General features: G+C 38.1%; 3 protein-coding genes across 23 annotated transcripts; 2 read left to right on the plus strand and 1 right to left on the minus strand.

Annotated features, from left to right (window-relative positions):
• The first annotated feature begins 13,591 nt into the window (after positions 1–13,591).
• On the plus strand, positions 13,592–16,448 carry LOC134819794 (anoctamin-8-like). Its single transcript, XM_063829940.1, has one exon. It carries the CDS (start codon positions 13,648–13,650, stop codon positions 15,727–15,729), a length of 2,082 nt encoding a protein of 693 aa, XP_063686010.1. The 5' UTR covers positions 13,592–13,647; the 3' UTR covers positions 15,730–16,448.
• A 123-nt stretch (positions 16,449–16,571) lies between these two features.
• LOC134819688 (band 4.1-like protein 3) lies at positions 16,572–53,311 on the plus strand. Of its 20 annotated transcripts, none has more exons than XM_063829774.1 (24): positions 16,572–16,734; positions 22,170–22,274; positions 22,745–22,787; positions 22,988–23,063; positions 23,606–23,789; positions 35,143–35,277; positions 35,666–35,776; positions 36,232–36,279; positions 37,161–37,258; positions 37,642–37,713; positions 38,518–38,601; positions 38,713–38,905; positions 40,878–40,943; positions 41,659–42,042; positions 42,549–42,734; positions 43,353–43,526; positions 43,686–43,777; positions 43,988–44,063; positions 44,239–44,319; positions 47,395–47,448; positions 50,390–50,491; positions 50,669–50,788; positions 50,933–51,021; positions 52,459–53,311. In XM_063829774.1, the coding sequence occupies exons 1-24, from the start codon at positions 16,609–16,611 to the stop codon at positions 52,481–52,483; spliced, it is 2,724 nt and encodes a 907-aa protein (XP_063685844.1). In that variant the 5' UTR covers positions 16,572–16,608; the 3' UTR covers positions 52,484–53,311. The 20 variants fall into 20 exon arrangements, with proteins under 20 accessions (XP_063685844.1, XP_063685852.1, XP_063685859.1 ...); XM_063829782.1 differs by having other exon boundaries at positions 50,936–51,021; XM_063829789.1 differs by having other exon boundaries at positions 38,725–38,905.
• LOC134819801 (uncharacterized) lies at positions 24,148–26,096 on the minus strand. 2 transcript variants are annotated; one of them, XM_063829960.1, is made up of 4 exons: positions 25,991–26,096; positions 25,656–25,767; positions 25,322–25,438; positions 24,148–24,828 (listed from the first exon to the last, which is right to left on the minus strand). In XM_063829960.1, the coding sequence occupies exons 1-4, from the start codon at positions 26,073–26,075 to the stop codon at positions 24,546–24,548; spliced, it is 597 nt and encodes a 198-aa protein (XP_063686030.1). In that variant the 5' UTR covers positions 26,076–26,096; the 3' UTR covers positions 24,148–24,545. The 2 variants fall into 2 exon arrangements, with proteins under 2 accessions (XP_063686030.1, XP_063686023.1); XM_063829953.1 differs by having other exon boundaries at positions 24,456–24,828; positions 25,322–25,447.
• Positions 53,312–58,994: the final 5,683 nt, after the last annotated feature.

The raw sequence follows: 58,994 nt of genomic DNA on the forward strand, positions 1-58,994 counted from the left end.
GATTATGCTTTCCACTACCACATAAATTAATACCATTTTTAAAAGCAACATTGGGATTAGACATAAGATATTCATTATCCTTTTGTTTTATTAACATAATTCGTTCCATCAATTCTTACTATATTTAAGTGATATTTCTTTCATTGTAGACTAAACTCAACACTTCCAATGATGCTCTGGTACAAATGTTTTTAAATCTATGATCAATATGATAGACTTTTCAATTATATTGTGGACACTGACCACTGTCCATATTTCATTGTGAAAGATATGATCACTGTTCAGAAATCTGTATATTAACAGACATGCAGCTGGCACTGTTGAAAATTAAAATTCTGTTTCTTTTGAAATGCTGTCACAACTTCAGTGTGGTTCTTATCTTCATAGTACGTTTTGTAGTTGTTAACACTTATTCAGGCTGTGTACATATAATAAAGAAGTTAAAATGGTAACCCTGGATGCATTTTCATCACACTGCACAGGCAGAAATGGTTAAAACGAATCTGGTTTGTCTGCATTTCAACACCATTTTTCAATTATTATCCCTTTGAACGTAATTATTCAATAAATAACCATACAACTTCTGCCTCCTTAAAATAATAATTCACAGATAGTTCCAGCAATGGTCATTGTCCAGCTATCTTACTATATATAAAGTGCAAGTGAGACGATAAATATATGTGTTTATCCATACCATTTTACTGACACCACCATAGGTGCAGATTTCGTTTTGAGGTGAACTTTTAAGTTCCCGAGAAATCTTCTTAAGTTTGCTTTTTTTTCTCCTCGGGCACATTCGTAACCTACGGGCCAGGTAAACCTAAACTACATTTTGAGCGTTATGTACGTCGGTATCTGTTGAGGAGCCAAATCATCTGAAAAGTCCTAAACCTATATTTTGCTCAGGCACGTAGCCAGGATTTTTCTTTGGGGGGGGGGGGGGGGGCTGTCGGCGAGCGAAGCTGCAAGCTGTGGCAGGGGTCTGGGAAAGCAGCCCCCAGCAAGGTCCAGGGGCGGACCCCATTGGCAGGGGCTAGGGGGGCGCAGCCCCCCGGAAAATTTTTGCGAAATAGGGTGTTTTAGGCTAAATTGAAAGTTTAATGAATTTACAAAAATGTATGGTTTGGCATAATCATTGCCTACAATCCTGACCTGAGTAATTTCCCCCTTTGAGACTTTATTTTGGGTTGAAAATTGAGTTTATCGAGAGGAAGTGAAAAATCTCTGGTTCAAATTTGGATTTGAAGCCAAGTTTAATTTTTTCTATTGAGGTCAATTTTTTGTGCAGAAAGCGCTCGATTTTAGGGGACAAAATTTAAGTTTGCTTTTAATTTTTAAGGCCCTGTCGGCACCTGAAATCAACGAAATCTGCAGGGGTGGACATCACAGCATCAACTTTGATGCGACTTTCCGCAAAAACTGTAAAAGATATACAACTGTTTGATTTAAAGACCCAAGGGCCACCCTTAAGGGCTTTGAAACCGGTTTATTGAGTACAATATAATATATAAATAAACTGCAATCGTAACATTCATGTCGATACTAACTGAAATAATATAATCTGTAATTAAAATAGTAATACTTACTGTCACTTAATTAAGATATATGATATAAATGAAATGAAAATGAAAATGAAAATGAAATGAAATAAAGCATTTTTATCCCGCTTATATCAACAATCCAAATAAAAATAAAGATTGCCGATGTCAAAGCAGCTGGCCTATGAATATACCCCAAACTAAGATATTCAGTTAATGAGTATGATATAAAAAATCCAAAAAAAAATAACTTATTGACATTAAAAGTTAGTATAGCAACAGTTAAAAACAACTTAAGGGGGCATACACCAAACCTGTCCAGACCAAATGACCTCATAGGCAGTTCAGTGACCTTCTAGCGCACCGTTTCCACACAAAAAAAATCATTTTGAGAATACCTATTTTTGTAATCGACCATTTCCTGGTTAAGAGTGCAATTTTCGGAAAAAATAATTTTTTGATCGAGATGCTATAAGTTAATCATTTCTTGCGGTATCGGGTTGAAATTTTGCTCCCCGTTTATTCACATCTATTTCAAGGTGTGTGTAAAATCTTGATATCGTATCTAAAAAGGCTGGTGTGTTATAAATTTTTAAAGTCAAAAAGCTTAAATTGTCCTTTTCAAGCTTATTTTAACCAATAAGTCAGTCAGGGAAGATTGGATTGATTTGATGCTTGACATGAACTTTTTCTCTGAATTCTGGCGCGGTTTTTGATGCCCTCAAAAATGTTTTTACTCATTTATCTTCAGATCTATTGGACCTCAAAGCCAAACAACAAATTTAGGCACATTTTTCGTTTTTAATATTTACTGATTTTTCTAAAATTTTGATAGGAATGTGCTAGTGACTTTTTGAAGGGCGCAAAATAACCGCAACTAGCACATTTATGTATGAGTTATGAACAACAAAACACCCTAAAATGCTTCCCTTTGGAGTTATGGGAGAAAATGTGATTTTTTGGCTTTGCAGGGATGAGGGGCAGGGATGAGGTTGTATGAGACTCCTGATAGCTGAATCTCCCGTTTGGTGCCAAGCTGCCATATTAGCACTTTCTTCTTCCATGTGCTGTAATCAGCGCTGTCGTCTAAAACTGGTATCTCACGAAGACTCATAGTTATAGTTCGACTAAAAAAACTCTAAAACTGTCTCTCAAATTAGTCTCTAAATTAGTCTCTAAATTGTAGTCTAAATAACACACAAACAAAGTGCCACTGTCAGGTCGTTGCGTAGAACGTTTTCCGACTTCCTGCTATCACTGTTAGATGGCCTCTAGTTGAACAATAAAACCCGTATTTGTCGTATGTACAAAACCTGTAAAACAAAATACTTTATTACATAATAGAATAACTTTACCACCAAATTAAACCAATTCCAAATAAATACCTAATAACTAAACATTATAAATACTTACCGATTGGACGGTAGTGTGCTGCCAATGTTCCACTCCTCCCCAGTCCAATCGGTTATCCTTCTTTGCTTGTCATTGCTAGAAAAGGTAAACACGGTTAGAAGTATTCTGTCACGAAAGAGAGAGAAAAGTGTGAACAGTAATAACACTACGATCAGTCCACGAGTACACATTGGCTAATAAATTACATGTTAACGCCAAGAAAAGTTGCTATATAGAATTCAATACAGCTAAAAGAAAACTTGATGATCAATCTTTATTAATTGAAAATAGACTTTACCTCAATGGCCTACCTCTCTCAAAGGTGCAGGAAACGAAATTCCTGGGAGTAATTGTCGACGAAGGCCTAACTTTCAATCCCTATAGAGACAAACTAGTTAGAAAACTCTCATCCTGTTCTGGGAGGCTATACATGATTAAGGATAAAATTCCATCATCTATCCATAAGGACCTGTACCACACACTGTTTGAAAGTCACCTATCTTATGGCATTACCGTTTGGGGAGGTCCAAGTAATAATAAACTTCAACCACTATTTGTAGCCCAGAAAAAGTGTGTTCGTATCATGTTTGGTGACAAAAAAGCATACCTTGATAAATTTATGACATGTGCTAGGACTAGACCTATCAGTGAACAGAAACTTACTAGCAAATTCTTTGAGAGAGAGCACACCAAGCCAATTTTTGCCCGTCAATCACTCATGACATTGCATAATTTATACGCGTATCACTGCTGCAATGAACTTTTTAAAGTCTTTAAGTATCGAACACCAATTGCACTATTTGAACTTTTCTGTTTGTCTAAAAGACCCGGCAAAGAAACTCTTCTTTTAACAACCATGCCCTCAAACAGTTTCGTTTACAAATCTAGTTGCCTTTGGAATTCATTCCGTCAGATGTTGGCACTGAACGACCTTGAAATCACTCATGGTGTATTTAAATCAAAGGTAAAAAAAGTCATTCTCTCGTCTCAGGGTAAAGGTGACAAGAATACCTGGGCCCCTTTGGCAAACTTTCTGAACTCAGGCAGCTTGAACAACTAAATTTGAAAAAGTAAAACTTCTTGTCTGAATGAACTATTAGAACCTCAAGAAGCTGATCCGCATGTCTCCGCTACTAAAATGTTTAATGAGCCCAATCACTCATCACTTAACAGTTTAATCTTCAAAGTGAGTTGTACAATCTAGGTTGTTTTAAGTAGCTGTTGATAGTGTAAAACAGGAGTGACTTGATCGTTTTCATAACTTCGATTTACAATTTGTACCATAATAAAACTAGCACTGCCATGGGGTTCAAAAAGGGTCATTGTAAGCCTCCAGCGTAATGGTCCTAAGTCTCTGCCCCATGCAGTGCCTGTCAGCATCAGCTAACAGAATAGCCCTAACATAACGATCAAGCCACAAATTAGGTTCTATAATGATTTAATATTGTTGAATAAAGAGATTTGAATATAATATTTGTTTTATTCTGAAAAATATTTGTTTTATTCTGATATCATTGCATATAATAGTGAAACAAATTTTTAGTGAAACAAATTCAAAATTTTATCCTTTATTTTACAATCATAATAAAATAATATTTATAAGCCTCCATTTTGAAAGTTTCAAATTTTAGTGTATCGGCCATATCCATTATATTTCTATTTAAGATTAAATTTTATGTTTTAATCAATAACTGGCCGCCAAAGCCGCAAATTCTTGAAAACAGGATTAACTTGATAATATGAAATTTGACGGATGTTGATTTGATTTGAAACTTTTACAAAATAGCAAGTATACAAATGTACAGCAATTCGAACAACATATAAAATGGGCCGAAATGTATAAATGCTAAAAAGCGTGGGTCAGTGAAACAAGTACAGAGGACAACTTTCAGAACAGGAGTTTTTTGGCCGCCCAAAGTCTCAATAACATCACCTCCACCTAGTAATAAAATTATGGAATGTGAAAAGTGTGAAACAATCAAATAATAATGTATGTATATAATATAATTGTCTCTCAAATACAGATAACGTCCGTTAACTCTTAAAATACCCCTACAAGTACATATTATACTGATCTGTGTCCGAGAAACATGAATTACGTCATCATGGTGCCTTCTTAACCCGGCTACAGACCTTCCCGTTACGGATATAGTGGTCGAGATGAGTCTGTTCAGCCCTCTTCTTCTTCAGGTCAGTTACCACGTTCTTCCTTGCTGCACGCTCTTCACTGGATCTATCAGAGTATCAGGACAGATCCATACATCTTTGTGTGCATCAGCCATCTTCAGTCTCCCTGTTTTCATCAGAATCTGATGAACTGCTGTTGAGCTTGGAACGGTGATCTTGACTGGTCGGATAGCCGTGATACCTGGCCTTTTCCAGCCGACTCTAGTCGCTTCAAAATGAGGTTTCTCCCCGATCTCCTCCAATAGTGCGGTTACCAGAGCTGGAAGCTGTTCTTCATCCTCTTCTTTCAGTCCAAACACTATCAGATTCTTGCTCCAGTCCTCCTCTGCAGCCACACTCTTCATTACATTCTTCAGAATTTTACTGTTGCAGACCACGCCACTTGTGCTATTCTTTTGTACAGCTGCACTGTAGCTCTTAATCCCTGTCTCCACCGTTGTTTGTACTGTCTCTTCAACTGACGTCTTAAAAAACTGTAGTTGTTCGTCCTTCTGCACTAGCAACTGGTCCTGCAGCCTGACCATCTTTTCCTTGTCTGCTAGTGCTTCCGTCTTGAGGCACTCAACGATTTCCATCATAGCGCTCATCTGAATACTCTGCCGTCGTACGAGGTCTGCTGCTTGCATAACCCAGTTTGCCATATACCTTTTATAGATAGACGGAGACATGAGTATTTCCTGGTCCATATCTCCACGAATTTCGAAGTTTTCTAATTTCAGTTCTCTTGCCATCGAAGTAAACCATCTATCAGCACAGCCCTCTACATCTTCCTTTTCTTCGTAGTTGAAATCCTTGATTTTCTTCTGGGATCGGGTCAAATTCAGATCATCCTCCATGGTGTACTTGTATAATAATGTACAAGTACACACGCAAAGGCTAACTACGCGGTAGCAGCAAACTGAACTTATCGCTAAGTTACAAAAGATAAGAGAGCTCGATAATTGCAACGTAAGCTACACACACCACACACAACAGTACAGGGTCATACCTCAATACCAAATTATTATAGGGCACAAGAACGAATTTGTTTACAATTATCAAAATTTGTTGAGCCCAGCAGCTTACTTCCTTTCCTCTCTTCCCCCGTCGTCTGGAGCGTGTGATTTTTGTTGATATCCGAGCTCTTATTTTTATCTTTTGGTTAACTTTCTGTGATTGGACTCGGTATTTTCGTCCCAGCCGAGTGGGACGATGCTTGCTCGCCAGTTAAGCTATACTGTAGATGACACTAATTTCTACAAACCACAAAATATTAAATATAAAATGTGTCCAGTATGGCGCAAATGCATAATTTGATAATTTCTTGACGCCGTCGTCGGGGTGAAAGTTATCTGAACCAACTGCATGCCCCTACGATTGCGGACCACTGGTGAGCAAGCATTTGTTTGTTGTTTAGTTGTGTTGAAAGGGAACATTACTTGATTAATTCATCCATTCGGATTTTAATAACGATGAGCTATGATATACCGTTCATCTTAGACTATTGGATCAATCTTATTATATGATTAGATTTTATAAACGGACTTGGCACACAAAAGATTATAATGCGGAGGTTGACTGGCTCTTCTATAATAAATACGACACTTCAATTTACAGAATGCTTGCTAGAGATAAGACAAAATATTATCAGACTATACATGCAGCATTACATACATGAGTAACTGGTGGATAAGCCTTCGGTAAAAACGGATCCGGAAAAGTCAATGCGGCACTCGGATCTTTGGTATTGTCGTCGGTATATTGTCCATTATCTACGTTCTGCTTTCGTAGTTTAAACAATAGTGAGTTCTAAATATACAGCTTTAAACCGATTAACTATGAATGAATGAAATACGTGACAATCCGCACTCTTATAATCCAAAAGCATGAGTAACTCGTAGTGATGTATGATTTCTAGAAACTTTAAATTAATTTTGGCGCTCACAGGTCCTCGTGAATATGTGATCGCCGCATAAGGTTCTGTAAATGCGCAGGGCACCTTCAAGCTTAAATTATTCACCTTACTGAGTAGTAGAGGCAGTCAACCAACGTGCGGCTTTATTTTTATGATATGATATGTTTTGATTGTTATATTATATATTAACATATCAATATTATTATTATTAATAAATACCAAAATTTAAATTTATTTTCCTATAAAAAAATTTGTTTTCCTACTCGTCTAAATTTCTTCGAAGTAGCGCGCGCCGCTTTCTTCTCGAAATGTTATTGGCAAGTGCTACGAAGTAGTGCGCGCCGGGCCAAATCATTAATAATGGTCAAATATAATATATACGACTTAGTAAATTTAAAACTATCCGTGGTTTTAAAAATAAATTATAATTTTAATTATACCTAAATCCAGAGCCAGCTTTGTGACATTTACTTATTAAATCAAAGTTCTAAACAAGGGATAGTTAAAAAACAACGCCCAAGTCTAATCTTTCCCTAAAACAAAAACTAAAAATAAAGAACTTCATTGCAATTTCCGCCAATATCTCTTGTCATAACTCAAATTACGAAGATAATGCAGGTCAAAGATATTATTCAAATAAAGATTTCTTTTACATACATAATGCACAATCAGCGAGAATAGATTGCTTTGGGATCTTCTTCTTCTCCCTTACCTGGGGACCTCAGGCTATTATGTTCATAAACAAATAGAGATTAGGCGGAATGACAGGCTGAGCGCGGCTCAGTAACTTCTCCCTGGTAAGTCCAGTGTATCGATGGCAAAAATGAGGGAAGAAAACGCTGGTCCGTCAATAGGACCCCGCAAAACATGTCCTAACATTCTCCACCGACTACGGGCCACTTTTTCTGACAATGGCTCAGCATTGCAGCGTTTATACAAGTTTTTGTTGGAGATGACATTTACTATTAAATCATAATAAATCGTTAATTCTAAATATTTACAACGCAATATTTAATTAATTGTTAATCTATAAACAAGCGTACTCCATACCAGCCCCTACACGCATCAATTCTTATGCGGCGTGGCCCAAGCCGCGCACGCACGAATTATTTTATACTTTTTGCTTTTTAATAAATATCGTGTCAATGTGTATGGTGTACGTCTGTCGTCTAAATGTTCATGTTTTGTGTAAACTGAATCCAATTGAGACTAGTGACGAGGATAAGGACCCAAGTGCCTATACGGTTTTTTCGGACCCCTGTGGACCACTACTCTTGAAATTGCTCTTCAACATTGAACATTTATATCCATATATTAACTGTTATACAATATACTACTTCATTTGGCAATTATTATCATTGATTGAAATAAATTTTCGTGCACATACAGAATGAATGGTTAATAATTTAATATATATGTAGACCAAGGTCTGTGCACGGGATGCTTCCTGGAAGAATCCAGTTCTTTTAGCGGGGCACCCTACCTAAAGCCAAATTGAGATATAATAATCATATTCCTAAGAAATAATCAGAAATCGAAGACCAATCAAATAATATGATATATAGGAGTAGTAACCATATTTACTATGCAAAATGCCCCAACCACATAGTGTAAATTTATATAGAATTCAAATTCCATATCATCATTAAACCTCAATAGTCAATATAATAGCCCAAGCAAAATTAAATAACTTCTTATATACCTTACTGTCATACTACAAATTGATTAAACATTTGAAATCTGTTAACCAGAGAATAAATTTCTAAACCTAATGCAAGTGAAATAATTTAGATGCAATAATGAATGCCTAATGTGAGTATCATCTGTCAATGTCCTTGTAAAACAGTCTGTACAAGAGATAAGAGTAACTAATATAGAAGAAAAAACAGGAAGTTGTCGTCTGTTGAAAAATAAATTAAATATCTAGAACATAAATTAGAATATAAAATAACATTCAGTCAATGTGTCGTCAATAAACTGTACAATTATCAAATGTTAAAACTGGGTGATACAGTCACCAAAAATAAATACTAAGTATGATAAGTTAATAAATTAAATGTGGTCTATAAAACTACCACTACGTATAATAGGTCAATAAATTAAAAGTGGTTTATAAAACTACCACTGTGCGAATCCCTTCTCCAGTTAAAACATGTCAGTCATGTGCAAAATCAATCAGAATGGTAAGGTGGTCAAAAAGGGAATATCCTTTCGACATAAATTATATATGCCTCAGATTTAAAAGAATTAGAAGATACTTAGTTATCGTCGACTATGATTGCAGTGTAAAATTTGTCATATGAATTGTCGACGGTGTAATTAGGGTCTGTTGTTATAGATGAGAGTAGCTGTTTCTTATACGAATCACTTAAGCTTTTAACATCGGGCAGATTTCGTAGATCTGTTGGAACATTATTCCAACATTTTGCCCCCAAGTATTGAAAGTTTTTATGGGATGTTGATCTATTAACATATAGGTTGCAGCTTTCGCCGCTCCTACTACCTCCTGATATGTAACTAAATTTGTTCATAAAGTTTGTAGGACAATTGTCATGGATGATTCTAAACATATAATTTGACAGATGGAGTTGTTGTCTAAGATGGAGTGGTAACCATTTCATGTCTCTATAAACATTAAGGCTGCTCTCTGTTTGTGGAACGTTGAGAGCTATTTTGGCTACCTTTTTGTACAGAGTGTCAAGTTCAGCAAGTTTTGTCTTGCCAGCTCTACAATAGATCGTGTCTAAATAATCGAATTGTGGCAACATGAGTGCATTGGCAAACATTTTCCTATATTTAATGGGTAGCAGTGCTTTGCTTCTATACATGGCACCAATTCTCTTCATGACCTTCCTAATAATATAATCTACATGGCTTTTGAAGTTTAATTTACTATCTAGAATGAGGCCAAGATATTTTGTCTCTTTGCACTCCTTGATTGTGAAAGTTACCTCATTACATTCAATGGTTAATTCATCATGTTGATCAACAGAATCAAACAATAGGAATTCAGTCTTCTTTTCATTGAGTGATAATTTATTAACACTGAGCCATTTAAAGATCATCATTAATCTAACTGTCTTGCTGAGGGGGAGAAGTAAACGCTTTACATTCAAATACTTACAACATACAAAATCCAAAACCATCAACACGGTTAGTTAATATCATGTCATGGACAATTTAGTATAAATCTATTTCCTAGTAATATCTTCACATTTGCTTTATTTTAATAATACAATGAAGTACAGTAGGATACATTTCGAAAAAGGAAAGGTTGGTCCAATTATTAACAAAAGTCCATCAGGGACTCCGTGGAGTCGAAAAAGGTACACGGCCGCTGTCTGGTGCTGCTAGGCATTTATTGATCAAGATGTTTTGTTGTATTGGTTTATATGTACACTACAATTTTTGGGTTATTGTGTTGTTATTATTACTCCTTTACTCACTGTACTGTATAACGAATGTATGAAAGATGGCATATTTCCAGATGACCTTAAAGTTGGAAGGATTAGTCCCATTTACAAGAAAGATAACCAGGAACTCCTTGAAAACTATAGACCTGTATCAACGCTAGCTGTGTTTGGTAAAATATTTGAAAAGATTATATTCAATAGATTATACAGCTTCTTTCATTCACAGAACTCCTTATATGAAAACCAGTACGGATTCCGTAAAAATCACTCGACCAGTTATGCCCTAAATTACTCAGTGAACCACGTAGAATCTTGCCTCAAGAAAAAACAACACGTTCTTGGAATATTTATTGATCTTAGTAAAGCCTTTGATACAATATCACATGAAAAGTTACTGCATAAGTTAGAAAATTATGGAATCCGTGGAAATGCAAATAACCTTATAGCAAGTTACCTGTCGAACAGATACCAGTATGTCTCGGTATTAGGTGAAGAATCCGAGAAACTTCCAGTAGTCTATGGAGTGCCGCAGGGGAGCTGTCTTGGTCCCTTACTTTTTATTATTTATATTAATGACATCCGTAACTCATCAATTATAGGAAAGTTTATACTATTTGCCGACGACACTAACATATTTATAGAAGACACATGTGTCAAAAGACTATACGAAAAAGGAAATGAAGTTCTATCATTTGTGTACAAGTATATGAAACTAAACTTATTACATATTAACATTAAGAAATGTTGTTTTATTCATTTTAAACCCTCACGGGCCAAAGAGGAAGTAGAAAATGACGAGAACATACTAACTTTAAATAATGTAGTTATTAAAAGAGTTCAAGAAGCTAAATTTCTAGGCGTTATTATTGACGACCAACTTAACTGGAAATCACATACGCAGTCACTTAACTCAAAACTTAAATGCGAAGTAGGAAAGCTGTGCAGAATACGACACATTGTCCCAAAGCAGTATTATAAGGATTTATATCATACTCTATTTGAATCACACTTAGGATTTGGAATATCTGTGTGGGGTGGTATTAGCAATAACCGACTTGAACCTATCTTTAAAACACAGAAAAAGTGTATAAGAATTCTGTTTGGGGATAGAGAAGCTTACCTAGAGAAGTTTAAAACGTGTGCCCGAACACGACCTGTTGATAAGCAAAGACTGGGGGTGGACTTTTACCAAAAAGAACACTCCAAGCCCTTGTTTAAAACCCACAGGTTGTTGACGGTCCACAATCTGTACAAGTACACTTGTCTCTTAGAACTATTCAAAATTAATAAGTTAGAGGAACCATTATCACTGTACTCATCATTTAACAGGTCACCACGACGAGAGGATTATTTCATTACATCACAACCATCCTCACAATTCATCTACCAATCATCCTACATGTGGAACAGCTGTCGACAAACATCAAGTAAGATAAGTTTTAATACTCCGACAAACGGGTTTAAGAATATATTGAAAATTGCCTTACGAGAATTGCAATTCAAGCATGATACACTTGATTGGTGTGAGCTTAATTTTGCCACAAATGAGCTCAAGTTCTGATTTATGTGAGTTACTAAAATGACCATATATCTTTTCTCACACATATAACCACTGCACTCCAACCAAAAACATTACTTACACCATACTCCACAAATGATATATATATATATTTATACACAAACACACTAGTACCGAGCAATCGCACTGTAAAACATGCTCACGATACACTCAAAATTGGAAATATTCAACGGCTTGTATATGAAACTTACACTTACACTCAGTGTACACCCAGTGTTAACTAGTATTACACACTGGTAAACTCTACGTAACGCGCGAAAATAATAATTCTATTGCGTTTTCATTGTCACATTTCACGTCGACGGGATTAAACGCGCGCGCGCGTAACATCTTATCTTACTGCTATCTCAACGAATAAACACACAACGACTTTGACAATTGACCGACGACTTAACGATTGTGAGTTATGACGGACTTAACTGTATGGGTCAACTACTAAAACTGCATTGTATACTATCTTAATCATTATACTGGACATGAGATGACGAAGTATCTTGAGCAGCACTTTATACCTCCACTTAGAACTTGATAAGTCACGAACAATAGAATCATTATAAATCAATACAATAAAACATCTTGATCAATAAATGCCTAGCAGCACCAGACAGCAGCCGTGTACCTTTTTCGACTCCACGGAGTCCCTGATGGACTTTTGTTTACTTTTGTTAATAATTTGACCGCAACCTTTCTTTCTCGAAACACAAATCCTACCGTACTTCATTACAGTATTAAGATAATATAATATAAAGCAAATCATGTGAATATATGACTACGAAATAGATCTATAGACTTGTCCATAATATTTAATACCGTATTGATGGTTTTGAATTTTGTATATTGAATTTTAATGTGAAGCGTTTACTCTTCCCCCTCGGCAATTAATTAGAAAGTTAGATTAATGACAATAATTGCCAAATGACGTAGTAGATATAGATGTTCAATGTTGTAGAGTGATTTCAAGAGTAGTGGTCCACAGGGGCCCGAAAAAGCCGTACAGGCACTTGGGTCCTTATCCTTGTCACTAGTCCCAATTGGATTCACTTTACACAAAACATGAACGTTTACAATTTAGACGTACACATTGGCACGATATTTATTAGAAAGCAAACAGTATAAAATAATACGTGCGTGCGCGGCTTGAGCCGCGCCGCATAACAATTTATGCGTTTAGGGGCTGGAGTACGCGTGTTTACAGATTAATGAATTGTTGCATTGTAAATATTTAAAGTTGACGATATATTATGATTTAATAGTAAATTTTTCAAAGCTGGCTTTGGACTTAGGTAAAATTATAATTTATTTATTTAAAAGAAAAAACCACGGATAGTTTTTAATTTACATAGTCGTATAACTATAATCAAGTTAATCCTGTTTTCAAGAATGCGCGGCTTTGGCGGCCAGTTATTGACTTGTACATAAAATTGAATTTTAAATAGAAATGTGAATGTATTAAAATTTAAAACTTTCAAAACGGAGGCTTATAAATATTATTATATTATGATTGTAAAATAAAGGATAAAATTTTAAATTTGTTTCACTAAAAAAATTTGTTTCACTATTTTTTACTCATGAACGATTAACAATGATCTAACTTGTTTGTGATAATATTATAATTAATGAAATAACTTCAGGTAGTTGTTTCAAATGGGAGATTATGTTCTTGTTCTGAGTACAACTGACAAAAACCTCCACAACTTTGTTAGCAAAAGAATAGTTGACAGTGGGCAGACTGTTTCACAATTTGACCACCCTGAAATCACTGGACATGCAGCATTTATTATTGCAACTCCCAAGGAGTTAATAAGGAAAGAAGCTGAGGGATGGGGATTTCTCAAAAGAGATGAAAAAGGTTATAAACGGGAATATTTGGATGCTCAACATGATCTATTTGAACCACCTTATACTAGCCAGGGCAAAGTAAAATCCCTTTTCTCTCCCTCAGAAGCTTCCTATATCACTCATGAATTGCTGAAAAGAGTGAAAATAAATGAGGTTCCTGACTTCTTTCCACGATCCAAGTCAGGTGTGCACCCCAGTGATTCAATGATTCTAGCCCTTGAAAGAGTTGAAATGGTGAAATGCTGGCCGCTGCATTGTTCAGTGGAGGAGCGTGGTGTTGCTTGGCAGTTGGGCCCTCTAAAGAGATCATCCTGTGATCATATTGAACACTATTTTGGCTCCAACGTTTCACTGTATTTTGCCTGGTTGACAAATTACATCGTGTGGCTTATTATGCCTGCTGTAGCTGGTTTTGCTGTCTTTGTGTACCATTATATACATCCCGAAATTAATGTCGATAACTCACTGGTATCTCCAATCTACACATTCTTAATTATTATTTGGGGTGTGCTATTTGTGAATAGTTGGGACAGGAAATGTGCTAGTCATGTGTGTGATTGGGGAATAAATCAGGTGAAGTGGAGGCAAGAAGTTCGTTCAGGCTACGTAGGTAGGAAAAGAATAAGTCCTGTTACTGGGATGCCAGAGAGATATTTTGATCCTAAAGAAAGATTGTTCAGATACTGTATTAGTGCCTGTGTCACACTCTTCATGCTCGTTCTTGCATTTTCTGTAATGGTAATCAGTTTGAACCTGCAAGGATACATCCACAAGTTTTCCTACAGTAAGAATTACCTCTTGTATCCCACCATATCCTGGCTGTGTGATGAAGGACAGTACCTTGATCCAACTGGAAAAGGGCCCATGCCGTTTGTTCTCCTATACATTCCTGTCATTTTCCATGTGGTGATTATTCAAGTTCTCAATAAAATATACCAAGTCGTGGCGATCAACCTTACCAACTGGGAAAATCACAGGTCTCCCACCCAACACGAAAATGCTCTCTATGTGAAACGATTCTTCTTTGAAGCTTTTGATTGCTACATTGCCTTGTTCTACCTTGCCTTTATTGAAAACGATATTGTGTTACTGCGGAGAGAACTTGTCAGCCTGTACACTGTTGATTCTATTCGAAGATTAGCCACAGAAACCATCATTCCTCATCTGACAAGAAAGGTGACAAGAGCCATTTCAAAGGAAGAAGAAAACACCAACTGCAATGAGAGAATCGGTAAAGATTATGACAAAGATCATTATGAGCAGTTTGATGATTATCTAGAAATGATCATACAAATTGGATATGTGACACTTTTTGCTGGAGCATTTCCTTTAGCTGCTCCCTTGTCAATTATCTGCAATGTTCTGGAGCTCTATTCAGACGTCTTCAAGTTGACTTACATAACAAGACGGCCCATAGTCCACAGAATCACAAACATTGGAGTCTGGTCTCTGCTAGTTAAGGGTATAGTCCTTCTCTCTGTCTTCACCAACTTGTACATCTTCTGCTTCACATCAGAACAGCTGATGACCTTGGCACCATCCCTCTTTGAGGTGATCCCTCTAGAAGCAGAAGAAGCTCTGAAGTCGGGTAGTGACCATGTCCACGTGATAGCAGATGGAGCAGGCATGATAGTTGCCACTGTCATGATGTCTCTGGAGCACGTGATCCTCTTTATGGTTGCTGTTATCTGGATAACCGCACCTGACACAACTCCTAGTGTGGACGACGAGATAGCTAGGAGAGAGTACTCCAAGTTCCTGGCAACTCACGGGACAGGTTCTGTAGGAGGGATCAGTCTTATGAGTATGGATAATACGACCTTGAAGGACCTTACTACGACTGTTGAGGAGACTGCTACTGAAGATGCACGACTGAAGAGTAGCTAGAATGTCCTTCGAGCAGAAAACGACTTTGTGGAATGATTGAGTCGATCTCACATGGGAGTTAATTTATTTCATTGTTTTATTTTGGTATTAAAGGATTTATGGTTTTTAAAAGGATAGAGCATGCGAATCCACCACAACAAAATGCATGCATTATCGGAAATATCTAGTCAATGAATTGCATATTGTCAATACACTTGGAAATATCTAAACGTAGTTAGTGGATATAACAAATTCATTCTTTAAACAGTGCAGCTTAGCAAGTTTTTAACGTGACAGATCACTCTTGGTCTTTGACTGTTCACTTTTGAACAAAGTCGTTAATCTTAAAGTACAATATTCATGCTTGTCAAACGACGCTGCTTAATTGCGTTGGCGTGTGTTAACTTTTAAGAGTGTAATTTTGTTTCAGTTTTGTGATGTTTCACTCTATTTTTAATTTTGATATCTTGTACAAGTTGTATTTAAGTTTTTGCTTAATTAATTGTGAACTAATTTCGATGTCGGACTGCCTCAAGTTTTCGTGCAAGTTTTTTTGTGTGCAGTTTTTTTTTCTCTTATGGTGAAACGTGTTTTATCAAGTTTATGAGTTTTGATAATGTGACTTTTGCTTGGAATTGTTTTAATAGTTCGATGGAATATTTTTTACGGTTTTAAAACTTCGCATGATATTAATGTTAGTTGTTGTGTGTGTGAAATGATTATGAATTTAGATTTGGGAACTACTTTTGTAATTTGTTATTACTTTATAAAACAAACCGTCCACAGCCCATGTTGCCAAATTTTCAGATGGTTATTATAGCCACCATTTTCCATTTCACACAAACAATAGATAAGATGTTACGATTTAAGAATCATAATCCTCATAACCCTCAATAGAAGATGACATCACTGTTAAGGAAGAGCTTGCGCCGCAGTGGAGACGTCATCTTTAACAGTAGCAAACCTAAAGGATCAGAGTTTACTATCAACTTGTTAGATGGCGACACTAAAACAGTCTTTGCTGATGTAAGTCTCTCCGTTTCTCTGCTTCGTTATCGATGTTTCTGCCACTTTAATATGCTAAATAATAAGATATCATAATATGCTGGACCGTTCTATGAATTTTCTATGAAATTCAACTTATCAGAACAATTTATCATACAGTTTACGAACTTATCTGCGGTCGTGGGTATCTTGAAAATTATAAAGTATCCCCATAATTTGTGTGCATTGCAATTAGAAATACAAAGGTTACCGGGTTCAATAATTGTGTTCCTAATATCAGTAATATTACTATGTTAAAATAATGTAAGTATAATAAGTACACCAGTAATAAAGTTAACGGTATCATTATAAGATAATACGTGCTCTACGTGCTGATAGCGATACTTCCTTAACGTTATAATACGATACCGTACACTGTGCCAGTAGTTTTCCAGTGCATTGTAACTATTGGACAATGTCAGGCCGTAACCGGACATGCTACATACAGCACAGAGAGCGCTCTCTCTCTCTCTCTCTCTCTCTCTCTCTCTCTCTCTCTCTCTACCTCTCTCTCTCTACCTCTCTCTCTCTACCTATCTTAGAGTTACAGCCTATTACACACACGTGCACCGCAGACCACCCTTAGCGACATGTTGTTGTTATCATCGTACAAGCGCGAGCGGGGATATATTTATTCATTAATTATAATCATATTATTGGTTGATTACAATAAGTTGTGTAAATTGTTGTTAGACTGTGTAACAACACGCGGGAAGGGTTTTAGTGTGAGTGTATCATGTTCGCTTAAAGAATGTAGGAAATAGTACAATGTTACAATACAGCTCGGTGTAACAGTTGTTAATGAGGGGGGTAGTTTGGAATGTATGAGGTTACCCGGAAGGGACTGAGAGAGAGAGCACGTTGCACTTCTGTCTGGAGATGTGCTACACTTAAACACATGATGGCCACTGGGGTGCACAGTACCCACTACTTGGGCACACAGACTGGTTAGGTAACATGTGTTACTTATCATGTTAGGTAACATGTGTTACTTATCATGTTAAAGTGACATGATGCCCACTTTACATGTACATAGGAATAGTTATGTCTCGGCGGGGATGGCCTGGTTGCTCAAAGTTAATTCACATCATAACAATGATACTAACATTAGCCATCGCATGTGTTTATTTACACTGCCGTATAATTTTATGGTTAAAAATATTCAAGGAAAGTTGTATTGCCACACGAACTACATCTCAGTAATTGAATAATATTAATTCGTGAATAACATGATTATTTCAGTAAATAGCAAACCAGACCCGGGACTTGACATTGAACATCAGTATTGTGATATCCTGTAATGTGATAGCCGGTTTCTCATGTTAAGATACTGATTATTTATTTTTAGATCCCAGAGGTAAAATGTTATTTCAAGTACTGTACGACATCACAACAATACGGCTCAAAAATAATGTTTCTACCCGGATATTACACTGTACGACAGATCAAGTGTTTGATCCGCATTAGTTACCTGGAAATCTCGTATTTTTTAAACTCTAGAATTGTTCAGAATATTCCGCAGAACGACTAAAAATAACTCCAGTAAGGAGATATGTCTTACAATCCAATGAATTAAGAAAGCTGCTTTACCATGCGACGCAACCTTAGAACCTTCTTCTTACACTCCTCGTATACTTGGACTGTTGCCTTGGGCAATTAGACCATATATGGTCAATTAGGTATAAGCTGAGTATGCTTTGTAAAGAAATGCTGGCAAATATGATTTGTTAAACTGCACGTAGGTATTGCAATGCTGTGATATACTTCATGAGATTTGTCGTATAAAGCTTTGACACCTTGCTAACCATACAGACCTCTCCTCTCCGCCCTCATATTATTTTATAAGATTATAAAGAAATTGTATATCCTTTTGATAAATAGAACTCACTTTCTAAGTTATGCTATTAATCGTGTCTTATGAACCGTGACGACATGAGTTTGACACTGTATTCTAATTATAACCGTGATGATATGAGCTAGCCAGTAGCCACATATTCCAACCACGGACTGACCACAGCATGGATAATACAAGCTGTACAATATTATAGAGATAAGAACTGATCAGTGTGAGAACTGAGAGTAGTAGCTCGGTTTAGTAGCTCGGTTGTCATGACAACGCTACTCAGTTGTCATGGCGACTCCCTTGGGGGTAGTATTGTTAGAGGTGGTGATAAGTTATATATTCAGCAATGTATTATTATATTACAACTCTAGCTGAGTATTATTATTAGCGCTCTCTCTCTCTCTCTCTCTCTCTCTCTCTCTCTCTCTCTCTCTCTCTCTCTCTCTCTCTCTCTCTCTCTCTCTCTCTCTCTCTCTCTCTCTCTCTCTCTCTCTCTCTCTCTCTCTCTCTCTCTCTCTCTCTCTCTCTCTCTCTCTCTCTCTCTCTCTCTCTCTCTCTCTCTCTCTCTCTCTCTCTCTCTCTCTCTCTCTCTCTCTCTCTCTCTCTCTCTCTCTCTCTCTCTCTCTCTCTCTCTCTCTCTCTCTCTCTCTCTCTCTCTCTCTCTCTCTCTCTCTCTCTCTCTCTCTCTCTCTCTCTCTCTCTCTCTCTCTCTCTGTGAGATGATATGTTGTGTGTATTGTGTAGAGGGTGGAACGTACATGTCAGGAAAACAGGAAACAGTGGTATTTGTCAGGGTGCGGTAATGTGTTTTGGTTTACCTTGTTTTAAAATGTATTGGTGTGAAGAGAGGTATTACAGGTATGTGACCTGGCTGGAATGTTTGTTTTAAACGTGTGGTTTGGACATAATACTGTGGTTTGTGACCATGTTAACTCACCTCTCTATATTATGATAATTGATAAGATTACATTCCTTTCAGGATCGTGTTATATAACCCCTCTACATTCTATAGAGTGTGGTTTCCTTTTCTTAACCTGGCGTCCACCATATGAGTGTATCATTGAACTCAGCCAAAGCGTTTATATATTACAATCGAACTTTCTAGGCCCAAGATTAGGCCCAAGATTACACTCACTTAACGTAACACACACAGTTTAAAACCATGTCCTAGACCCTGGTGTAATGTTATAATACCATGTCCTAGTGTAATGTAATACGCAATCTGATCCCCTTTATTTAATATTAGATCACTAACAACTTGATAATTACACTCTCACACACACACACACACACACACACACACACACACACACACACACACACACACACACACACACACACACACACACACACACACACACACACACACACACACACACACACACACACACACACACACACACACACACACACACACACACACACACACACACACACACACACACACACACACACACACACACAAACTACATTGTACTTCACAGCACACCATACTTACTTAACACGTTTACATAACACGTTTACATAACGCAACACGGGACAGAAAGTGCAAATATTGTAATAGTTACAGATATCTAGACAAAAGAACATGCTGTACTACTACTGTAACTGCTTCAGTTCATCACACTAAAAGCCGTTTACAGATCTCTGACAACAACTGCTGTGGGGGATGTTCGACGTTGGGAAATTAGGAAATACCTAGAGCGTTCGTCAGTGTCGCCAATATCACAAATGAGAAGTGCTTCCGTTTCGATGTTTTCTACGTTTTTAAACATCCTTCCAGAAGATTCGATTTAATACAAAATGTGTGTTCAAACTTCTGATTCGGCCATTGTGATCACATGTGCTGTGAGTACACTAAAGCAGAAAGCACTGAGCAGGTACATAACATGATATACGGTATTTCTAACCTTGCAACTCGATACAAAATGTAATCATTCATCTTATCCAGAAAGGTCGAGATTTTTACAAAAATATTTATTGATACTTTTGACGCTAAAAACATTGTTGCAAATTTCACTCCATGTTAATAATAGGTTGGCCGGCACAGTACAATGCCTACATTATCAAATTAGAGAGAGAGAAGGCCAGGAGTTGATCCAGATCCCAGGTGGAGTGTCAAATTGCAGATCTAGTTTCTCTGTGCCATGAGGTCCTTTAACTTTACGATGTTAAGATTGTAATTGTTGCAGAGAGCATATTTTAAATTCCTGCTGTCAAATTGAGGACCTAATAACAAGATGATTTCCACAAAATCTGATTGAAGTTTACAATATCCAGATTAGCTGGCTAACTTCAAGAGCGCAACGATCTTTGGATAACAACGTTTAAGTATTTAAGCTCATGCTGCCGGCTGCTGCCTGTCAAATGCACATGTAATTAAACATTGTGTTGCAGCACTTGATAGAACATATTTTAAGAAATCATCAGAATATTCTGAGATATTCACCGGAATGCATGCTCAAAACCACTCACAGTTTACATCACATGAATATTTATACACATTGCAAGAATACTTATACACATTGCAAGAATATTTATACATCCGACAATGCCGGCCAGCGCCCTCGTCACTCCAGATATGATAAGCAACTACATGTGACTTCTAGGAATGTTTCTTTGATTAGCTACTTTTACTTGCACATTACGGTTGAGAAATACCATTGAGCCAATCTCATCAGTATGATTACTGAAGTTATGGGTATTTAGGTATCGGTATGTATGTGAGAGTTCCCCGCCCATGTAAAATGACACCAGATTATTTACCGATTCACTGCAGACAGCAGGTAACGACAAAAATGTGGTGGGATATTGTGTTAAATTTAATATATAGGTATGCTGAAATATTATACTGAAGTCTCAATTTCTCAGGTCATATTTAATGTCAAATTTAAGTAACTGTATCTGAGTTTTGTTCACGTAGATTGCGGTATAAGCTAATTTTAGAACAAGCCACGAGTTTATACGACACAATGTATCGTTTGCATCCTATCTGATTAGAGATATACATTTTACAATTATTGTACATTTTAAACTTCAGTTTTTAAACAATCATTTTAAAAAGTAGAAGCTCTGTGATTTGTTTAATTTTCTTCGCCGTCATGTGGAGTCAATCTATACATTTAAATTTCGATTATCTTCACGCACAATTGTGGTATTAGTTAAATGTGGATTGTGGGTGGGGGACTCCTCGAAATGGATACTGTCATGTAATATAACGGAATAGCTATCTGTAATATAACGGAATAGCTATCTGTAAAATTTATTACGGAGAGGAAAGAAGGTTTAAAGATAACCGATAAGCGGTTTCTTAATATATATATATGAATAGCCCTTAAAATCTATTTCAAGGCCAATGATCTATTGTGAATGTCCCCCTGAATGTCACTCAGCTGCGTTGTGTGATTTCTAGTTACAAAGCGCACTAATTAAAAACAGTTGTTTACTTACTTAAACCACCTTTACTGCTTATTAACTCAACTGCAATGCGTTACAAAATGTTTTGTCCTTCGACAAACCATAAAATTCTCACAGACCTCAATTTAAGTAAATAATAATTTTGAATATATTTCAGAGGAAAGACAAAGGCCAAGCGTTGCTCAACAAAGTAATGTATGAGATCGATCTGAATGAGCACGAATATTTTGGTTTATGTTGGAGGGACAAAAACGGTTTAAGGGTGAGTTGGTCATTTATCTTTGAGCTGAGATCTCAGCTTTGAATCCATTTTACAACGTTTAATGATTGATATTTTGCTCTGAATATGCGGATTGCGGTTTGACAGTGCCTAATTTTATCGAGCCCCATTTAGTATAATGACCAGTACAAGTTCAACTTTTTTCCCTTATTTGGTAGAATCTAAATTGTTCATAATTCCCTTAACCCTGGTGGTTCAACCCATCAAATCGGGAAATATGTTTACTGGGAATCTAACGTATTTCATTTCTGTTCTAGAAATAGTCTTAGTATTAACAATTTCATTGATATGAGAGCTAACTGAGATTGGAGATATAGGTAGCTGCGTGCAATTAATTTAGGGATAGATTACTGCATTACATTAAGGTATTAATTTCTGGTTCATTTTTGCGTGTACCACCCCGTTTAAAATGACAATAACTTATGTGCGATGACCGGAAAATATCGTTTCAGATTTGGATGGATCCGGAGAAACCTATCAGAAAGCAATTGACAAGTAAGTAATTTCCTGTAAAAATCAAAAATTAAATTCCTCTTCCAAGATAGTAATTAATAACGATTATTAACTTACAGTGAATCGCAAGTATCAGGATTTAAGTACTCGTAAGTCGGAATGTCCTTATATATTTACTATTCAGAGCTATGACGAAATTTCATTATAATTACCATGGCGCCCAATAACGTCATGCATTCCAGATGAAGAAACAGCGTTAGACTTCACAGTAAGATTCTACGCCGAGGACCCATGTCAATTAACAGAGGAGTATACTAGGTAACTCTATGATTAATTTGTTGTTGCTTGGCCTTCGCACGGTTTAGTGGAAATTTGGCGGCACTGATCCAGTCATTCGCCGCTAATGTGGGACAAACGGTGTTGTTATTCCGGAAGTTATTGTAACGCGCGAAATTCTTTAACTTATGCTGAAAACGATGTTTTTCTTGCGCGGCGCACCAACAGATGTTTCTAACGCGCGAAATCGGCTTTTGTTTAAATTTAACTCAGTCAATGCTGGGTTTAGAATTTTGGGATGGTTCATGGCGAATTTCTGAGAAAGCTTTTTAAACCTGTTCTCGTCGCACATGGGGATAATGATTTATCGTTTCTGGTCTTAATCGTCGGTTATTGGACTGTACATACTCCAAAGCCACAATAAGTTATATTAGATCATATTATCATCAATATTATTACTAATGTGGCCGAACATTTTCCCGTGAAATATTTTTTTACAAGGATGGGTCTTATAAAATTATTATATGCACCGTTTGCACTTTTTACAATTTTAATTATTCCATTCTCATCTTTTTCTATTTCAGGTATTTCTTCTGCCTCCAGATTAAACAAGATTTATTAGCCGGGAGATTACCTTGTAGTTTCTACACTGGTGCTCTGTTAGCAAGTTACGCCGTGCAGGCAGAAGTTGGAGACTATGATCCCGACTCTGTGGATGTTGACGGAATCCCCAGTTATATCAAAGAAATGGAATTTGTTCCTGGTCAGGTAAGATCACTTTATTAGCTTTCAAATTGTCGCAACGTCGGTGGAAATTTACACCTATTATTGAAATCCCTTCGGATCATATCGGTCCCAGTCTAAAACATTATGTGAACACTTTTCTGTTCAGACTTAATCTACTTTTTAGTTCTTATAGCCACTAAACTTCGTAATTTTCAAAAATGTTTAATATGTAGTTCGATTAAAGGCATAGCAGTTCACAACTCAATCCATATTTAGACTGTTGATTTGTCCACTTATACAATATACAAGCTAATGAACTCTAACAAATGTCCGCGACAACCTGTCGACTTATTTCGAATAAATTGTTAGAAGGTATAGAGACATTAAGACCCTTGATTTTCGATAGAAACAAACAAATTTCGGTAAAATATTGGCACAACTTATACATCTTTATTCTTCAAACACATCGCAATTTATTTTAAATAAAATACAATACAAACAACGCCACTTAAAACACCATTAACAGCATTTGAAACATCTTTATAGGTCTGATGATATGTCAGCACAACTTTATCATTAATGAAGAAACGTAAACACATATGTTTACAAATAGCAGAATTCACAGGCTAGGCGATTGTATTTATTTATGAACAATTTCTCATTGAAATTCAAATAATATCACCCGATAATCTAGCTCCTTGAAGAATTTAGTCTGAGAATCGACAGTTACATTTAGATTCATGTATAGACCATTAACAATCTCAGTCAGCTGCGGGAGCTTTTGCATGGTGGAATATTTCATCCTGAATCACCCTCCTGAACAGGACCTTCGTGAAGTTCATTGAAGTTTGTGTTTGACCCTGACGGTTTCTTCCATCTCTTCCAAATGTTCATCTTCTCCACTTTCGTTATTCGTTCTGATCGAGATTTACTGAGCTTTGTGTTTGTTTTCTCGGATATACGTTCAATAACGGAGTAGGTTTTCTGTTTGTTGAATCTGTTTTTGATTTCATCGAGTCCGTTCGCGTTGGTAGGTGAGGTGTTGAGGTGATGGACTGCCTGCGTCATCGCATATTTCTGCCTGTGAGTGTGGAGAAGTTATGTGTCAAGTGTTAATAACATACCTCTTGTCAGAATTATCAGAGGAAAGATATCCGAGTGTTTTTAGGAATATTAATGCGAGGCATATTTGGGAAAATATTAGATGCTTAGAATATTTATAAGTCCGCTATCAACAACAACATCCAGAGCCTCCATTAAACTAGAATTGTGTTCCAACTTTAGACTTTAGCTTTTTGAAGCACTTGAGACAATATGCCGGCTCTAATCTCCGGACAAATCAACATTCTGTGCTTTACACTGCTATTATTTGAATTGTCACGTGTCTTAACTATTACTGAACATGTCAGATTAGTGAATCTTGATAATGTTTCAGCTGTACAATGCTCACTCATACTGCTGACAGCAGCGTACAAATGACGATAAGATCTTACTTGCTCAAACCATAGTAGTTCCAACAGGCAACAAATTCTACACACTCCAAAAAGACACTACATACTCCTGTATAGGCTTACCTTAGGGGGATTTTGAGCTCATCAATATCGTCGTTGCTGAGTAATCTGGCGATGTTGATGCTGGAAATGTCCTCATTCATCAGCTCCGACAGGGTGGTCTCCTGCAATTCATTTGCTCTACCCCACCTGCAAATTGAGGGAGTCCGTTCTTTTTTAACAAACTTGTCTGTCAAGTAAAGTGATTTCAAAGCAGGATTAGGAGCACATTGTGCGAATTTAAGTGTCTCTAAAAGTTTTTGATTTTGTTTGGCACATGCACAGATAAACTGTTTAAAAATACATATTGTAACACCCCATGCAAAAGAACCCATCATAGCTAGAACAGCTGACTAACTTGAGGAAGCTGGATTTGTCGTCTAGCAGGAAAGGATCCTCTGTGTCGGACTCGTGTGTTTCCTCTACCCAGCTGTTAGTCTGCTCGTACCAATCTTCTTCACAGTTTATACCTGCGCAGTACAGTTTTAACATCATAGTACATTTGGGGGCCTAATTTCATATCACAGCAATCAGAGGATCACAGTGCCCTAAAATAATTACTCAAACTAGCTCTTTAATGGGTTTCAATAATTTGCTTGCCGGAGTTAAACTGGAAGGTAATCCAAGTTACACAATTGTCAAGTCTCCAATATTTAAGAGTGTAAACTGTAAAAAGGTAACCCAGTAACGTACCGTTATCCTCACTGAGCATGGTGGTGAACTGGTGCCAGCTGAGAACTCGGCTACTGTTAGCATCACACGTGTCAAGCTGCGTCATTCTATCATCAACTAACAACAAGTTTCACGTGTGAATATGTATTGGAACTAATAAATCTGCTTATCAAGTTATCTTTCGAAAAATAACGTTACCATAAAAATGAAAATACTGAATAAAAAAATGTACGATTCAATGATGCAGGGTAGAATTAAGGGAGACCATACTAGATATCACGAGAATATCGCAACTGTACGTTGATGAAATTAAATTTAAAGCAACCACTGTCACCGCAATCTTAGGTGTGACCACTCCCAAATATATTATAATGCCAGATAACGTCAGAATCTTAAAATAACGGATCTAAGATATGAAAATGATGGTTTTAAATTATTATTAAGAAATGTAAGCACTACAACGAACTAAAAGCTTTTAAAAGACAGAGTACCATAAGCAGACTTACTGTTTCAAGCCAATAAGCATACTCTGACCATCTATCAGTGCACTATTAGTATCAGTGCTGACTTCAGCCCACTATTAGAGCACTTCAACACAGCCCTAGTTTCAACACAGCCCTAGTTTCAACACAGCCCTAGTTTCAACACAGCCCTAGTTTCAACACAGCCCTAGTTTCAACACAGCCCTAGTTTCAACACAGCCCTAGTTTCAACACAGCCCTAGTTTCAACACAGCCCTAGTTTCACGTCACACAGCACTAGTTTCAACACAGCCCTAGTTTCACGTCACACAGCAATAGTTTCAACACAGCCCTAGTTTCACGTCACACAGCACTAGTTTCAACACAGCCCTAGTTTCAACACAGCCCTAGTTTCAACACAGCCCTAGTTTCAACACAGTCCTAGTTTCAACACAGCCTTAATTTCAACACAGCCCTAGTTTCAACACAGCCCTAGTTTCAACACAGCCCTAGTTTCAACACAGCCCTAGTTTCAACACAGCCCTAGTTTCAACACAGCACTAGTTTCAACACAGCACTAGTTTCAACACAGCCCTAGTTTCACGTCACACAGCCCTAGTTTCAACACAGCCCTAGTTTCAACACAGCCCTAGTTTCAACACAGCCCTAGTTTCAACACAGCACTAGTTTCAACACAGCCCTAGTTTCAACACAGCCCTAGTTTCAACACAGCCCTAGTTTCAACACAGCACTAGTTTCAACACAGCCCTAGTTTCAACACAGCCCTAGTTTCAACACAGCACTAGTTTCACGTCACACAACACTATATTCAGGCCTGACTGCAGACCGATGCATTTGAGTACCGGGCTAGTACCACCGTGTTTAACAAAAGAACAAACTCACTCCTATGCTGACCGTGTTAAAATATCTGTATATAGAAAAGTGAAAAAACATAGAAATTGTGTAACTAAAAATAAGCGAGAGAGAGGGTGGTGATGGGGAGTCAAAATTCAGAAGTGAAAAGCAAACAAAATTATCAAAAGTAAGAGCTGTGTACAATGTAGTGCGTTTATTAATAGAACAAGGAGTTGTTGTGCCGTGTTATGGTGTGGGTTCAGTTATGTCGTTAGGAGCCAACAGTATACCCCAGCTGTTTAAGTTAAACTATCTAAAGGCCTAGTTTTACACTTAAAACTTAATGGCTTAATGTTAAAACGTATTACACAGTATAGATGCGTCTGTGCTCGGTTGCGTTTAATATCAAATAAGTGAATGTGTGTAATAAGATGGGGATATTTTGACCTGTTTTAGCCAGTCCAAACCCTGACTACATAGCATGTAAGGTTACCCTTAATTTGTTAATAAAAAGCACAAATACAAAGTTTGAATATATTTAATCACAAACAACGATGAAGCCAACAAACAGAGAAGTCTACGATATTACAAATCATTAAGCCAATAGCGAGATACCCTACACACCAAGTATCGACTTTTTGGCACAAGTCATTATATATAATATAGTTTGTACTCCTACAATATCATTAGTGAGTTGCAAATTCTACTGATCAAAGTGTCGTCGTATCACTACTTACAAAGTACATGGCACACAATTTATAACGATCCAAATACCGTCTGATCAGTTTCTAACAAAGTACATGGCATACGAATTCCAAAGATCAGCACATCTTTGCACAAATCACAACTAGAAGATACAACACATCCCAAAGCTGACCAGTACGTTTCACAACTGATAACTGGTTACATGTGAGGGTTCGTGTTGATGGGTGGTAGGCTGTACTGTGATACAGACTGTAACTATGTGGCCTGCTAGTTACAGTAGTTACAGGACCCTACCAGATCTCTTGACCTGCTCCACATTCCAACCCTCTATTAACTAATTACTGAAAAAAGCTCGCCTACCAATACAGCGTGTGGATATTGGCATGTGCTGTTGATATTGAGCTGGATAGTTTTGTTTTCGAGGACGGAAAGCCTGCCTGATAGTGTCAGAAGCACCACAAGTTGAAACATATTCAAAAGAAGGTATGAAAATACACGTATAATTTTACGGAACGGGACTAAACTGAGAGGTTATTTAAACTGGCATTTTGTCACGCCTTATATCGCTTAATATGAGATATTTAGAGAGCTTTCTAATTAATGTGATATATTCTGTCACGCGCTGTCATCGATGTTAAAATCCAGAGTTCGAGAATAAACTTGAGTTCATTAGCGAATTTTTTAATTAAACAACCAAGAAGCGTTACCAATACAAGGGATCACGCCTACGAGGGGGATAGGAATTTCTTAAAAGTTCCAACTTCAAGTTAACGCAAAATGCAATACTAAAGAAATTCTCTGCACCATCATGTCCCAAGTCTACGTTTCATAATTCTGTTACACAGCCAAATGTAAATTCTAATCAAATCATGTCATATGTAGAGCAATAGTAATAAACAAGACAAACTGGCTCTAGCTGGTATACCTGTGTATTATATATGGGTTCTTCCAGACCACTGTTTAGACACCTTCAGTTTGCCAGAGCTAGGTTTGAATTCTGAGGAAACTTGCTGGAATGTAATAAGGCCATTATCCTTATTCTGAAAACGTCATTTTAAGAAAAAGAAAAAAAATACCAGCTATCTAGATTCTAGTTCCAAGCAACAGCAGCCTGCAAGGATATTTTTGAGAGCACAGTCGATTGAAAGTAGATTTAAGATTGAACAATTACGAATTGAAAGTATATTTAAGGACAAATATATACAAATATACGTTTGAAAGGAGAATCACTCTATTTAACGTGATCAACCGTTATAACAACAATCTCCCCACCAAGACAAATTACTTCTTTTGTAAGGGATTTGAGATCTAAATGATATTAAAAGCCTACCAAAAAAGGGCAAACCAACTGCCATGACCCGAACAAAAGAAGGTAACTGTGAGCAACTTACAATTCCCACGTAACAATTCACGTTTACCTCCTTACAATATTCTCAAATTCTTTATTGCTATCGATCCTTTTATCTTTTAAAATCTCTCGATAAAATGCTTTGATCTAAAACCATTACTGAAACTATAAAGGCAAAATAAATTTGTAGTTATTAAATGCAAAGTTTAATAGAGTTGTCCATAATTACGGTAGACAGCCGGAGCTTCAGATCCGTTTGATTTCGGCAGAATTTTAAAAATCTATGATTACAAAGCTTTAACTTAACTATTGGCAACAAGAATCTGACCTAGAATCGTTTACCTCCCATTATTATCAAATACCCAACATCAACAAAATTTAAAAGCATTATAAAGCTTGAGCTCATTGGATGCTCTGTACTGCCTTACTAGCTACAAAGTATTAAGATACTTTGTTTGTGGTCGGATATAGTTATAGTAGTAATGGTAGTGAGATTATATTGGAGAACAATACAATCAGTTCGACCGCTCACTCTGACTCCCACAATCCTTGCACACATGCCTGCAATAATGAATTACCTTTTGCGGTGCCCATGTCAGAGGAGCAACACCTCTTATTGAAACATTCCCTGAATATGTGGTATAATTGGCATGTTCTATACAATTATCAATTATTCAATGTTATAGTATTACTCAAGCGTAACCACCTGTTGAGTAATGAGTATAGTGGTTAGCCTTGTAAGCTTCTCCGAGATGATAATTGCAGACCTTTATTTAACATTGTTATATAGCATTATAGATCAAGTGTCGGACAATAACACCAACCGCTAGTCTGCACGCTCGTAATGTGAAGGAAAACCGTGTTTATTTTTGCAAAAGCAAAAACAATTAATAAGATCTTTCTAATCAAGAGGTGACCCGGTAGTTTCATTGCGTCCTAATATATATTATATAAGAGATATATATCATAATATATTTTCATATATTATGATATACAATATCATTGGTCTCTCTCTCGGTTACGGTCAACGGACGCTGGCCTCCTGCGGTAAGCAGGAAGCCTTCTCGCCGTGCCCACAGAGTGCACATGCAACTCCTGCTAGCTAGACGCCAGGACTCCCAAAGTATATACATAATCATTAAAAATAAATATCATCACAACAGACCTCTGGAGTGTTGAAGCTATATATCATTGGTCATAGTACCGGAGTTGTTCACAGGAAAAGCATCAAGGTTGAGACACAGCGATGTTACAGTAAACGGGTAAAGCTAAGGGGTGCTCGCTCGGAGCTCAACACTCAATGGTACAATATTCGTCAGCAAAGTCATTATTGTAATTTATAATTCATATCATTGTTTGAATTGTAATTCGGGGACCCCTTCTCCGAACATCATGTCTAGATGATATTATTAGCTGCTGATACATGGCGTAGTACAATGGTCCCAGCTGGGTCATCGAGAGACCATGGCGAGAAGGGAGGGCGCCTACCCACTCACATCACACCAGCACCCACACACTCCTGCAGAAACGAACAATGCAAATGTACAATTAGTTAATGGACAGATGCAACAAGTTAAATTGTAAACTACAGATCATAATAATATAATTGTGATTGCGGATAATCGAAATAAGTTATCAAGGTTGTAACCGTACCCTTCTCTAAAGATGGATAAAATAATGCGAGTGCGATCTCTTTGTCTGAAAGTCCTTAAAAGGCCTAATTTGTTGAATAATTAATATTATATCACGGTTGCTTCGGGTAAAGTCGTGTGCTCTATTAACGCAATGAGACTAAAGTGCATCTTTTTATAGATTTGAGTGGTACAAAAAAAATTTATAGAAACTATAATATGAGAGCAACGGGTATATTAGTACCATTCAAACCCATTAGTGCCATCTGGATTATGGACCAGGTTTTAACGAGAATTTTAGGTTAAATTTAATCTATTTCTTTACAAAATTTAACCAAATTTAACTTAAATCTTGTATGATTATTGCATTGATTATGATATATTATATTGTCATAATATTATAAATATGAATTTTAAATGCCCTATTAAGCGCCTATTATTCACAAGGGTTCACGTCCACACTAACAATTCAGCAACAACATGGCTGTGAAACGTGAATAAAATAACGTATGTTTTGTTTTTGTTAGATAAGAGATTATGTCTACAAATTTTACAGAATTAAAAAATTTAGGACTATATTCTTAAGATTACAAGACAATATTAGATCATACCCTCTCGACAAATACTAGCCCTCGTCTTAAACCATTAACTTGAGCCGGACTTATAGCTATGCAATAATTTAAATAGTTTTAATTTTATTGTATGATTCAATTGCGAAATTGCTTAACTAAGGAGTTGAACTGAGGTTGAAAGCAAATATTCGTATAATGTGGTTGAATGATTTGTTCTAATTTAGATAAATAAAAAATGCATTTTAGCAATGTACGTCTGAATCCTAATTAGAGTTACGTAAATCGTAAGCTTTATTTAATAAGTATACGAAGAACACCCACTGTGCTTGTCCTGACGCAATGGTACAGGTAAAGAAGTGCAATTAAATCGCCATAGAGTTAAAGAAGGGTCCAATAATCCTTCATAATGGCTTGCTTGATGATATAAGGACGGTAATTTGACCGGAACCCCCTGGATAACTCAACTAATTACAGATTACCGGACTATTTCCTATCTTGCCTCCTTCCTTAACTCATTTAAAGCTCTACTCTGGATTAGCAGATGTCTTGAGTGCATCCCCCGCATGGTCTACCATACCAGTCAGATAAAGTAAGACTAAAACTGTGCAGCTGTTCACAGAATACTGGATATTATATCACCGAGTATGTTTCCAATCTGTCTTGATCTCAGGACCCCTCCCTCCCTCCCTGCTCCAATAACGTAGTTCCAATTATTGTCCATATTATAACCGTACGATAGACAGGATATTGGCGAATTCATAATGGCTTTCCAGGAATAGTGCCTGATTTGTAGAACTCTTTGTGAGGCCTGACAGCTTTATTGGTTGCTGGACGCCTTGGGAATTGCTTTCTAATACTTGATGGTGGAATGTCATCTGCTTTTTAACGACAACCAACTCTGTAAAGGCAGCGTTTAAGTCGGATATAATTTGATGCTAAATTTTGCTATAATGTCCTGTTACAGGTAGGATATTAACTATTGATATCATACAACGTAACAACGTAATTATGAGTTAGGACAATGTTCAGACAGAATGTTGACAGTATTTATGATACAATATGCGCATTGCGCGGGTACTGTAGTAAGATGCACCAGAAACACTTTTTATTTAAAAAATACTGGAATTGGTCAGAAAGATGTCGATCAAACAAACCATGCTCAATACAAAACTTTACTTTCGTACAAACTACAACGAATTAAACTACGTGAGACTCGGAATGACGCAACCGGTCAAGGTGTAAATTATGTTAGATGTCTCAACTAGGTAAAGGACCGATTTTTAAAAGGTGTCCCAGTCATAATGATTTTCGATCTTCATCTCTTATTTGATGGTTTCGTTACTTCATAACTATAGTCTTCTTCCTCTCCATCCTCTTCAGGCATTCAAACGACTGATCATAAGGAATTTGTAATCATCCTAAACGCCGTAGGATGAAAGTTAATAAACTTAATTAAAGCAAATAACAAACACATTTATTCGTGTTGACAATTGAGTCTAATTCTAAAGAGAGGACAACAAAATTAAGACAGCGCTCAAACACCAAGTAATCATCGTATTAGATCTGACCGTCATTAGAACCCTCAACCAATCACAGCCTTTAATCAAATCACGTGAACATTGGTTGGTAGATGGTTTGTAGATCCGTCCGTCATTGGAATTCATTTTTAAATTGCTACGATGAGGCTCCATTTAGAGTAGCTGGGCTGCTATGTGGTTTCACGGTCCGGGACTACTGAAACAACACACAAACAGCAGCTGGTGGAAGGTGAATGAACATGGACAAGCTAGTACTATTAACTAAAGACATGAGAAGCACACAGGCCCTGGCACCCTGGGAGAGTGTACCTACACCAGGGTGCACCTATTCAATGAAATGACCTTGTCTGTCCCTCGAGCGGGAGCTAGAAACACGATACTGCCTCCCAGGCTCCGATTACCACGCTCTACTGCATCCTGCCCAGACATACTACAGATATATCCCCTGTGTGGTTAGTCTTGTACCTGGATCAGGGAGGGAGATGTGGTAACATTCCTTATTACAATGCTGCCGGAGGATTAAATTAATCGTCCTGTCGGGCTTGTCAACCACAATGCTGTGTCAGGAAGGTGGATTTCCTGAAGATAACAAAAGATTGCTACTACCAGGTGCCTTGTTCAGGACTCCTGCCGATCGGGAGGATCGCCCGGGAACTTGGAAATTACCAGACCCCGCTTGATGGGTGAGCGGTTAACAATAGAAATACCAGTCGTTAACAAAATTAACAGTTCTGTAATGTGATAAACTGTAACTAACAGATCGAGAGAGCATGAGCAGATTATAATGAATGTTTTTATGCACACTTATTGCGGATTGGTGTGATGCAATCGTATTCGTAAGTGTCCACTGTTCAGCTACTCAAAGTTAAAAACCAATCGTGGGTCACAATATAAAACTGTTAAACTGATGCAGTATGCACTTAAGAAGTATTCAGGAAGTCGTATGTATGGTGGACTGTGGATAAAATATATAACAAAGTATTATAAAATAAGTGCGGTTGATAACCGTTTTGTGGATAGTACAGGGTGTTCCAAAAGAAGGCCTCCAAGTGACTTTTGTTAATAACTCGCCTTACATTTGATTTTACAGCTTAAAACTTCTCAAATAATGTGGTATGTTGCTCCGATCCTGAATCTGTGTCTAAAATATCAGGGTAAAACTCTGGAACTCTGGATTGATTCCCAGCATTTTAAGGCTCTAACCCATTCAGGAGCTGCATGATGATCACGTGATCCACCCTGTCAATAGTTGCAGGATCTAGCTAGCTCCTGGGATCGGCTGATCACCGCATTATCTGATTAGGTGCCCGGTACTCAGCTGCATGCTAACGAGTCAGTCTGTTAGAGCCGATCAAGCACCCAATCAGCACATGACACCTGCAATAAATTACGACTCCTGCGAGGTTTTCAGGCAGATTAAGTGGTGATCCAAGCTCAGCATCACATGACCATCACTTTGGGACCGAGAACAAGCTGATAGCAGAAAAAATTATCGAGATATCAGACATTTTGTAAAAAAAGCGTCATAAGGCTGCCTCACCCAACTCGAATAAACTTGAAGTCTGAAAATGCCCTGTAAATATTAAATTTTGTTCTAAAACTGTTCTTGAGTTATTAACACGGATCACTTGGAGTTGGGGGACTATTCTGTAGAATAGTTTCATTTCGCATGTGATTTGCAGACAATATTCACCAGAGACGAGCAAAAGGCCGTGAGGTGCAGAGCAAGTAATATAGCCACTCTCAATAGTGTAAAATAGATTGGATTCTCTGGTCACGTGAGAGGTGTAGAGATCCATTTAATATATTGATCTGAAGCTCAAGTAGCCCGCCTGAAGTTCGACTTGATAGATATATGTTGTTGCTCTAAGGGACAGATATAAGACATGAAATTAATGTTCTGTAACAAACTTTCCGACCAACAACATTTTAATTAAATCGTAAAACTATTGAAGAGTTAGCTAGTAATATAATTATAATATATATCACTGTTACGGTAATATATATTATATTATTATAAAATCCGAAATTATTGGCCGTTTTTACCTCCACATTTTCTGCAGAATGAGGAGTTTGAGTGCCAAGTGGCGGAATTCCACAAATCCCACGCCGGACAAACGCCTTCAGACGCCGAAATGAACATGCTGGACAAGGTGAAGCGACTCGAGCTGTACGGAGTTGACCTTCATCTTGCCATGGTAAGTGCTTCGACAGAGAAAAATTATAATCAAAAATTCTGAATATTTATTAAAAGATCGTGGCAGTGGCACGTGTCGGCCGTACGTGGTATGAATCAAGTTTTTACCATATACGGTGCGGAGTCCTGCCTTATCCAATACCAATTTAAGATGTCTCAACGATCATGGCTGCAACGACCATGGCTGCACTGCGCAGCATGGATTGAAAGTCATCTGAGTTATCATTTTGTCGATTAACTTTAAAATGAGCTAGTTCGATTTAAATTATCCTTGTCGAGCCTAAGCCCGGTCAGTTCACGACAAATCACCGATTCTTTAACGGTCTGAAAAGGATTAATCTATAAATTGCTTTCCTTTACTCGAACATTTTGATACGATTATTTAACAGGATCTGGAAGGAATCAGGCTATATATCGGGATCTCCCCAACGGGGATACGTATCTACCAAGCTGGAGATATGGTCAGAATGAACTCATTCAACTGGGCTAAAGTTCTTCAGGTATATAATATATAGTAACGAACTACAGATTAGATGTTGGTTAAAGAGGGCTCTAAGCTGTTGAAAATTAATTAATGGTTATCTTATAAATTTTGTGAAAATATCGACGAATTAGAAGCATCGCCAAGTCTGAGAGAACGGAAGTCTTCGTGGCACATTTCATCACGCATTTATAACATATTTTTACCCACCTTATCATAAATGGAAGTCAATCATAGCCACACGATTCAAATTTTAAAAAGACTATAACTATGTTGGAGGAAGCGAGAGACCGAAAGCTAACCCCAATAAAACTTTCATTAGATAATTAATGTCGTGTGGTTTAATATAGCCGCGTGAGCTGTCAATTTCTCTATATGGAAATGAGCTACATGCGGTCCGGTGAATATAAGATAATCAGTTCCATATTAACGACAGCTGGTGTTCTGTCAGTGATTAATCGACATTCATTTCAGGTTTCATTCCACAAGGACAAGTTTTACGTTCAGCTTCGACCTTCAGAGGTGAGTGTGGTTGAGCGTGGTCAAGAAGTATGTTAAATGTTCGATTATGTATGGTAGTGAACAAGCCAACCAGCGAACCACGAAACCGAGAGGAAAATATGGCGATGAAAACCATCAAATATCCCTAGGAGACTGAGCTTAGCAAATTTTTGAGTATGAGAGTGGTAAATACTAAATTAAGATTATATTCAAGAGATTAATAGGCGTGATAAAAGGATTCCAGTCTAGACTGTGTAGCAAAATTAACTCAGGTTGCCGGCACTATAACATAGAAACAGAACATCAAAATTTGAGATATCAAAGCTGCGAGCCTTATAACATGGTAAATTATTTGACTGCTTTACCACGCGGACAGGACTAAAAGCTTTCTCGATTGTTGTAAAACTCGATCAATATATTAATATGCCCTATTTAATTGACAATTTGTGTCGACTGTCGAGTTTGAATTGTCATGGTAACACTGAAATTGCTAGGAAAAAGGGAGGCCCATAAAACAGCCGAGACCTTAAAAGCATAAGTACGCACCAGGCATACTCCAGGCATGCTGACGTTGAGCTATATAGAACAGTTTCATGGCAAATGAAATTACATATGTTGCAAATTCTAAAATTATAGGGTTTTCAAGTTGCAATCCGGCTTCATGATCTTTTACTGAATTGTCTGGGGTGATGAACCAAGGTGGCTCGAATAATTGTTCCCTTGATAGACACTCCGCGTTAACAGTTAATCCCCAATAATCGATATGAATGCTCTATTCTTCCGGAACTGTATTAGTTAATTGGTCATTCTAATTCTGGGCAATCTTTAAAAAAACAGTTCGCGGTATGTACGAACTACCGATTAACATTATTGGCATCATCTAATGTTACATAATATTTCAGAAATCAGTAGTTAAAGATAAGATCGGTTTTAGGATACCCTCTGTGGCAGCCTGCAAAGTACTATGGAAGAGCTGCGTCGACCATCACACTTTCTTCAGGTATTGAATCACACTACCTTCAGGTATTGAATCAATCAGAAGTTTGGGAGGTCGATCAAGTTTGTTGTTACATAATATTACGAAGCCTTCTATTCAACAAAATAAACGTGACCAATGTACCAACTGAGATATCAGATATAAAGTACAGAGTTATATTACAACATGCGCAATGTTCACCTGGCACTAGGTAACCAACACGAAGATAACATTGCCCCTGGGTCGGGCTACTTAACCTGGTGGCCCATTGTACTCAAAGGTGAAATTGCCCTGACCCTGTTTAGCCCTAATCCTTGTAACGGGTTAGAGTTCCGAGCTGGGGGGGTTGTAATAATGGTAATAACACCCCACACTCATCACTAACAATAGGCTGTACCCCTCCCCAGATTGTACGTGGCAGAGAAACGAATGCCGGCCGTGTTTGGGCTCTTCAGATCCGGATCTAAGTACAGAGCAAGGTAAGTTTGATAATGTTTAAAGTTCAAAGTAATGTTTTGTAATTAAATATTATCAATTGTACCAAGTACCAATTGTACTTTTGCAGATACGTGATCGATTACATCGACGGATACTGAGAGCAAAGGAATTTGCAGAAATTAAATTATACAAAATTCTTTACCAAGCCGTGGAACTTGGTCGTTTGAGCACGGAAACTATTAGTCCATTTAGTGGTAATGACAGACCAATAATGTATACTGGCTACCACTCTATACTACTAGAGGTTATGGAATCAGCTACTATATTCCATTGTGGAATATATGTGCGTTTTGGTGACTAATGCACAGTTGTAGGGCGGCCAGCTGCCTTATACTAGTCCACAGTGTGACGTGCACAGAGCCCCTCCCTCTGCCCAGCTAAACTAAGCATCTTAATGGAAAATAGTCGAGCTTTCAAAAACCCAAAATAGGTTTTTTTTAAATAGTTTTTAAAACCCGAAATAGCTAAAAATAAACGTACACTGTGCAAGAGGAAGGCTGAAATCTCCATTTTATTAGCCGTTGGTATGAAAATTTGACACATCTTTAAATCCCATATCAAGGTTGCCGAATATTTACAGTATCGCACTTTTCGTATTTGTCGAGACAAAAAAGTATATTTGGCGATCTTAAATCTAGTGTTGAGTACTCAGGAATGAACAGCTAAGGCAGAAATACGGCGCCACAATCCAGCAGAGATCAGAAACTAGTACATGCTCTTGCAGAAAGTGCACCAAACTTGATTCGCATAACTCACCCAACGGTGTGTAACCCACTTGATTTCAGTGTGCGAGGAACACAGAAACAAGCCCTGGAAAGAAGCAAGAGTTGTCATGCTCTCGCCGAGTTTAAAGAGGTCACATTTGAGAGGTAACGATTTTGTTAAGCCCTTATAAGCTTATAAATAGTTAGTATTATCCGTTTAAAATTGCCTTTTCTTTTGATAGATCGTGTATTTTCTTGATATAAGAGCGGTAGCAGACATCACCTCAGAACACCAAGTCAGCGAATAGGCAAGTCCAGATCGGAGGGAGCTATCAATCTGTTGGGAGCTAAACCCTATGTCAGGAATTCATTCTACGACACGTACCGATCAGCTCCATCAGACGAGAGATTGAACAAGCAAGGAGATAGTTTCATGGTAACTACCACTGTTTCACCAGTAGAGAGACAGGTTAGTCTGGGGAATAAACACATACTTACATACCACTAACTTTAAACTAACCTACAATTACATGGAGACAACAATACACACAAAAGTTACAAAATACAGCAATAACTAGATTTAATTTCTATATACTTAATGTACACATTCTAGTTGGGTACTGGCCTGTTCTTTACACTACTAGCAGTTTATTAACGTGTGCGGGGATGATAAATATGCCGAAATTCGGAGAATTCGGAGTTGTCGCCGAGAAGTGCAGCCTCGTTATTTGATTCGTTACTCAAACAGGGAATTATTGTATCGAACATGGTAGAGTGGCCACATACGAAGTAGGGATATCTTTTTAAAAGTATGGTATCAAAATAGAATGGAAAGTGTCGACAAGGTATAGCCTCCAAAACGTTATGCCTCTAGAATTAAGTCGCCTGTAAATTAAATGCATCTATTATTATCATGACCAAATTAGGGCTGCTTATATTCTGGTATCATAGATGGACGGTACCAGAACTAAGCCATGCCAAGGCAAAGGAACCCACGTTTAACGTTATGCAATGATATCTATCGAACGATAAATATGGCCGGATATTCGCGTTCTGTAGAAACTTGTAAAGTTGTGAAATGAACCGTCCAACGAGGAGTGGACACTATTCATGTTTACTAATAACACCCAGTATTCTAAACACGTGAAATGACGTGGAACAAGCAGCCACCTCAACAAATGAAGCCTTGCTTTCAAAAACGCTATCAATTAGCACAGGTATCTTTTAAACGGTCAGCACGAGGCGTTATGAACTCATGACATGAGGACCAATTAAGCGATCTTAATTGACGATTATAAGCTTGCCTGTCCTGATAACATTTCAATATATCCGCATCCTCAGTGCACGGGCTGTAATAATCGCACGGCAGGAACAACCAATCGTTTAATAACGGCGAATTTTGACCCTGTTAAACCCACGTCAACAAAACGAGTCAGAAGTTGTTTTGGTGCGCTTCAGTGCTTACTGCTCCGTTATTAACTGAGGTTTAGAGACAAAGTTTGTCCACAAACGGGCAATTACGCTATAACTACTTCTCCAGAAAGTGTAAAGTCAGGAAATTTCCTGACCAGGAAACGGGTTATGTCCTAAAAACAACAATAAATAGTGAGCTATTCCGTGTCACAAGGAAAACGTTTCCGATTTTAAACGACATTTCTGACTGTTCTGTTCACGCAGGATTTGGACGAAGACTCGGACAGATACGCTAACAACGAGCTTGATCAAACTGAACCCGGAAATACAAAAACTCCGACAATACCGGACACCGGATTAACAATGACAGTGACGGATCTGCCGGAGGAGGGACCGACTTACATTAACTTTAGGGACCCACAACACCCACGAAATGTGCGTAAAAAGTGGTATTGTGCTGAATATAGCTCCATGAAAATAGTCTAAATTTAGATACACCCAACAGAATTGTGCGTGATTCTCGAATCCAATTTGCTAAGTGATAAAGTCTGCAGATTTATGTGACCGACCCTCTACAAAGACGCTGAGCGGAAGACTTAACAGCTTTTCCATTCAAAAACACTATGTCGGAAATTCCGCCCTTGGATTTACTTTGAGAACAGAATTATTGAGACTACTGTGCCACGTTTTCTCTTATAAATAACATTTGCTTTGTCATTATATTCCTAAAGAATCGTAAAAACGGGTGGGATAGTGCAATAATCAGTGATCGACCGGACGCAAAATTTTTGCCAGGTCTGGTGGAGCCATATTCGGCCGGGGACTGGTACTTCTAGTGGGGGAGGGGGGTGGGAGGCGTGGGGCCTTTCCACTTGACATAACAAGAAAATATAAAATTTAATATTAAAGATAATTGATAAATGATTTATCATTTAGTAGATCTCCAGGTGATCACTGACTACTGACTATGATAACCTTATATCATTTTTTTCATTCCAGAAAGTCACCTTCATATTATTATATTTCAGCCATCAGCAGAAGATGACCATGTTTATAACAACATGGCGAACACTCTGGGACCTAAGTTCGTTCCGGTAAGTAAGCAAGTGTAAATATTTTGCGGGGTGGCACTTTGGAAACTGAGTTAGAAATTCAAACGAACCCGGCTAAGAAATAGAGATATTGCTTAATGGGCTACATTGATGAGGTTAAATCGTTAGAACAGCTCCGCTGGAATTGAATGATACTTCATTCGGTCGACCTTGGGAGGCAAAATTCATTTACCGTAGTTTCGGCCAGTTACAACTCTCAATTAGCTCTGTTGAGTGGCGGTTAATCTACCCTAGCATCTTAATGAGCCGTACAAATTCAAGCTCTGCAGGCAGTCATTATTTACTAACTGTTCTTGTGACTTGGGTACAAGCATCATTTTACTTGAAAATAACATCATTAGTTGCTAATTTCTATTAATTTGTTGCTAACATTCATCACCAAGTTTCAGCAACTTGTAGTTTAACAAGTAAATCCCCTCTGTAAGTGAATGAAAGTGTGAGAGTTGTGTCCTTTAACCTGAGTGCATTTCTAGTGTGAAAAGTGTTTAAACTTTTTCCAAAGTTTAATCTGATTTATAATAGGGAACATAATTCCTTCTGCTCCTGCAATCACTTTATTTTCTAGTTCAAAATCAATTGGTATCCCCCCACAAAACATGTGTTAATGTAATGTGCAAGCTTAGATAAAAATAACTTTACTGCACAATCTCAGAAACAAATTCCAACGCTAAGATTAAGTAACTCCCTTTTAATGAAGGAGCCGGCGCCTGAGGAAGACCACATGTATGCAAACCACGGAGACATCCCTCCTCCTAACCCTAGACTCGACATTCCCACCAAAGCAGAAGAATCATCTGGTGAGGAAGAATCTTCTGAAGAAGAGGATGATGATGAAGAAGAAGAAGAAGAGCATGTATATGCTAGCCACGCAGACCACATAAAACCCGCTCCTGCCCCTGACCCTCCAGCTCCTGAAGTTAACGAGCCTCCAAAACCACCCTCTGAGGAAGAGGAAGAAACCGATGAGGAAAGCGAGGAAGAAGAGTCAGGAGAAGAAGAAAGAGAGTCAGAGGAAGAAGAAGAAGAAGTGGCACCAGAGCCAGAGTTGGAGCCGAAGTCTCCTGCAGTGTTTGTTCCCCCTGTGAGTCTGGGTCTGCATTGTAATCCGGTAATCATGTGCATGATTGAAGGGTCCAGCTTGAGCTGTGGACTTCCTTTTTAATGAATGATATTGATGTTGTTCACGTTCGTTTGAACGTTGGTGACAATTTATTGTGCGATGTATGGGTTATCACGTATTAAATAATGTTCTGTTTAAATCATGATGCTGGAAAACTGCAACAGGTCTTGATGACCTGTTTACCCATGGTCCTCTCTGACATGTTCCTTGATTAACATTTGTTAGAACTCAAGTTACTTTAATGATAAGCTAGAGCTTACATGCTTTTAGGAATATTAGTTGGAAGCTATCTTCCATCACATTATCCTTATTTCCTCTTGTCAAGTTAACCGAATGTACAGGTTCCTCGGGATGCACGCAAACATTGTTATTATTTCCGCATGCAATGATTTTATTGACAGGATCTAATTTTGTCTTGCTGGCTTTTTATTCAAGCTGGAACAAGGAACTAAGTTCATCTCCTCCAGCCATCAACTAAGGAACCTGAACCCGTTGAAAGTGAAGATGAAGATGAAGATGAGGATGAGGATGAGGATGAGGATGAAGATAAATCATCTGATGAGGGAGACGAAGTTGACGGGGACTCTTCAGACGGGGAGTCTGAAGTAGAACAGATCCCCTTGTCTGTTGTAACTCCGAAGAAACCACCACCGGTACTAACAGCATGGACTAAAGGAGACAATCTAGCTGCAATCTATCTCGCTGCTCATTGGACCTCCAGTGACCAATCTATTATCAACCGCTTAATTTGGATTCTTCTGATCATTTTTATTCTAATCTTTGCTTGATCTTTATTCTTATTATTTAGGAAACTCTCTTGATTCTTGTGGTATTTAAATACCATTTAACGATAAGATTCTCTGCTAATCTTCTTGATCTTTCCGCTGATTACTGGTTCATTTTACGCTGCCTTAATGGGTTAATGAACATGACATCATTGACTCTTATCTTATCTTTAATTTCGTTTCAATTAACGTTGTAATGCTGCTGATCAGTAATAATAATTAATACTTTGTGATGATTATTTGTTACACTGAAACATTTAGATGAATTTTAGATAATTTTCCTATTTCCAATCTATATTCATGATAGTGATAACGCTTATAAAATATTCTAAACAGGACTGCGTTCTTGTTTCGCATGTTTAATCTGTACATGAAACTCTCCGGATGACCCTGAATGGTATGAGTCGTAATTGCATGACTTATTGAACTAATCCACAAAGTGAAATATTCCTAAACTCTCCCAAAACTAAACTAAAACCCCCTCAGCCTCCTCCGCCATCATATCAAGAACCTGAAAAAGAGATCCCTCTATACACCGCAGTGGTGAAACCTAAACCGCCGGTAGTTGCCGCTAAACCGGTGTTACCAACCAAAACACAACCTCAACTCACAGTAGACAGTAACCGAGCTAAATCAGCATCTCCCATACCATCAAATACGGTACATTTGGTAGGGAGTAGTTCATATCAGATCTTATTCTGAATGTTCGTTACAATTCCCATTATTATTAACAAAATATACTTATAACGTATTTAAAATTTGTTTGGGATTTCGGGGAATATCTTGTGGCAATTTAATAGAATGTTTCAATTTGTTCAGAATGAGCCGCCTCCAGTGGTTGAATACGACACGATAGATATAGTGAGAGCTCCAGTAGTGCCACCTAAACCCACTATTATGAACGGAGACAGGTAAATACAATACGAGCACAATTACAAATCTTTACTCTTTAGTTAGAATATTTTAATTGGCACTTATTATTTAACGATGTGCGATATCAAAATTATGAAACCGATAAACCTGACATCTTTTAATCATTGTTTCGAATTGCAAAATAAGTAATTGGATAATTTCTTTCGCATGGGATCCATATCATGACCCTTGATTGATTATTTTTCCAGAAAACAGCCCGAGGCAGACAAACTTAAGAACAAATTCAATGAGAAAGAAAACGAAGAAAAGCTTCCGTGGCACGATGTAAGTGACTTTATATGAGTGGTACCCAAGATAATATACCTTTTAGAAATACTCATTAATTTACCATATTAGGGTTGTATTTTATGACTATTATATATCAGTACAACTATATAATATATAACAATCAACGTACCATGCAAATAAGAGGGTGCGACAAAGTTAATGACTGTTTCAGAAGAAATGCCCAAATTATCGGCGGCCGCCGCCGGAACGGCGGGTTGAGGATCAGTACTATGGTCAAACATGGTCTCCAAACGTGGGTTTCCTGGTCATCTTACATCTTATTCATGCTGTCTTAGCACCTTATTATACCCACAAATTGCTATACTTACTACCTCTAGCTCTTGCCGTTCTAAAAATACTTCAGGATCTTTTACTTCAAAAGATATTCAACTTTTCTATGCTAATTACTTATTTCTCTAGAAAGCTTTCTGCTCTCCTTTGTAGAGATCAAATTAAATGAGGAACACGGTATTAAGGTTTTGGGAGAAAAACCAATCAGCGTAGGAGAATGGTGGACCATTATGATTAAGGGAGGGAATATAATTATAACCGCAGTCAGCAGCAATTTATTTAGTGATTTTTTAGGTCGAAAAATTTAATTAAACATGAGAAAACATGGCGTTTTCATTGCCGATGGTGCTCTTTGGAAGGCCACCTAACCATTTTAGGAACGATGTAGTAAGCGTACTGAACATATATTATTACACATAATTAACTTTACTTTTAACAACGCTTCCTCAGCAACTGAATCTCCTAATTTTTAAATTCCGTTAAAATTCCATTTGTGTTTTTTAAAGATTCATTTAAAGAGGTTTGAACGATTCTTTTAGCTCAAGTATTCACAAAACTTCATAAACTTTATGTGTTATAATTTACAATTCTTTATGATAAAGAATTGTAAATTATTTATAATTCGGGAAGTGTTAAACACCACTGCAACTGCAATTGAAGGCCTTTCAAACTTAGCCTTCTAAACCTTCATGATTTTGCAGATATGAGTTTAATATACATTTTTGTAATCTCATTAGGTTCGGGTTTTTAATTGCCTTCGAGCAAAATCAAAACTAGAGCACGTTCAAATCAAAGTATTCGGATATATAAAAATTCGAACGCCAATTCGAACATAATAACGATTCGCAAGTTCAAATATCTGTTCGAAAGCTGTGATACCAACATTTGGATTTAAATCGCATTAAATCGTCAATTTAAGAAGCATCAGAAGATTCTGCTTGCACATATTTACGACATGCTGACAGAACTACACATTATTTATACTGTAGTACTATAGATTCGAATAAACTGGAGAAAAATATTGGCTCTAACCCAAGTTATGCCTTTATTGTGTCCTAAGTTTATGGTTATAATTGCGTATGTTATCCTAAGCCTGAACCATAAACTGTTCTAATTATGTGTCGTTATATACTTATACAACATATTAACCTTCTCCAACAATGCCCAGTGCAGCAACCTCTTACTTACGTACTTACTTACGTACTTACAGCCTCCTCAGTCCTCAGCTGGAAATAATCATGTAATGTATTCCTTACATAGTGTCGAGCGTGCCGGGAATAATATTTAACAATAATTAAGGAATGATTCTGGAGAGTGTTGACGTCATTTCACAGAGTGCAAGTGCAAAATGCAGCATTTTGAACGCCTGCAACTAAATGACAAGAACTGCAAACGTCTGAAAGTGAAATTAGGAAATTACATTCACAGCCCTGTGGAGAAACTGTGCAATTAGTAAGGCTCAAACTATCAAATGTTAAGACTTAAAGTGTGGCAATATTACACGTATCCAACAACACACCAAGCTAACAACGTATTACTGGAATGCCGAGATACCCTCACTGGTCCAAGCCAGGGTGGTAAAAGCAGCTTGAAAAGTTGCTGACACTAGTTCGGGTGATGATAGGAGACCGTGGCATGATTTCGGTTAATTTTTACTGCCCGCGCCCGTGTCGGTCAATCCTGCCAATTCCGTCGAATTAAAAGCCTTTATAGACAGATAGACCAGGGCTTAGTCGAATACAAAGAAGTATTCGTTCGATTACAATACAATTGACGGTTAACTTCAAGTAGCATTTTTCATAAAACACAAAAACGTACGTAGTTTCGATACCTTCGTATGGAGAGAATTGAGAATTATAGTGAAAGGACTAAAGTCATTGATCTATTGATACGCAACTTGTCAGTAGAGTACTGTATCGCAAAATGACGGACATTAAATGTATAAATAGCTTTAAATATCGAACAGATGTGCAGTTTTTTGTGGGCAAAGATTCATTGTTTTACAGTTGTTGCGTAGTGTGTAAAGATTTTTCATGCCATTGCGTCCGATGATGTTCGCGAACTTTGTCATTAACTTGTAAAAGAATTTATTACAAGTTGGTAAAATAATCTATAAATAAACGATAAAATATTAGTATGCTTCGACGATTGCGTTTTCCTTAGCTACGCATATTTTGAGAATAACCTCATCGAGCTACAATCACAACAAAAAATATTATCAAAACGTACAGTTTGCCATGATGGGTATTTCATTCTCAACATGCTCAGTAAATATAATAGAGTTTAGAGTCCAGTGCCTGTCTCACTCTCAGTAACTAACAGTACAGTAGCGTGGTAAATAATCCGTGTTAGTGATCACTTTCTGAACTGAAAATGACCAGAAATATGCGCGCTGACGTCAACAACCCACTGCATAATAGCAATGATAATATCTAAAAGGAAGGTTCCACCTCTAGTTACAACTTATACTGTGACGTCACACGCGTGACGTCACAAGTACCGGCTGCTACTCGAGCAGGTGCAAACAAATCGTATTTATATACCCATTCTAATGGGTCGGAGCCGACACGCTATTTTAGTACTTATGCTGGGGACGAAAGGTCGAAGATGACCAGACGATCGCCAGACCTTCCAAACAATAGCACCAAAATTAGTGCCTGGAATATCAGTATAATTACCGGTATTTTCATGTGCCCAGGAGCCTTAAACTTGTACACCACCAGACTGTAGGCTCGAGGCAATAGTACAATCTTTTGGCCTGTTGAGCGGAGCAGATGGTATAAAAATAGGAGATTAGTCTTGACACGCGGTAGATAATGGATTGCATGCTTTTAAATACTATAATTCTTTTTATACTAGAGTCTAGAATGCTAACTATATCTTTAATGTTGCTACTTACCTTTATACATAAAAACATAGCACGAATTCTGTATCGAGGAAGTGCCCATTTCTACAAGTACAATGTTACCCATTCAACCTGTTGGGACGATATCTTACTGTTTATTGAGCTTATTTTAAAATATTGCTTCCATTTCAGAAGAGCCAGTATAACCTGGACGACGAATGGCTGGAGCTGGACCGTCTCACACAGGTATGAAACCACACGACCAGAACGGTTTGTTTGTATTGTTAGATTTGTTACTGTGACAAAAGGACATATTTGGGTTATTTCGCCATTCTTGTACCAAGGATAGATAGCTCTGTTGATTACCTACGGTGCGAAATTCAAATTCTCTCTTAAAATTTTATTTTAAGAGTGAATTTAGTTTTACATCAAAAACATGATAAACGGATAGTCCTTCAACATTTCTCACGTCTATTGAATACCCAAACAAAATTTCGATGGGCTTATGAGTTAATATTGTTAAAAACTACTCTCCTATCGATCTGTGGTAATTACTTTGAAATGGCCGAATGATAATTATATATGATTTGCAATTAGCACACTCTAAGCTTCTAACCCTGCCAGTTCGCTTTATGGAAGTATGGATGCTTTAGATCAATAAGGAGTTAAATCAATGAATAAGGAGTAGTTGATGATAGGCAAATAATAGACACGGTGTGGTTTTTCTTGATTTCATCATACAAAATAATGTAACTATTGTAATCATCAGTGTAGTTACATTGTTTTCGTTACAATGTAAAGATAGACTGGCGTATCTTGGCATTACTCACCATCTATCTGTCACTTGTTTGTTTTGCTTGCAGCTTGATAGCCTAAATGAGAGAAAATCCAGTTGAGCGCACCAAATACACAAACTTCTTGTCGAGAAATCACGCATTCCAAAGACGACCAGATGATTTTCTAACTATACCACCCAATGGAAGGCCAAGGGGTGTGTCTCCGCTCTACGATCCTTGGCAACGTTTAGGCTTGGAATTGGGTTCTTGTGGCAATCTCCGGTCTCGCCAAACTAGTTTAGAGCACTATAATAGCCGAGGTCCTGAACCTTCCAATTTAGTGAAAGGTCTTAGTCTTGACTCAGTCTGTACAACTTATTCTCAGTACAAGCAGTATGCTCCGAATCCTCAGAATGCTCCTCAATCCCAGAATGACCCAAACGTCCCTTATCGGCCGTACCCCCCAAATATTCCTCATGTTTCACATCATTACGTTTTACCCAAAGCTTTAAAGCAAACATGGAGCATTCATGACTCAACACCATCGCCCGTCAACGAAACGAGGGGTTATGATTATCATCCTTACAATAATAATAGCAGTAACAACAGAAGAGGGCAACAGTCTGAATCCTTCGATCAGGAGCACCCTGTTAAACTAGATCTGAGTCTGGCAAGGCGACCATCTTACGAAGACTGGCCTGAAGAGGATAGGGGTAGGAACCAAAACAATAATGATTGGTTTCCTGAACCTAGGGATGCTGAACATAATTATAAGAATAAAGGCAATAACCAGATTCCTTGGGCATCTTGCTCCTCAATTGATATACCTGAGAAAAGAGCACGACTATTCAGTGAAAATGATGATCTTAAAACCAGGATAAAGAAACTTGTTCACGGTAAAGACGCCAGATACCACCCTAGTTTACAGCACATTGATAATCCCACAAAGCACAGTCCCTCGCCCAGTCCACAAATAAAGCAATTTTCTCCTTTGCCCAATTTAGATCGTCAATATGATCAATGGAGGACCGCTCAGACCCCTAATAAACTTAGTCTAGCATGGTCCCCGCTGGAGTTCTTAGACGGCGATCCTTTGATAGGCGCTCCGCTTACACCTCGTCAAACATCGGCTAAAAACCTGTGGGAGGAGAAAGATGTGGACTCACAGTTTCATGATTTGACCCACGTACCCGCTAAAGTCAAAGACAGGGTATATTCGCAGAACTATCACCACAAAAACGGCAAACCATTGTTTGAGCTCAGGACTTTGAGGAGGGGAGCTAGACCGCGATTTAACAGCGATGACTTTAGGAATTCAGGGACAGGAGCTGGCGCAAGAAATCATGAGAGGCCCCTAATTTCAAATAAATCTAGAACAGCAAAACCTTCTCCCAAGCATAACATCAACAAGACACCTCCGCGATTTGACCGCACTAATAGTTTAAGGAAGGTAGTAAGGCCACGATTCTACAGCGACAACACGGGGTCAGTGGCTGATCCAGTTATCCAAGACAGGGATCACACCAGCACGGCACCCTTTAAACATACAGGAGAGGGAACCCAGCCTCGTGTTAGAATGTCACCTCACACTTATACAAGAGATGAAGACCGACAAGATTCTTTCCTGAACGACTTATATGGAAAAGGTTCAACGTTCAATCGTAATTCTAGAAGGACTTCAAGCGCACGTTTTGAAAAACCTAGCTCAAGTCCGAAGCGTAACGCACACTCTAAGTCTAATTTTGATCCACGAACTTGGCATGATAACGAGCATGTGAGCATTAATGATGACATTCAGAGTTTAACCCATAGCCTTAAAAAGGGTTTACTCTCACCTCAGTATCAAGATGATGTTAGAAATATAAACCATGATCGTGAGTATCCTCACTTCGAGTTACGAAATGAAGACCGATCTACCAGTCCACGCTTCAATATCAATTCGTTTGTACCAAAAAAAGCTAATATCCCCAGATATAGCAACAAGGTCAAGACATCGTGCCATAAAGGTTCTCCGGTCGTGTTTTCTGACTCTTATCATCCTGAGGATGATTCTGCTGCAGTGAAATTTATTAGCGGCTCTCTAACACTTGATCGGAACGAAAAACAAGCCCGTGGATTAGCGGAATTAGGACCGAATCGAATTATAAATTCTGATTTTGAAGCAGAGCGTTTCAAATGTAGTCCCGTGCGTGAGGCAGTTTATTTGGATTGTCCTGATTCGGATTCAAGCGAGCCGTCCGAGGACAAAACTGCCACTATAATTACATTTCGATCTGTGAGTTAGGCAGAAAACTGAAACTGATTATTTCACCGATCTTAAACTTTTACCACAGATTCTGATAATTTTCATCCATCAGCGAAATCATATGCTACATTCAAATTGTTGACTATTTCAATTTATTTCATTTCAGGACGTCGCGCGCATGACGGACGACTTGGCGATGGATCTCGATCTAGATGGTCCAGAAAAGAACGTCTACGTCGTCAACCCACAAAAACCAGTTAATTTTAATGTAAGTGATTAGATTATTGACCACAATAAAGTTAATGGTTTTGACTATATTTTGTACTTCAACGCACATTGCATGACTGACTGCGCAGCATAAGTCTTATTTTTGTTGTATGTTCTGTTTATTTTTGGTATGTTTTCTCCTCTCTGTTCAAACTTGCATCCCGTCCCTCCTTGTTAGGCACCGCGAGGTCTTGAAGCGGCACCGCCTCCTTCTATGGGATACGGCACCCCACCGGCTGTGCCGTCTCCTCCCTCGTCCCGACCTTATCAGTCACCTCGACAATATTCACCGAGACAGGTAACCACCTAATTCTTTGTACTGTTGTCTTTTAATTTAGCGGATTTGTCTTTGGTTTGGTGCATGTTTAGCAATTTGCATGAGTTTATTGCATGTATGTTTTATGTATGTACCTCTGATCGTGGTGTTTATGTAACATATTAGCAGGAGCCCCCCTCTCCGGGTATTATTAACGACACACCCTCCGCCGCGGATATTATGAAAAAGTGGCAGCAACGAGAACGACAGACGAAGTGAGACCCCCTTACATAATTTAATTTTGTGTGTAATATTTGTGGGTTTCTATTTTCTTCTGAAAAGGGTAAAACAAATTCTCTGTTCTGATTTTGAATATCGCAGACCGACCAGACAGACAGACCGACCGACAATTAAGCCTAGAGCACAACACTACACTCCCTCACCAAGACATCAGGCATCGACCCCTACTGACCGACTGACGGATCGACGTTCTTCTCTCGAGAAGATTCTAGCAAACAGGCGTGTAAAACTTGATAAATTGGAAAGAGAACTGTCTGATCTGGACCGATCCAGCATGAGCAGAAGATCATCTACGGACAGCAGAACAAGATCAAGTGAACGGAGGTCCTCACAAGATACGCGATATTCCTGTGACTCTGATTCTAGCTCCAGGAGATCAAACCGTCTTTATTCATCAGAGAGACGTTCCTCTAACAGGACGAGCACCAGACGACCAATACTGGAAACTTGTGGTACTCTCCCTGAACCACCTCCTAGAGGCACGTCACTCGACCAGATTAAAAACAGGCACCTCCAACGGAACAACTCCATGGACAAATTTATTACCAACTTAGATCAGCTTCAAGTAGACCTGTCCAAGATACGACCCAAACCAAGGGAACACTCCACACCGCGACGGACAAACAGACCGACAAACACATCTACTGCTGTCTCTTCTAACCACAGCAATAATTTGAAACGGGAGAACTCCTTCAAGATCGCTCGTGAAATTATCCAGAAATACAGATAGGGTAACACATATGCTCCCGGTCTCGTAGAAATGCGGTCAAAATGTGGTAGAAACTATGTATCTAGAGTACTCATCTTCTATCACATGTAACACCCATTATTAGACGTCCAGTTCATGTGACCTCGTTACTTAACTGACTCGCTGCCATAGGTGTATTTTAAATTGCTTATTATGATAAATATTTAATTGAAAATTATAACTCCGTTTTGACTGCATTTCGAGTTTATGACGGGACCGGTAGCATACCTATAGCATTAGCTGTTGAATTTCTGTAAAACATTGAATTATGGTCGGTCTTGCTCGCGATCCTTTAATTTCGCGGTAGCACTATATTTCTGGCATTTCTCACGGCTTTTCGAGTATTGCATGCAACATTTACTTGTCGTAATGCACCACTTAATTGTTGGAATATAAGGGGATTGCTCACTAGAGGTGGTTTAAAGTGGACAAGATGTCGCCCACGTAATATATAATCGATCCTTTATGCAATTACGAAATCTTTCTTTAAAAAACTCCGTTAATTGGTAAGTATTGCGGGCCGTGAAGATTCTACTTTACGGCTGAATGGTGGTCACGACAACATTAGACAAGAGAAAGATTGGAATTTGAGATTATCAATAAACGGGCGCAAACGGTTGCCTTGAATTCAAATAAAAAATTCTAAAATATCTCAACTTTGCAGGAATGAGACGAGAAGTTATCATTAGTTCAAGATATCACACTATAGAACTATAGAATTCAACTGTGTACAAAGCTAAGAAAGACCGCTGAACGAACAAGCATCAGTCACGTGACCAGTGTTTCTCGTGAGCTGACCAATATGCTGCACTATTTTACTTGGGAGTTGGACCGATGAAATGGATTGGTTAGGGAAGTTGATTCAAAACGAACGGATGAGACGTTATGTCTTAATGATGATGTGATCGAGTTATGATTACCACAGAGTACAGACTTTTATGTTGGCGATGTGTGTTGTGTTTGAAAATCGGTGTTATATTTTAGTGATATAAGTCGGCTGCAGCTCTCCACGTATTTGTATTCATGTGTATATTATTCCTTTGCCATTATAATTGTGTTTATGTTATCTTTGCAGGAAAATGCAATAAAGAAAAATTAATTTTTTATGTTATGCATTGAATAAAGTGATGATTTTTTCAAGCTTTATCAGCGACTGAATATTTAAATATTTTATTTCTGAAGTTCTTAGTTAAATTACATCACAAGTGATATCTATTGATTTTCAGCGCATGCTTTTCTTTTTGTTTTCAGAATTCAGATGATATTGGCAGCCACATCTCTTTACAGATTAATTTGTGGTTTTGCTGGCGTTTCTATTTTAGGGATATCAGATTAATTATTCTTTAAGTTTTAGTCGTCCTTTTAGTAAAGTGTTTTCAAATTATTGAACATACTGAATATAGTCTACTCAGAGGAAGCCTTTCTATGCCAGAATGTTGATAGCAGAACATGATGCCCCGTTAAAACTGTGTAAATGTATTGGTGTAAAATTTACATTTTACTTCATAGCAAAATAACGTGTATGTTAATTGGTCGCCCTATTGAATTATTAGACAACATTTACAATTTACCGCAGTTAATGCCTATGAAAACAGATCGTTCGTCCGATCCAGCAATATTGGCGACACAATAAAGCCGGTCACAATACAAACACATCAATTGTTTTGCTTGATTGAAAGTAAGTGCGATTAAAACGATTTTGATGCTGGATTAAATTAAATTTTATACTGCCAGCCATCAGACACTGCTATAAAACCATGTGAATGTTCGGCTGAGACACATGTCTGCATGTAATTTGACCCAAATGGGATAATTGGAATAGGTTATGTTTGCCATACGCGCTTTTCATACGTAAGTTTTGTTCGCGCTTTCCATAAAGTAGACGCGCGCAGCGTTTGAACATTTAACATCTAGCAAACGGCTGCGAATGATACTCAGTAAAGTTTTTAAATATGCAACCTCAGGGTAAATTAGGTTCTGTCCCACATATACACTTGTTTAAATGTTTAAGACTGAATAGTGAATAGTTTCGTAGATATGGTAACTATTTACTTGCCAATGAGAATTATCATTTCCAAATTTCTACGTTATTCGCGTCCACTATTCTGGTTTTAACGTACAATCTTGCAACTTCCAAGTTCCAACCAGTTTTTAAACTGTTAACCTTTCACAGCGGTTATACAAGAAATACCATCTCGCCCTGTTGTGTTCACTTCGTTTTAACACAGTCAAGATCCCACGAACACCCTGAAAAGAGCCTCATGATCTAAGAGAGTGGGCACTGGGCAGGAGACTGAAGCTGTGGAACGTGCCCTACATATATCGACTAGTTGGTGCCAGTTCCTCTCAACACTAGAGCGCGCGTCATATCCCCACATTGTGACATTTACACCCCAAACTCTTGACAAAGGCGAGGGTATGTGCTGCACTCCCTCACTTTCTCCTGTACCCGCCTATAATGAGGGGGATTCATTGCCGGAGGTGGGAGTTTATTTTTACAGCTAAACTTCTAACGGATCATATGTTTTCAGTCAACCTTAAAAGCGGGGAGCTGGGGAAACTTTAGAAAGCAAATGAAGGAAACCATACCGTGGGAACACACTTGGAAGTTCGATATTTTATTGTTTAACTGGGCGCTGCACCCGTGGAATCTAAAGATCATCAAATCATTTTGTCGGCTTTGTCCACAGCAAAACAGTCTTACCACTGAAATACGGGGGCAGAGTTAAAGTTAATCTGTTCGTTGACGCTAACTAATTGTATCTGAGAAGAATAAGCACGACGTGCCATCCCAAAGTATGGAAAATATGCACCCGTACATCATTTAGGGATATCTAAGTCTCCATTAGGGTCGGGCTAATTGAATATAAAGTCTACACAGTGAGTCTAGGAAGGTATAGTGTTGGTGTGTTGGTACACAAAGACCAGTCTGTCAGGGTTACCGTTGTGGGGTTTCACCCTACCACACTCATTACATTGTAAGTTTGAGTCTCGCGGGGTTGACGTCTTTAATAATGCTTCAAGCACACTCGCGATCCCCCCGTTGCCTCGTAATTAGATCTCGTATATTGGTATATCATATCGGCAGCGGGGGGCTGTTTAACCCAGTTATAGTTCGTGAAGCTTCTTTCCTGGCTATATATCAGACCGTTTGGACGACTCTCACGACTTGAAGTTTCGGTGAATGAGGCATTAGGGGTTTATAACCTATCATATCAGTCTGACACAATGAGTTAGAAGGATATTATTCGGACGAGCTTAACTTTTTGTCAAAAGTTGCCGATATAAATTTCAATCCTTAAAGGAAACCCGGGGTTTAAGGAATTACAGTTCGTGAATTTTATTAAATGTAAAAAGCAACTCGGCTAAAATTATCCCTGCACAAAATGCTGATCAAAATTTAGAGAGTTTTTACAGAACTCCCCTAGTTTCCTGTTCATGTTACAGTTTCTAAGGCATTTACGACACGTGCTGTGTGTCCAGAGGTTTTATATACCATAAATACTTGTCACTTCATTATAGTAGACGGCTCTTTTACCTCGTATACGGGAAAATTCATGTTCCAATGCAGGTATTTATTATGTAAGGTGGACACAGGGAGGTCTGCAAGGCACATATTGCTATATTATTATTATATTGGAACTCAGTTGATCTTGAGTTGTGGGCACTGGGCAGGATGTAACAATTATTAACTTAGCAATCAGAGTATTTTAGATGTATTATATGCAGATATGACATACGAGGGGGGGTCAGGTTTAAAAGTACAATAACTCTGAATATGTAGATAGCTTGCTCCACAACCCAGGTAAAGTCCAACTCCCAAGCTCGGTCTTTACAATATGTTTCGTAACTTGTTCAGGCTTGTTTTACATAATTTGTGCTACATGGTCGATCTTGCGAGAAGGATTTGTACTGACAAAACCTCTCTCCCTCTCCCTCTGTTAGCAGCGTCATGGTATGCGCACATAATCTAAGTGTGTGTTAAGGAGGGGGGTAGGCAGTCTATTTAGTATTGAAACGTTGTTATGTACACTCTAAGATCATATGATAACTTGAAAACTACACACTAAACTCAATAACACCACCTTGAGTACAGTTATTATGCAAATAAGCTCGATCAACCGTTCCCAGGCTTTTCTATTAGCCTCCCTCCACGTAGCACTCAGATGGTAGTTCTCCAAGTTAGATGAGAAGGTACGTTCCCTCCGTAAGTGTGTAATTACCATGTAGACGGTATTATGTAAAGATGTGGATTGTACGTATAATGAATTGAGATGAGTCTTGAGTATCAATCTCAACATTTCATTGTTATAACTCCATGGAATATATGAATAAATCAGTACCGCAACTTTATTAATTGTAATTTGTATGTCCTCGTTTTTTGTTCCCTGGGACTCCCTCGGACATGGTAGAGAATACCCGGGTAAAGGGAGAGTGAGTTGTGATTCTGGAGAAAAAGAAGATGAAGACGTACAGTTTTCCCATTGTTTGGGTTTATTTTCGTGTATGCTAGGCACACGATGTTATGAGGTCACAAAGACTGTAATAAAGCGACAGTAAAACCTACGGTGTGCTGGAGTGCTGTGGTAACATAGGTACTGTATTTCAAGGAGAGTAGTTTCTAACCTTTTTAAATATTCGGATTTCTCAGCAAACTTCAGTTGAGGTGTACGTGCATGTTAACCAAAATAAAGATTTTAAAATTTCCTATCGAATCTGGACCACTTAGTCCTTCAATCGGAAATCCCGGGAAACAACATAATTTTAAAATTCCGAACATAACTGTTCGCAAGCTAGTTTTTGTTTTTGTTTGTTGATTTATTTTTTTGGTCTGTTCGTTCACACGTTTTAAAATGTAATAGCTGTTAATTGTTGATTTTAATGGCTGTTTAACACTCAGATCTGAAGAAATATGTGAAATAGTGTAACCAACTAGTGATCTATATACCAGGACACAGGTGCTGAAATATCATATTGGAGACATCTAAAAGCCTCAAGTTTGCTTTGAGGGCACAAGATGAACACGTGTTATTGTACATGCTGCATTCCTAAGAACCTATTAAACTGACGTATCAGATGTTAAAATCTGTAATGATTCTCAAGAGAGCTCTAAATCCCCGGTTGACGGGCACTCTCTCTCCAGGATCTCCTGAAGATAACGGTGCAAGGTACCCATCGATCAGTAGACAGGATTAGACTTTGTTTTATTCAAAATGTTTCAACTGACCATCAACACGTCCAAGCCACAGCCCGATTATGTGCCAATTTACTATCGATTTTACAGCTTTCTTACTGTCCGATTATCGGGAGGTAAAGTTAGTGAAACAATAGGAGATTGGGATGATTGCAGTTAGATGGGCGGTTAGAATGGATACTCGGTGTACGTTTAGCGTATTCTGTTGGCGATTAACTGTTCAATTATTCATTGCACACCTTCAATGAATACTGAATATTTATGAGTAAAGTAAGATATTGCGTGCAGTCTCCTCATACAGGCGAGTACAATACACATAACAAGCTTAACAAAGGGTTACAAATCGCACCCGGCCACTCAAAGACCCTACTTTCTACGGATAACCGTCAAAACATAACTTCAAAGCTATGGCCGGGGCCTGATTGCCGCCTCTTTACACCTTCATAAAGTAAGGGTAGCGACTAGTGCACCCCCACACGGTATACCACTACACTATCATGTACCGGGGTACCAGGATCCAACACTATAGATACCTGATACCCGCCCCCTCAAACCTTCAAACCTTCAACAACTCAGTTTTGTACTTATACCCGGAACAGCAAATCATTAGTCTCATTCCGGACTGATCCTCCGTGGCAAATATTCCCGAAGAATACTACAGAATAATTAAGGGGCGTGGCACGTATAATAATAATAATCCTGAGGAATATTACAACATATCACGGAATAATTGATATGGTGGGAGAAGCAGGACATTATTAGAGGTGAAGTGTTTCCTCCAGTCGTGTGGAAATAGGAACACTAAATGGTGAACCGTACAATCCTAGAATTACAGAAGAAAGTTATGGGCTTTCGGCTGGGACCGGTACAGAGGACTCCTAATTTAAGAGAGCCGTTTCATGACCACTCTCTGCAGGGCGTGGAGGTGAGCAGATTGACACATCTAATCTTTAAGCTGAGAGTACTGCAGACAAACATAGTTTTCAAGAAAGGTGAGTTAGTTAACTTTGGCCCACCCTAGCCTGTAGCTGAGCCCTGAGGGCAGACTTGCATTAGTTGATAATGATAGCACTCCACCAGACGTCAAATGTGTCTCTTACACGGCAATTAGAGACGAATATTAAAAGATGTGATTTGAATAGCAGACTTACTGATACCCAGCTTACTGCAGATGCAAATGTGTCCATGAATCGAGGATCTAGACTTTGACACGTAAAGCTAAGCTCGACTAAGGACAATGCTTAAGTGTTATTATACTGAGCGTGAGTTAACGGAAAAGTAGACAGTATAGAAATGTAGAGCCGGGTGACAGTGATTTTAACGAGATATTGTTGAAACTTTTATCTGGTGTTTGAATTGCCCTCCTCAATTGCACAATTATCGGTTTATGCTGATAAAATGAGCTGAATTATTCAAATATATAAGTGGGTCTTTACCGAAGTTCAAAGGTTTCGAACCTCCCCAGTATTTGACACTAGGGCTCATTCTGCATAATATCACGGTCGGTGTCCCCAATTATTGGTAATAGATAAGGGACACTGGGTAGGCACTCAAGTAGCTATATCATCATACTCCCACCACCAACCAGATATAATTGTCTTTCAGCAATTATAAGTGTTCTGAAAGTTTGTACCCTTTAAACATTGACCACAGTACACTGTATACAAAGTACGCACCGAGTTTAAAATTTGAGATTAAAAACTTAACTTTTAATGTAATGTACAATATTTTGAGTTGAGCTAGCAGTAGGGCCCCAGTACACGATCATTTGTGGCAGCCTAGCAAATGAAGACTGCACAGTTTGCGATGTAGCGAGACACTTTATCTCAACCACCCTATTCTTAGGGTGTTGAAATTCGAGTAATATTACCTAATCAAATGAATATCCAATATAAGTGGAGTTCTCTTTGTTATCAGTGATTTCTAGAATAGACTCCTGGTGCGCCTACTTTTGTGGTCACAATACATCAGGACAATGTTCTGCGTTCATCAATAAGTTTATTAGT

The sequence above is a fragment of the Bolinopsis microptera genome, chromosome 1 (assembly GCF_026151205.1).
Source record: "Bolinopsis microptera isolate Bmic1 chromosome 1, MBARI_Bmic_1.0, whole genome shotgun sequence".
In the NCBI taxonomy this organism is placed as follows: Eukaryota; Metazoa; Ctenophora; class Tentaculata; order Lobata; family Bolinopsidae; genus Bolinopsis; species Bolinopsis microptera.

Bases quoted from the DNA above. Each gene is read 5' to 3' on its own strand.
- LOC134819794 (XM_063829940.1), top strand. From the start codon at position 13,648: ATGGGAGATTATGTTCTTGTTCTGAGTACAACTGACAAAAACCTCCAC.
- LOC134819688 (XM_063829774.1), top strand. From the start codon at position 16,609: ATGACATCACTGTTAAGGAAGAGCTTGCGCCGCAGTGGAGACGTCATC. The intron at 38,602-38,712 runs GTAACGATTTTG...GAGCGGTAGCAG, and splicing joins AAAGAGGTCACATTTGAGAG to ACATCACCTCAGAACACCAA. The intron at 50,492-50,668 runs GTAAGTGATTAG...CCTCCTTGTTAG, and splicing joins AAAAACCAGTTAATTTTAAT to GCACCGCGAGGTCTTGAAGC.
- LOC134819801 (XM_063829953.1), bottom strand. From the start codon at position 26,075: ATGACGCAGCTTGACACGTGTGATGCTAACAGTAGCCGAGTTCTCAGC. The intron at 25,768-25,990 runs GTACGTTACTGG...TGTACTGCGCAG, and splicing joins CATGCTCAGTGAGGATAACG to GTATAAACTGTGAAGAAGAT. The intron at 25,448-25,655 runs GTTAGTCAGCTG...CTCAATTTGCAG, and splicing joins GACAAATCCAGCTTCCTCAA to GTGGGGTAGAGCAAATGAAT.